This window comes from Periophthalmus magnuspinnatus, chromosome 5, assembly GCF_009829125.3.
Source record: "Periophthalmus magnuspinnatus isolate fPerMag1 chromosome 5, fPerMag1.2.pri, whole genome shotgun sequence".
In the NCBI taxonomy this organism is placed as follows: Eukaryota; Metazoa; Chordata; class Actinopteri; order Gobiiformes; family Gobiidae; genus Periophthalmus; species Periophthalmus magnuspinnatus.
Genome location: NC_047130.1, coordinates 22,003,044 through 22,075,132, shown reverse-complemented (window position 1 = coordinate 22,075,132; position 72,089 = coordinate 22,003,044). Strand labels below are relative to the sequence as shown.

At 38.1% G+C, this 72,089-nt stretch overlaps 3 protein-coding genes across 3 annotated transcripts in view; 1 reads left to right on the top strand and 2 right to left on the bottom strand.

The window, feature by feature from the left end:
* dusp7 (dual specificity phosphatase 7) overlaps window positions 1-1,075 on the bottom strand; it is a 14,072-nt gene extending 12,997 nt beyond the window's left edge. Inside the window, exon 1 of the mRNA XM_033966814.2 lies at window positions 232-1,075. Coding sequence (XP_033822705.1) covers window positions 232-628 — 397 coding nt within the window. The 5' untranslated portion in view covers window positions 629-1,075. The remainder of the gene's footprint in view (window positions 1-231) is intronic.
* Window positions 1,076-23,501: 22,426 nt separating this feature from the next.
* Window positions 23,502-63,376, bottom strand: poc1a (POC1 centriolar protein A). The gene is given in 12 exon segments (XM_055221702.1): window positions 23,502-23,618; window positions 37,585-37,743; window positions 37,745-37,813; window positions 52,147-52,281; window positions 52,367-52,435; window positions 57,837-57,970; window positions 59,008-59,123; window positions 59,209-59,316; window positions 59,570-59,749; window positions 60,162-60,333; window positions 60,458-60,542; window positions 63,196-63,376. Coding segments are annotated over 12 exon segments (1,353 nt in total). The 5' UTR covers window positions 63,211-63,376; the 3' UTR covers window positions 23,502-23,507.
* b9d2 (B9 domain containing 2) lies at window positions 61,153-61,949 on the top strand. Its single transcript, XM_033967135.2, has one exon. The coding sequence runs from the start codon at window positions 61,404-61,406 to the stop codon at window positions 61,929-61,931; it is 528 nt and encodes a 175-aa protein (XP_033823026.1). The 5' UTR covers window positions 61,153-61,403; the 3' UTR covers window positions 61,932-61,949.
* Window positions 63,377-72,089: the final 8,713 nt, after the last annotated feature.

Below are 72,089 nucleotides of genomic sequence, written 5' to 3'. Positions count from 1 at the left end.
TCTAAGGAAACATGTGTGTTATCCCTACTGTTTTGTGGATTATATTTTTTTGTGCGCAAATCTAGGTGCTGATTTGCTCAAGTTGTGTTTGCACCAAAGATTTTCCCAGAATGCCCCATTTTTCAGCCATAAAACACAGTAACACTTATAATTATTGTGTTAAAACTAACTGCCATGACCAGCCCACTATCCTAACAATGCCATCCAGGTTTGCACGGTTTGTGGACTTACCCTCCAGGTAAAAAGCTTTACATCCATCGTCCCGCAGTTTGTGCAGGAGCAGCCCCAGAACGGAGCTCCCCAACCCGGACTCCTGCCGCTCAGACGCAGCCTCATCGTACAGGACCACCACGTCTGTCTTGCACCGCTTGACAAATTTCTCCTTATCCTCGTTATTGGGGATGATGGATCGGATGGGTAGGTTGCCTTTCTTCAGCCGGCGAAGCATGAGGCCCGGGATCGCCAGGTTTATCGCTGATTCAATGTGGGAGGACTCGTAAAGCTCGTGCGCTCTGCAGTCCAAAAGGAGCAGCGATCCGGCTCCATTCTCCAACTCCTCCTGTAGCCACTCCGCACTCTTACTCGACATGATCCTCACACAACCGCCTCGCACATTTTCACATTTCATCGGGTCGATCAAGTCTGTCCCTTTACCGTGACATTTAAGAAAAATCAACACGGACAAAAAGACGCAAATAGCGGAACCAAAAAATCCCACACTACCACCACTACCGCCGCGTTAACTTCCCTTCTTCTGTTCCAGATTTACACTTCCATCAGCGCATTCAACATACTCAATCTAAAGCGAGTCTTGTTGGATAAAAAAATCTGAAAACTTGCACGGATCCCAGCTATTTCTCGCGTCTCCAGTCCAAAGCGCTTGTCATTCCAGTGCGTCGGAATCCATTTACGCACAGACAGACGCAGATATCGATGCTACCGATCTGAAACCTGGGTGTTAGCACATTACGGTAAAAATACACGTGGATTTGATGCTTCTAAAGTCCATGGTTATTGTTTATTATGAGTCCGTGGTCCGTGGTGCGCCCTGGGTTGTCATTACACCACTGGACTCGCTGGAGAGGAGGCAGTGCAGGAGACTTGTCATTGAGAAAGAGGCGGAGCGAGCGCGTTTAAAGGCGCAGAGACGCACGAATACACGGTCCATTCACTGATCTCACGCAAGTTTCACCTATGGCCGGACACCATTCAGTGAATAGGCTACATTTAAAGATGTACACCGACTTTTAAGAATGACATGATTATAATTGTTAAGAATGGAGCGTAATCCAACCGTGATACTTGGACTGTGCAGAGGCGCATAAATGCATCACAGGACTTTGGTATTGAAAACGTTGATAGAGAATAAAGACATAAATCAGGTATTGTCTATTTTGAGACCAGTTTAGCTTGAATCCTGCAAAGCTCCAATCAGTTTTGAGTATGCATTTCAAGCCCTACCTGCATCTCTTTTAGAATAAAAGCTTTTTTGTCATTTTGAATGTTTTGTGGCACTGAAAAACACACAAAAACATGTGTACTTACTGTGAATCAGCTTGCATCTCCACAAACCTGACTCTTATTTGAACAGGAGAGCTCCACCTGCTTGTCTCCATTGACATGTTGTTCCTGTCACTACAATATTCCACAGTGTGACATGGAAGGTATCTATTTCCATGGTTTTAACCTTTTTTCCCATGGAATCATGCAGGCGTCCTGTACCACCTACAGAAAATGTGAGCTGTTTCAGTGTTAAATACTGGAAGAAAGATTTCATAAATTTCAAGCACATTTGTTCCCTGGTTGTAGACTATTATAACTTTATGATAAATTATAGGCCTAAATAAATGCATAATAAATATAATATTTTTGGTTTATCACTGGTACATACCCTTATCTCTTTAGCTCAGCATTTTATTTTTGCTTAGACTAATAAAACACAGACTATATCTTACTCACTGTCTGTGTCATCTCTTTCTCCTATGTAAAACACCAGAGTTGTAAAACCAATGTGGTGTGAAAGGAGGCATAAAACCAGTGTTTTGGAAACACATGATGCAGATTGTGGTTAAATGACATTATGAGTGTGGTTAAAGCAGACTGAGGCCAGACCACACAGTAATAACACATTAGAGGAGTAGTCATACATTTGTAACATCACTCAGGTTTATTTTAAACTGCTCTGGAGTTAGCATTATTTCTCTGACCATTGTTGCCACGGCGCAGCAGTTCATAGGTCCATTTTATCGAGTGAAAGTTAGTTCTAATCTGTAACATCGAAAATCAATTTTATTTTGATTGCTATTATTACACAATCTACATATTAACCTCTATTGTTAAGCAAAGTTTTGTTTGTCTCTGGACTTTCACGCCTTCCTTGGTTTGATAGTACGGCCCATTCACTTTCTCAGAAGATTGGGTCTGGAACAATCCAACAAAGATCTACCAAAGACATAGTGGTACATGGCCATTAAATGCAAATATAATAATTTCTGTTTTATTTAAAGGTGACAGCAGCTCACTTGGTCGAGTGTTTGTCCTCCAATTTGAAGGTTGGTGGTTCAAATCCCACTGTTGACATGGTTTAGTGGTCAAATCCCATGACCCACAGGTTGGCAGTGCAATTCCAGCTCCCATAGATGAATGCTGTCGTGTCCTTGGGCAAGACACTTAATCCACCTCACCTGTATGAATGTGTGAGTGGTTCCTTGATGTAAAGTGCCTTGAATTGCCAAATCCCAAGTGTCTTGAAGAAGGAAAAGCACTGTATAAAAATGTGACTGTACTGTTTTTTAAAATGTTTTATTATTAGCAATTTTTATTTATCTTTTTGTCCTGCAACTATGACTGGTTCATATCTGTGTGACTGGGCACCTGACTGAGTGATACGGACGTTGGAGACGCGGTTGGCACAGATAAGCAGTCGCGGCCAGGGCAGCTGTGGCTCGAGGTAGTTTTGATGAGTCTGAAAAGGTTTGAACATGTACAGAGATGTGTGGAAAGATGCTGAGGTTAGGAGGAAGCCACAACAAAGACAAAAGATAAGATTTGTGGACACTGTGTAAGAGGACATGACGTAGTTGGTGTGTGGGAGTAGAGAACGGAGAAAATTGGGTCAGGTGATTTTTGCTGATTTTGATATTTTGTACAGCTGCAACCCAAACATCATCACCATTAAAGAAACACTGCCTAACTTCCTGGAGGTGGCACATCAACTGCGTGATTTCTTGGAAGTAGAAAGTTACGTCAGAACATTGTCTGTCATAGTGCCAGATGGAGGGCAAGAACTACTTTTCCCTATTGATTACATACAAAAGGTAAATTCACAAATGTTGAATCTGATAATTTTCAGTGAGTAGACCCAAAAACGCACTGTATTACAACAAAAAAACAACATTTTAACATTATTCATTTTGGCTGCTCCTCATCTGTATTAAATATTATTGGAAAGACGTTTGAAACCCGACAATAGCCAGAACATTTCCAAACAAGAGTCGCGTTTGTGGAGATGCAAGCCCGCTCATAGTATGAATGTTTTTCTGTTTTTTCAGTGCAAAAAAAAAATAAAAATTTGTGGCTAAAAAGTTGAATGGTGAGGGTTTAAAATATTCTGACTTGAGTTTAGTAAGTGGCCATTTTGGATGACCTAATGCGGCTCGGGCAAGTTGAGACAGTGGTGTGAGAGAGAGAGGAAGAGAGGAGCGTTTGATTTCCTCACAGCTGCACAGGGGACGAGTGGGGGATGCACCAGCTGCCGACAATGGCTCTTTATCAGAACGAGGACTTATGCATAAACACACAGTCACGCTAACGCACCATAATAAACGCACACATCAGCACCAAGACACACAGTAAACTACACAACAAACTACGCACACCATCTTTCCAATGTCTCGAATCGCCTCACGGACAACAACAGGGCTCTCAGTGTGGAAATACTACGGCTGCTGGAAGTAAACAAAAATATATGCGTTTGTTGTCATACGTACGAGTCCATATGACAGTTAGACAAATGATTTCACTAAACACACACACATTAACACCATTATATTTAAGATTTGACTAAAAATCGTGCCTTTTTTTAAAAATTTTTGTGAAGTTTATGATTTTACTTCCTGGCCTGGCTGGACATGGACAGCAGATGTGGTAAAAGTAGAGGTAATTCCATAACTGTTACCAAGCAACCGTGATAAACAAGGGCCAAAACTTGTTGTCTAAATTGCGCAATCGCTGGGGATTCAGATGACATCACAGCATTCCCTAGTCCAGTAGCGTTTAACACAGACGGGGGGCAGCTAAAATACAGACGTTTGTTGTAATACAGTGAGTTTGTGGGTCCAGTCACCGATAGAAATCATCAGATTCAACATTTGTGAATTTACCTTTTGGATATTTCATGGTAAAGCACAATGTTCTCAGAGAAAACTGGCTCTTGCCTCCGTCTGGGATCATCACATCATCATATTCTTGCATCTGAAAACCACCAATAGCTATGATTAGGCTTATAAAAATGAATAAAACACTTGTCCCTATATTTTGGATGACTTTTTTTTCTGTATTGATGACATAAGCAAAGGTATTCAGTTTTAAAACACACTACTTTTTGTATTTTGGCACTTTTCCTCTAAACTCTTTTCCAGAAACTGCCACTTGTCTGATGTAAAACTATGATCAACTTCTACCACAAGTACTATCCCACAAAGCCAAGTAATAAACTGAAAAACATGAAAACCAAATGCACTTGAAGTTTAAAATATAGCGCTAACAGCATTGGCTACTGACATTATGATTCCTGCAGTCTGCATCGAGGAAATGTTTCACAGTTCACACATTTAAATGCTTTTTAAAATGTGTGAACCAGGTGATCTGAGTTCCAGTGGTGGAATGTAAATAAAAGTAGCTAAGTACTGTACAAATTTGAGGTATTTGTACTTTACTGACATAGATTTTTACGTGGATGATTTTTACTTTTACTCTACTACATTTTTGAACAGGACTGAAAAGTAAATTTATTTTGTATTATTGTGAAAGGCTGAGGGGTTTGATTTGAACATGTTCACAAAAATATACAAATAAAAACAGCTGGAAGAAAGATCATTTTGTTTCTAAACAAAATTCAGCACAAAACTATCAAAATCACTACGTTTAAAGCCTCATAAGACCTCAAAATCTGCATGAAATACTTTTACTTTTTACTCTTTAAGTATAGTTTTAAACAGGTACTTTAATACTTTTACTTAAGCAGATTTTTAATGTGATACTTTTACTTGATTTTTTTTTTTTTTTTTGCTCCAGTATCTGTACTTTTATAACAAAATTAGTTGTTCTTCCACCACTGCTGACCTCTGACAGTTAATTTCCAACTTCAACATTTTAAAAATATCTCAAGTGAGCTAAATTACACATTTTATCAAAGCAGCTTCAGTTAATAATTGAAGAAAGATTTGTATTAGTCATGTAAGCGCAGTGGGGCACAGCATTTGAGGTCATTTATTGTTAGAAAAATGCTATCCTCCACACAGCACAGCCTTACAAAGAAATTCAATTTGAATTTAAAAAAAAGCTCCTTCTCTGATGGAAAAACCTCCTTGACTTGAGCGAAGAGTTCTCGTGTCCAGCTCCCATTCAAAAGTACTCATTTTCAAGATATGGTCACGTTTTTGTTTTTAGAGTTGACGCAATAATCCATCTGCCCATGTGTGAATGGTATTTTGTGATATTTTGAGTGTTTGGGTGAGTGAAGGGTGAAACGCCATATCACCTCAGCTGTTCACAACATTTTAATCTTAAACTCGGAATATGGTCTATTGTGGTTCACTTGTTGTCATGTCTATGTGCACTTTTGGTTTGTCTGTGTTTCTTTAAATTTCCTGTTCTTGACCTGCCTTAGGACAACGGGTGTAAAGTAGCTATTGTGCTAATTCCGGCATATTTACATTGATGCTGTTTGTTGACATGTTGATTAATATGCACTGTCCTAATTAAAATAAATAAATAAATAAATAAAATTTTGCACTCCCTAGTTTCACTGCTGTTGGGAGGCAGTTTATAATTCGATTGTGTTTAAAGGTCCTATATTACGCAAAACTGACCAATGTGAGCTTTAAGTCATGTTATAATGCTGTTACCTCCTCAAAAACAGACCTGGAGTTGTGTTTTGTTACATTCACACATGTTTGAGTAACACTTTATCATTAGTCTGTTACATCTCCAAAGCTCAAAATGCTCTGCTCCAACTTATGATGTCAGGGAGTGGTAGTTTTCAAATTAACAGCTCTTTTTACCTTTAGTTCAGTACAGAGGGGCAAGTCCAGGGCTGAAATCATCCAAATGATTATAGTGGAGGTGTATGGAGTTTAAAAACACAGTGGAGCACTTCCTGTATTACCACATGACGTCACAAGGTGGAACAGAGTATTTTCCGTTTGAGAGAAGAACTCAGTCAAAATATGCAGAGCTTATGTGACAGATATGCTTGTGACGAGGAAACAACATTATAACATAGATCAGAAAATAGTGTAATTTATGACCTTTAATTCCTGCCTTTATTGTGAAAAAAATGGCACCTGTATCAGGTTAGATTCATTCAGATTTATTTTCTCAAATGAAAGTGACCAGGGTCGCACTTGAAAAAGCAAATTCAGCCTGTTAAAAAAAAAAAAAAAAGGTAAATGGGTCACATTTTTATACAGTGCTTTTCCACCTTCAAATCATTCAAAGCTCTTTTCATAAAGGAACCACTGACCCATTCACACACACATTTACACACCAGTGCACACAGACACTGGGAGTGAGGTGGGTTAAGTGTTTTGCCCAAGGACACAACAACAGCATTCATCTGTGGGAGCTGGAATTGGTCTTGGTTAGGCTGGGCGATGAAACGATAAAGTGAAACTCTGCTGTTTTGGTGAGAATGTCTCTGTCATGCTCTGAGTGAGTGACAGTTGGGGTTAACCAATCACAGTGAAGAGTGAACTCTCAGAAGAACAAGAGGAGGCATGTCCCATCAGGAGGAGACCCCGAGGAAGACCCAGAACACGCTGCAGGGACTATGTCTCTCGGCTGGCCCTGGGAATGTCTTGGGGTCCCACCTGAGGAGCTGGAGGAAGTGTCTGGGATGCGGGAAGTGTGGGAGTCCCTGCATCAACTGCTGCCACCACAACCCAGCCCCAGATAAGCAGGAGAAAATGGATGGGTGAATGGAAATAGATTTTAACTGGATAAATCGTAAACTGAAATCATGATCTCAGCTCTTAACAGTTGTGATATGCTTTTTGGGGGGATGGGAACATCAGGTGCCACAGTGGGGCAGTAGTTTCTTTATTGCATACTGTTGTTGTGTCCTTAGGCAAGACACTTTACCCACCTTGTACCTTGGAATTGGATTGAGTCTACAAAGTTAGAAATTTAATGTGAAGGCTGCTTTTGCCAAATCATCTGCAGTATACATTATTATTATTATTATTATTATTATTATTATTATTATTATTCATTGTTTTACATTGTACCAAATCTGCAAAAGAAATTTCTAGTTTGTGAATTTTGTTTACTTACAAGGTCAACTTTTTTTTGCATTCCTGATTCATATATATCACGCAAAACTCTTGTGTTAGAAAAGCATCAAAAACATACCTGGAGTTGTGTTTTGTTTCATTCACACATGTTTGAGTAATTCTGCATTAATAGTCTGATTTCATCCTCCGTTCCACCTTGTGATGTCATGAATTGGTAGTTTTGAAGTTAACAGCTCCTTTTACCTTTAGTTCAGTAGAGATTGGCAATTCCTGGGTTGAAATCATCCCAATAACATGCAGGATTTCTGTGTTAAACATGTGAATGAAACAGGTATGTTTGTGATGAGGAAACATCACTACAACGTGAATAAAACGATGGGTTGGGTAAGTAAGTCCAGTTTTATTTTTAACAATTTGTTCCGATCATTTCTACCCTTTGGTGTGGAAAAGCACTCTGGGTTGTGTCCAGTTTTCAGAAACAGTCTCCATTCATTGTCTGTGGATGGACTCCAACACATTTTTCACACGTTTAGGTTTGATTCAGGCTTCTGTGTCCCAACTTTTACCAACAAACTGTTCTTTCGCACTTTCTAGCAATCTTAGCAAAAAAGTCTACATTGAGAAAGAGACACAATGATGTTCTGAGAGGATGGCTCTGGTGGAGGGGTTACCGCCGATGCAAGCAGGAAGTCAGGAAATCGTTGCTATAGAGATGAGCCGATGTTTGAGATTTGTCTCGCTGCTGCAGCAGATTTAAAAATCCATAATATGAGACTCACAATTTAAGTTTTGTAAAAGTTTATAAAAATAACTTCACTTTTGTAAAAGAAAATAACAACAAAGTGGATTTATTTGGGATATAGAACATTTGCTGCATGAGTTTATTTCTATTTTGACTCATTTCAAGAGCAAGACTGGGCAGACTGGGATGGACTAGGGCAGACTAGGGCAAAGTGGGACAGACTGGGACAGACTAGGGCAAACTGGGACAGACTGGGGCAGACTAGGGCAAACTATGGAAAGCTTATTATGGTGCCAAATATCTGCAGTAGTTTATATGTTTAAAAGAATCACATGTTTGCATTACTCGTACGGATTGTTGACCCTTTTTGATGCAGTTTGAGCTTTTCTTAATAAAAACATATTTAAAAAACTCTTTCAACTTAATCTCCTGAATTTTTAATCATTACCATTTATCACAAAAAAGCCAAATTTCTTCCTTCAAAGTCACAAATTAATTGGATTGGCTGTAGACCTGATTAAAAAGACCCACGCTGATCAATGATAATTAAAAATGACCCAATCTTGATTTTGATTAAACCAGACCTATTCTGCAAAATCAACTTTTCAGACCTTTTAACCACATCATAGTTGTGTCCCTTCTCATTCACCCTCTCGAAGTTGTTTTTGGAGTTATTCGTGCATGTTTGAGGAATCTTTAATCACTTATTTTCACCCGTTCACCCGGTTTTCTAACTCAGCGATATAACGTATTGATTCACAGGTGTCATAGATTATAACTATATAGCAAACATAAGCGCAATATGTGTTCTTTAAAACCTAATTAATGACCCTGCTTACTAAACATTCAAACAGTTCAACGCTCTTATTTCATATAGAGCATACACGTCCAGGAACCCATGTAGTATCTGATGGGTTTGGACAGATGGTTAAACCCACTCACCTCTGCTGTTCTGGGACTTATGGGGTAAAAATGGCCGCCCCCCGTCCCACACTCGCGCTGGCATTTCCTGAACTGTTTCCTCTGAGCCCAAACACACACATCGCCAACGCACAAAAAAAAAAAAACAGTCCTGGAAAAGGTATCAGACCCCGTGCGCACATCTGCTACTGTAGAGGGAGGAGGTTACATCCGATGCTATACTAGACCTACAACTACCACCAGTAGAACAAGTGTCGAAAAGGAATAAAAAGATGTATTCTGTTGTGTTGTAGCGATACAGAAACAAACGAATGAAGTTAGAAGTACAATAGAATACAATATAATTAATCTGTTCATTGAATACCACTATCGCTACTAATGTTTTTTGCATGGCTTGTCTCCGTGGAGCGGCTGGCCTCAGAGCAAAAAGGTTTCAGTTTTGACTCCCGTTCTGCTTGGACTTTTCTGTGTGTTTGCATGTTCCTCCCGTGTCTATTTGGGTTTCCTCCATGCACTCTGGTTTCCCCCATCAACCAAAATTCAACAGATAAAATCCTCCAGCTAAGATCTTGACCGTGGACCGTATCTATAAATGGACATACCGTAGCTAACCTGGTAGCCGCTGAGTTCCAAACAAGAAGTGAGCATCGGCGTGCATCCGGCTCCATCGACTCTGGCTCCACTTCGGTTTCTTTTGACAAACTGTCATCCATCTTTCTAACTGCCGCTGTCAGTCTTGTCATTTTGGGCTTAAAATATTCAGATTCACCCGTTCTATATGATCCTGGTATTTTTATTTTGCTATCGTGTCCATAAATCAGGATATGAGCATTAATAACAGACAAACCAGGTTGCTCTCGCTAGCGTTGGCAACAGGTTTGATTGACAGCGTTGCTAAGGACCTGCTCTTTGCTAAACGAGGTGTGTGGGCAGGAAGGGGCGCTACCTTCAACAGCCTCACTCTGGATTGACTCAAAATTTGCCCCTGACAGTTTCCCTGGCAACGTTGAAAGATGGGTCAAATGTAAAGGACAAATTTCCACACAGGTCAATGAAATGCTCTACCATAACAAGCAGAAGGGCTACATATATATTTTATCATGATTAAAATGCAAATGATAAAGTATCAGAGGTAGCCCACAGAAAACACACACCCTACATTATAAATCTACACCACTTTTGAATAAATACACCCACAAAACTTTAAAAATAGAGTTAATTCATAATATTTGAACTCCAGAAGAATCCATTTTCCTTTCAACAAAAGCAGAGTGAAAGTGTGCTCAGTGTGATATGAATTTTTCAGCAGAGTTGAGATGTTTGTGAGGACAGAGTAAAGCCCCATTGAGTGCTGCTGGGACACGTGATGGCACAGAACAACCCATTCATTTTTAAACAGTCAAGTGGGAGAATGAACAGGAAGAAGACCACACAAAGGAAACATGTTTGTAGAAATGATCAAGATATAAACAAACATAATTCACTGCAGTTTAAAGACTCTGTACCTGATTCTTACAAATATGAAAAACAGAACATTTTAAAGTGTCCATATTACACTATTTTCTGATCTATGTTATAATGTCGTTTCCTAATCAAGCAGACCTAGAGTCGTGTTTTGGTTCATTCACACGTTTCACACACAAAACCTCCATATTTAGGCTGAGTTCAGAAACAGGAAACACGCTGTTCCACCTTGTGATGTCATCATGTGGTAATACAGGAAGTGCTCCACAGTATTTCTAAACTCCACACACCTTCACTAGATTGGATAATTTCAGATTTAGAATTGTTAATCTCTACTGAACAAAAGGTAAAACGTAGCTGTTAATTTGAAAACTACCACTTCATGACATCACAAGGTGGAACAGAGCATTTTAACACCACTATAACACGACTTAATGCTTTAAATAGTTGCTCCAAGTTATTTCTCACTTATGTTATGCATTCCGAACAGCCTAATGATTCACCATGATGACTTTATAAGCACTTTTCACAACTCTCAGACCAAAGCGGAGTTTGGCCAGCGTGCTAATGCACCAACAACTAGCATGCTAACAGTGCTAAAACGCTTTATAATCAGATGCAGACTGTATCAGTAGACATATTTTGACCTCAAGAGCTGTTTATCAACTATATCTGCACTGGGGCAAGAGAAATTTTGCTCAAATACACGGGGAAACAATTGGGTACAGAAGAAGAAACTTGTAAAGACAAATCCAAGCCATTATTATTATTGTGTTAAATCAATTTATAATAATGTTTTTTTCCTTATTTTGCAATGGGAGATAATGAATAACCTTTTTTGCTTCCCATATATGAACAATCCATCGAGTAATCCACCTTAACTCCCAAAGACAATTGTACAATTCCACCTTAAATGTGACTCAGAGCTCTTAAACTCCTTCAGACTTCTGGATGGGCTCCACTGAACACATGGGTCTGGTTTTGTTCCTCTATTTACCGAGTCTCCCATAAATCACTCAGCTTAGTGCCATTATTTAACCACATTATTTGAACATTCAGGGCTTTTTTCCATATAATCTTTTTTCCCTTTCTACTGTATCTGTAAAGCAAACACGCAGGACGCACGTCAGCGGTGAGTCAGTCGTGGTCTCCACCTTAAGAGCGACCTGTTATATCACTGTGTGGCTAGTATTAATAATGAAGCACTGTGTGAGGAGACCTAGAACACAGATGATGGTTTAACATCATGGCAAGTACACATGTGTAAAATATATAAGTTATTAATAGATGCTAACAAACTGAATGGAACTTTAAAGGTCCCATATTACAGAAACCTGACTCTAGTGAGCTGGTGAGAGAAGAACTCAGCCTAAACATGCAGGATTTGTGTTAAATATGTGAATGAAACAAAACACAACTCCAGGTCTGTTTGTGATGAGGAAACAACACTATAACATAGATCAGAAAATAGTGTAATAGTGCCCTTTAATAATGATTTAATAATAGTACGTATACAACATGTAGGACTACTATTGGTTAAAAAGGGTTATGGTTGTAGATTTCAGAGGTAAATAGTCCTACAGTAATGAAAAGTAGACAGGAGTCAGTTCTTATCCAGGTCTAAAGCACTGCCACAAGATGCTACCTAGCAACCAGTTAGCTTAGGTGCTCTATGTAACTTTTCGGTGTGTCTCCATGGAGATTTTATTGCCTTGCCCTGATATAAGGTTCCACATTTTTAAACATATCTCGATAAAGACAAGCATGTGAGTCGCCCAGGCCAAGTTATATGTCAGATCTATGGAGAGGTGACCCCGCTCACTGTAAGAACACATGTTGTACAATTTATTTTTCAGCAACAAAAACACCTGTAATTGAGTACAAGTTTTAATGCTAAGCTGTGGAACAGTCCAGGCAAAGCAATAACATCTCCACGGACACAAGCAGGAGGAAAAGTTCCATAGTACATCTTTAATTTCAAAGTTTGTCTACTGTTTAATTTGATTTAAAGTTACTACAAGTGATGTCACCTTCTTATCAGTGGAAGGTTTAAAGCCGTTGAACACATGACACTTGGGTTCACGGGGTTGTTAAATCTGGGTGTGTGAGTTCGTTCGATCTTTGACCTGTGTAAAAAAATCAGGTGAGGTTCAGAACGGGTCATTCCTTCTAACTTCACATATAAGACTTTACGTAGGCCGATAAGGTTGACTTTACACACCCACATGTTGCAGATATGTTTTGTTTGCGTTAAATGCACAGTGAGAGAAATGACCTTGTGAATGTACAGAATGTGAAATGTAATGTATTAAAATAGAGTTTTTATAAAAGTATATGTTTGTCTATGGAAAAGCGAGTTAGTGCTGTGGTAAACTGAAGAACTCGGGGTAGAGACTGCATGTTCTACCTGTGTCTGTGTAGATCTGTGTAGGGTTCATGCAGTTTTTGTAAAGTATTTCAAATATTTTGCTTCCGTAATTGCGTTAAATCCAAAATACAAAAGAGTACGACAATTGTTAGTTGCAGAGCTTAGCAAACACACAAATGAACTTGAACTAACCCCAGTATTTTTTCAAACTATTTGGAGTTTCCACACGCTTTTGCTGTCGAGAAGTATACCATTCACTAAAATATTATCAAATAAAACCAATTAGAAAAAGGCGTGAATAATGTTTTGCTATTTTATCTGACTCGTTGGATTTTTACGATGAGCCAGACATTGTTTTTTTTTGGTTTTTGTTTTGTTTCTCAGAGCAAAAAGTTATTACATAGAATCGAAAGTGATTTTTTTAAGGCACAGCTGGGAATCTTTCAAGGCACATTAGTGTTTTCAGGCACAGTGTTTGAAAATTAAGAACTAAACTAAAAAAAAAACAAAATGAAAAGAGCACTATATACATGTCATTGCTTTGCATGGAATTTTCCATAGTATGGCATTAAAATTCATTGGTCACATTTTGATACAGCACTTTTCCACCTTCAAGTCACTCAAAGCACTTTACATCAAGGAACCACTCACACATTCACACACACATTTACACACCAGTGTACACACACACTGGGGGCGAGGTGGGTTAAGTGTCTTGCCCAAGGACACAATGACAATGTTCAACTGTGGGAGCCGGAATCACACCACTGTGACCAATGATGTTTATGCCGAGAGTGAGATTCAAACAGCCAACCTTTGGATCAGTGGACAAACACTCTACCTACTCTACTCTACCAACTGAGCTACTGTCACTTAAGCAACCTCCAGATTAGTAGTTAGTTAGCTGCAGTTGGTCAGGTCAAGGTGCAGCAACAGTCTGTGCTCAAAGAATGAGGTCAGCTGACACCTGAATATACTGAATGACCAGGTTATTCCATCAATGGATTTTTTCTTCCCTGATGGCACGGGCATATTCCAAGATGACAATGCCGGGATTCATCGGGCTCAAATTGTGAAAGAGTTGGTTCAGGAGTTTTTTTAGTGGCGACTTTTTTTTGGTACCCCATTGCTTTAAGACCCAGAGATGACCCGTGTAGTTCCTGTGTTCAGAGCACGAGCTGCAGAGTTGATAAGAGGGCAGCTGCGTTGGCTTCACTTCGTCTGTGGTTCCTGTCTGTAATTGCACTCAGCCTCTTGGTCAACTAGATTAAACCCTTTACTGCTGTATCGCCTTTCAAACAAAAAAAAAAAGAAAAAGAAAAATGGGGGGAAAACCAGGCGGACTTTGTGAGCCCACTCCTTACTCCCAGTGGAATCCAATGGAAAAGGCAGGTTTGGACCAGTAGCTGCGGCGTGGGCTGGAGGCACACCGAGAGAAAAAAAACAAAAAAACTCTAGAATTTTAGCAAAGTCCTGACAGGAACAGGGCCGCACAGGGACAGAAGTGTGGGAGGAAAGAGAGAATGGGAAAGGAGAGGGAGGAGAGAGAGAGAGACAGACAGGAGGAGGGGAAGGGGGAGAGGAAGAGGGAAAACGAGGGAAGGAGTAATGAAAGGGGAGAGGGAGGATGGGAGGAACATAGAAGGTGTGGGATGTTGAACGTGTATTTCACAAAACATCATATATTGTACAGCTGGATTATTCACACGTTCAGTTTTGAGAAATAGAAATACCAGTTTTTTTATTGAGAAAGAGGAAAGTGGGGAGAGAAAGAGGGAGGGAGGATGGGTGAAGAATGGAAGATGGAGGAGATGGAGGAGAGAGAGAATTTGTGAGGAAAGAAAGAGGACGGTGGAGGTATAGGGACAAATTTGTGGGATGTGCTTTAGGTGTGCGTGATACGTGGGCTCGAAATGAATGAATAAATGAAAATGAAATGAAATGAAAGAGAGGAAATGAGAGAATTGTGAGAGAGACAGATTTGGTTGACAATGGGAGAACAGATGTGTAGTAATGTGGTCAGAGACATGAAGGTGTGGGACGTTCTGATTTGATTTCCATAGAACAATTGTTGTAAAATGACCCATCTTTTTTTTTCTCTCTCTCTTTTTTACCAATCCAGTATTTTTATTTGTAGATTTAATTTATTTTATTTTATTTATTTGGTGTATTTATCTGTATACAACACAACAGAGTGAAAAGCGGTGTGAAGAGTGGAGAGAGACATTCATAAAAAAGAGACAAAGAGAGACGAGGAGAGAGGGGGAAACATAGAGAGAGAGAAAGGGAGGTAGAGAGCGACAGAGAGAGAGGGGGGAAAAGGGAGGGGGAGAGAGAGGGAGGGAGAGAGAAAGAGAGAGACAGAGAGAGAAACAAGGAGGGAGAGAGAGGGGGAGAGAGAGGGGGAGAGAGAGAGAGGGGGAGAGAGAAAAGGAGAGAGAGAGAGAAAAGGAGAGAGAGAGAGAGAGGGAGAGAGAGGGGAGAGAGAGACAGAGAGAGAGAAAAGGAGGGAGCGAGAGAGACAGAGAGAGTGTGAGAGAGGGAGAAAGAGAGAGAGAGACAGATAGAGAGAAAGGGAGGGAGCAAGAGAGAGAGAATGGAAGGAGGAGAGAGAGAAAGACAGAGCAGAGAGAGAAAGGAAGGGGGAGAGAGAGAGAGAAAGAGAGAGGGCGAGAGAGAGAAAGAAAGGGAGATCAAAAGACAGAGGAGCAATTAGGTGAGGAGAGAAAGAGGCTTTTAGCTGTTTTGCTTCACAAAAATGGAACACACTCCAATGAAAAGCAAAACTGGATACTTCAGTGACACAATCGCACTTTAATAATCTGAGAACAAACTTTTATACACACACCTGCTCCTGTTTTTAACGTTTTATATGGACTTGTATACTTGTTTGTTTTTCTTTTTGTGTTTTTATTGTATTTTAAATGGGACATCTATGAAAAAGAGAGCCCAAGTGCTCTCATTAGGTTCCCTTGTATAAATAAAGAGAAAGAAAGAAAGAAAGAAAGAAAGAGGAGAGAGGGAGGAAGGATGAAGAGAGACACAATAGGTGAAGAGTGGGAGTGGGAGAGAGAATGGGAAATAAGAGAGAAGAGAAAGATGGAGGAGAAAGAAAGAGAGAAAAGAGTGAGAGAAAGAAAGAGAGACAGAGGAGAGAATGGGTAAGGAGAGAGGGAGAGACAAAAAGAGAGGGGGAGGGAGGAGAAGGGGGAGGCTATAAGGCCCACAGGAGTAAAGACTAGCATATGGTTAGAGCGATGGAGGTGTACTTCTGATTAAACCCTTCAGTTAAACTCATCGGTGAGCTGCTATATCTGGATCAGAGGATTTCTAAAGTGCTTTGTTTCTTGACCCCTCCAGGCCTCTGTAGTCACTGTCGAGGTGTGAAACTACATTTGCTTTTATTGTGAGTCACTGTAAGCTCCCTCCTGTTTCTTTTCCTCAACTTCAGCTTAAAACACAGAGCCACAAAACAGTAATTACACAGAGCAGAGTAAAACATGCAGTTCTATATATACAGCACACATGTGGGAACAGATGTTCACTCACCAAATACCTCAGCCTCACTCATCACACGTTTACTCTCTGGGATGTTCAGAAAATCTACTTCCTGAATGTCATTTAAAAACAAGCACGTACATAAAGGTAATGGAAAAGAGGGTACAACTAGAGTATACTATGTTTAACAAGTATTTGTAGGTCTAAAGTGGTGCTAAAATATGTAGTGCTGGTTGTGGTACCAGTGGTTTTAGTAATAGCAGTAGTGGTGGTGGTGGTAGTAGTAGTAGTAGTGTAGCAGTGGTAGCAATTGTAGAAGTGGTTGTTGTAGTAGTTATAGTAGTGGTAGTAGTAGTGGTGATGGTGGTGGTAATAGTAGTAGTAGTGGTGGTGGTTGCAGTAGTAGTTGCAGTAGTGGTAGTAGTGATGGTGGTAGTAGTAGTAGTGGTGGTAGTAGTAGTGGTGGTAGTAGTAGTAGTGGTAGTGGTAGTAGTGATGGTTGTGATGGTGTTAGTAGTAGTAGTAGTGGTTGTAGTAGTAGTAGTAGTAGCAGTGGTAGTAGTAATAGTGGTTGTGGTGGTAATAGTAGTAGTAGTGGTTGTAGTAGTGGTTGCAGTAGTAGTAGTAGTAGTAGTGATGGTGGTTGTGGTGGTAATGGTGGTAATAGTAGTAATAGTAGTAGTAGTAGCTGTAGTAGTAGTGGCGGTTGCAGTAGTAGTAGTAATAGTAGTGGTGGTGGTAGTAGTAGCAGTAGAAGTAGCAGTAGTAGTAGTAATAGTTGTAGTGGTGGTGGTAGTAGTAGCAGTAGTAGTAGTAGTAATAGTAGTGGTGGTGGTGGTGGTGGTAGTAGTAGCAGTAGAAGTAGCAGTAGTAGTAGTGGCGGTTGCAGTAGTAGTAGTAATAGTAGTGGTGGTGGTAGTAGTAGCAGTAGTAGTAGTGGCGGTTGCAGTAGTAGTAGTAATAGTAGTGGTGGTGGTAGTAGTAGCAGTAGAAGTAGCAGTAGTAGTAGTGGTGGTTGCAGTAGTAGTAGTAATAGTAGTGGTGGTGGTAGTAGTAGCAGTAGAAGTAGCAGTAGTAGTAGTGGTGGTTGCAGTAGTAGTAGTAATAGTAGTGGTGGTGGTAGTAGTAGCAGTAGTAGTAGCAGTAGTAGTAGCTGGTTACTGCAGGACTAAAACAGAAGACATCTGTCTGACATCATTTGTTATGTTTTTGCAGCCTCCAATGCAAAGCTACAGAAGAAAACAGAGCGATGAAGATAAAGAGGGTTAAAGAGAGGTGGAGAGAGAGAGAAAAGAGCAGTAGAGACCAGAAAGAGGAAGAGAGATAGAGAGGGGGTGAGAGAGAAAGAGGGGTAGAAGTAGAGTTAGAAAGAGAACAGGGTAGAGAAAGATATAGATAGAGAGGGTTAAAGAGAGAGAAAAACAATGAGAGACTAGAGAGTTGTATTAGACATTTAGAGACAGAGAGAGGGGACAGAGGGACAGAGAGAGAAGGGAAGTAGAGAAAGGGAGTGATAGATAGAAGTAGAGAGAGGGATAGAAAGAAAAAGGGGTAGAAGTAGAGATAGAAAAAGAGAGAGTGGGAGATTTAGAGCACAGTAAAACAGTCCCAGATGTCTTTTGGCTCTCTCTCCTCCCACTCTCTCTCTCTCTCTCTCTATGTCCCAGTCTTTTCCCTCCCTCCCCCTCTTCTCTCTCTATCCCTCCCTCTCTCTCTCTCTCTCGCTCTGCTCTGGTGGGCCACACATGGTTCACACACACGCCAGATTCTGCTTTAACACAAACAGACTCCCTGAACAACTGCAAGAAATCTGCAACTCCAGGTCCAGTGTGTGAAGAACACTTGAGTTTGTTCAAAATCATTATCTTTGATGGACTTTATTGGATTATTGTTTTGTGAAATGTCTTTGAGAGTCTTGAAAACAGTTTAGGAATAAAATCTATCATTAATATTTGTAGCATAGTAGTGTATAATGTGAATATTTCTATATCTCTCACCTCAAAACACTTCCTCACCTCACCTGGCCTTCTCTCTTTCTTTACTATCTCTCCACTTTCTTTCTATCGCTTTCTCATCTCAAACCACTTCCTCGCCCCATTTTGGTAAATGTTCAAATAGTCACATTTTTATATAGCACTTTTCCACCTTCAAGGTACTCAAAGCACTTTACTTCAAGCAACCACTCACATTCACACACACACATTCATACACCAGTGTACACAGACACTGGGGGTGAGGGGGGTTAAGTGTCTTGCTCAAGGACACAACAGCAGCATTTATCTGTGGGGAATCAAACTGCCAACCTTCAGTGCAATGGACAAACACTCTACCAACTGAGCTACTGTCACCCCTCTCTGCCTCCTCACTCTACCTCAGATCGTTCTTCTCTTTCTCTGGTCATTCTCTCCTTTTTCCCCACTCTCTCTCTGTTCTTCTTTCCCCCTCTTCAGTCTCCCACCCCTCAATCTTTCTCTCAGTAATCCTCTCTTTCATTCCACTTCTCATTCCCTTTTTCTCACTTCTCGCTCCCTTTTCTTTCCCTCCCTCCCTCCTTCTCATGTCTCCCATCCCCCCTTTTCTTCCTTTTCCCCCTGATCAGCCTCCCACCCCTCTATCTCTCTCTCCCTCTCTCAATCCACCCCTTCCCTCCTCTTCTTCCGCCCTCTCTCCCGACCACCCCCTCATTCCACCACTCACTGTCTCTCTCCTCTCTTTCTCTCAATCTCTCCCCCCTCTCTCTCATCTCCCTTTCATTCTTCTCATTCCCACTCTGTCTCTCAATCTCTTTACCCCTCTCTCGTTCCACTCACTCACTCCCTCTCTCTCGTCTCCCTTTCACCCCTCTTTACTTTCATTCCCCTTCTTCTCTCAATCTCTTTACCCCTCTCTCGTTCCACTCACTCCCTCTCTCTCGTCTCCCTTTCACCCCTCTTTACTTTCATTCCCCTTCTTCTCTCTATCTCTTTACTCCTCTCTCCCTCTTATCCCCCCCTCTCTCATTCTACCACTTACTCCCTCTCTCATATCTCTCTTTCACCCCCTCTCTCTTTCTCTCTCCCTCTTTTCTTGGATGGTTTTCATTGGCTGCTCTGTGTGTGTTCCCAAAGCCCAGACAGGAAGGAAGAGAGTGGGCCGGCTGCTCTACTCCACAGTCCAGAAACACGCTTTTGTTTTGAGATTTTATTTTTTTTATTTTATTCTTTGTCCTTTAAAAAAAGCGTGATTAATGTTTCCTCCTCTCATGACGTTACAGTGACATCAAGACTCGCAAACAAACAAAAGATATTAATAGACGAGTGTTTTTACAGTATTCAGAGACGACTGGGGACATTTGAAACTGGCATTTCCAGGAAGAACCAGTGAGTTTTGGGAAAGTATTCAAATCTTAAAGGTCAAATTATTCACCAAGTAACTGATTTTAATTTTAATTTTTTTTTTTCCATGAAACGACTTGTCAACAGTGACTCAATGTGAAATATTTGGTACTTTACTTTTACGCAGTATTAATAGTCATAAGTGAAGTTTTGTTCTCTTTGGGATCTGTGGAATGAGCTGAGGATGAGTAAAATATATAGTTATTTTTAGCAAGAGCATTGAGGGAAAAAAAGCAATCACGTTAGCAGCAGTGGCTCAGTTGGTAGAGCGTTTGTAGAGCACTGTCATTGTGTCCTTGGGCAAGACACTTAACCCACCTCGCCCCCAGAGTCTGTGTACACTGTTCTATGAATGTGTGAGCGTTTCCTTGATGTAAAGTACTTTGAGTGCGTTGAATTTGGAAAAGCGCTATATATAAAAATGTGACCGTTTACCATTACGTTAAAGGCGCATTACGTAACATTTCTGATATAGGGTCCGCCGCCTGCTTGTTTCAGGGTTATGCCATTGCTTTGGGACATTTCAGGGAAAACAATAACATCTCCAAGGACACAAAAACGTTACATTTAACAAGTATTTAAGATTTAATAAATAAACAGTGTAGGTCTATGTATTTTTCATATTTCACAAGAAAGTAAATGTCTCAGGAAGTTGAGTACGAGCACAGTGTTGTCTTTTAAATCCTGTGGGCATGAATCAGGGCCTTTGTTTTGGTGATAAATCTATATCTAGAGTTGATGTCAAAGCGAGTGTCCTCCACCACTGAATTATGGATGAATGAACTCTATATGATCTGAATGTCTCCTCTGAGGGACGTAACGCCAGGACAAGTCCAGTGTCTCACCCTCTTTCTCTCCATCTTTCTCTTTCGTTTACCTCTGTCTCCCTTTCTTAATCCGCTCCTCATCTCTTTCTCTTGTTCTCTCTTATCCCCCTCTCTTCTCTTTCCCTTCTCTGTGTCTCGGTCAAACAAGAGTCAATGGCCCAAGAGAATGGAACTTTTTTTTTTTTATTAAGGAAAGAGTAAAAAAAACATGTAGAGAATCACTGTAGGCAAAAGATAAATATGACAAAAACAGGCACGGGAAATAGACTACTTCAGTTTTTGACTTTAGCAGTTCAAGTACATGTTTGGAAGATGTTTTCAAAGACGATTGCATAAGGCTGAAACATGTGTGTCTGAATGAAACTAATTGAGTTATAAAGGATTCTACTTTCTTAACAAAAACTTTTACAGTCCCAGTGTTATATAACTATAAAAACATGCGGTGTTGAAAGAAAACTCAGAATTTAGAACATGACTGTCAACTTTAAGATACATGTAAGACACAAAATGAATCACAAATGTTTATTTCTTGTAATAATCCACCACAATTTCCCCATTTTAATTTCATTTCAAATCTACCAACTTCCAAATAAATACATTTCCTGAGCAGAAACTATAGGGACTTTTTATAATTGTCATTTACCACAAAACATGGTGAGTATTCTTCCTTAGAAATGACTGAATCTCATTATAATTTTGATTAATTGCACAGACTTACATACGGTGATATAAATTAATTAAGCATGGGCCGAGATCTCGTAACACAAGATCTCGCGAGACAAAACTACCACAAGATGCCATGTTTTTACAATTACACACATACATAGCGAACGTGAGCTAGCTAGTTAAGTGATATTTCCAAAACGTAGTGCTATAGTGACAACAAAAATATCAATAATTAAATAAGAAATTCATTAATTCTAAGGCCAAAATAGTGAACTGGATCGCGCAATTTATGTATTACAAATCATGTCAACATCTCGTCTTTCGTTCTCAGGGACCAAATCTCATATCTCATCTTGTCTTGTGGGAATTGTGTCTCGTCCCAAGTCATAAATTTATGCAGGACTAGCATACAAAATCTGACCTGAGACAGTTTTCTTCTTAAAAAGGGGTTATTATACAGTACTTCTATGGGGTATTCATTGCTATCGCCATGTTACTTTTTATACTTTTATATATTTATGGAAAACTGCCCAGTGGGAGAATGGGTGTTGTAGGCTTGTGGGCTGAGCATCGGACAGAATTGCATAGCTAACCATAAGCAGAGTTTGAATAGGGCCCAAGACAGATCCCTAGATTACTCAAACACGCAAAACCTCTTCAGGCAAGTTTTTGACGAGGAACAAAATAATAACATGGTAGAACGCTCCAAAAAGTTGATCTTTAATGCGGTTCTCTCATACAAAAATACATATAAAAATTCAAATCCGTGTTTTATATTACTTCTGCGCTCACAGAAATGCAACGAGCCACACGGTGATAAACAGCAGCCGCTCCTTCGTCAGCACAAACCTGGGACTGCTCTCTCAGCACTGAGCCAAGAACAACTTCTACAGGTGTCTGCCTCCTCCTGGACTAAATAAGCAATAAAAACGTGCAGAATTATAAGGCATTTCAGGTGAGGCCACAGAGAGAACGAGCAAAGATCTATAAAGTTCAACCTATCAAGTCAATATCAGACTCTCTTTATCACATCTATCTGTTTGTGTGTTTGGGACGTATCAGACGGGATTTTCTTCTCAAAGTTGGTGTATTTCAAGACAGAACAACTGGTCAAAAAATATGTATTAGAAATTCTATCTATGGGATCAGAATGATGAAAAATTAGGACAGTTCCTATAGGAATTAACTATATTTTAGTGTAACAATCTGATATTTAGCTCAGAGTTGCCACATTTTGTTATCCTTGTAACTGTTTACATGTTGTTGTTAAAGTAACTCCTTGTGTATGTGACTTGGTTGCTATGCCAACAAGGTGATGTGAAGGTTTTATTGGTCAACAATATGCAAAAATGTACTATATAACAGGAAACTGAATCCCATTATTGTGATGGCTATTTACTGCTCCAAACCTGCAGCTCTAGTTTGTGTTAAAGGTGAACTATGTAACATTTCTGGTGGGGTGCGGGGTCTCTTATTGCTTTGCGTGGAATGTTCCAAACTAGTACAGCATTTTTAACCCATCTATTTAATCAATACAAATAGGATCACCTCTACAAACATCCGACTTGTGGCCTTGTGGTATCACCACAGCAATAACATCCCCAAGGCAACAAGCAGGTGGCAGACCCTTCATCCAAATAGTTACATAGTGCACTTTTAAAATCTGAGGGATATTTGCTTTGAATCAAATTGACAAACAATAAATCCTAAACCTATCCCTTTTTTATTCACTTAATTACATGTGAAACAATATTGAAACTGGCTCTTGTATTCACATTACATTGCCGTTTCCATCTGATCAAATCGTTATGCCAAACTAGTCTGTCCTCCTACATAGTTTCCATTTAATTAATTCACATGCAGCCCTGTATAGCCTTTGGGTCACATTACATCCATAAAACATCCTTATTGTTCAACCAAGAGAAAGAAAATAAGTTTGGGCGTCTAAAGTCTCAATAGTCTCTTTAATAAGAAACACTATATTTCCCATGTAGTCAGTTTGTTCTTTGTTGATTGGATTGGTGCATTTTAAGAGCAGGTACGACACTTACAGTACATAAAGGTAGATTTTGTGTGTTTTTTTGTTTGTTTTTTTATGGGGGGCACCTCTTCCTCTTTGTGAAGTGTAAAGTTTCAGTCCTGATGCCTCCTCTGCAGTAGTTCGCTCAGCTCCATCTGGTTTTCCAAACACTCCTTCAGTTTGTCCTCGGTCAGAGTGAGGCGCTCCTCCAGGATCGAAACTGTCTGCAAGGAAGCAAGGGCAAAAGAAACAAGAGATCAACACGGAGACATAACAGGGAAACAGAACACGATAGATTATCCAGAATGAGATGTCTCTTTTTATACAGAGGAATATCAGTCTGGCCCCCATGCCCTCAAACTTAATGAGCCAACTGGCCACTCGGGCGGTGCCAAAACTCAAAAGATCAATATGTATCGCAAGCTAAACTTTGGTCGATCTTGATGATAAGGCAAGGGCATTTAAATCGACAGGTTTACAGCCAATCCTGTGTCAGTAAGAGCGCGTGGTACTGAAGAGGAGTCACCGCTCTCTTGTTTAGGTGAAAGCTCTGAGTCACGACCGCAGTCTCTTTATGTCTCCTCACGTGTCCTCGCGTTTCCCAAATTTCACTAAAATCTGCACAATTTCTGTCTGTCTTTCCCTCTGCCTCTGTGTGTGTGCGGTGCCATCTGCCCCCGCTCTCCCTCCCTCTCTCTGATCCAGCTCCTCACCTTTTTCTGCTCTCCTTCTCTCCTCTGGTGTTTTTCATCATTATAATCCAAGTTACAGAAAGTATAATGACTATTTTCTCATTGTTTCGGAACTTAATCGAGTGAAACTTAAGACTTAATTTAGTGCATGGGCTTCACACGTTTCTGTCGATAGCGGTAACATGCGTGCAAAATTTAGATGTGGATTTCTCTGGAATTTTTGGTCCAATCAACACGAAAAAAAAACCTGTTGTGATCCTGACACCTGCTCTTTATACCTGAAGTCACCTGTCTATGTTTTCAATAAGATGGAAGACGACTGAATTGAAAATCAAGACTATATCTGTCTATATGGGGAAAAAAAAAAAGAAAAAAAGATTATTTTATTTCCAATATCACTCAGCCCTACAGGCCACCCATCGTTTTTACATTTCTCTCACCCCAGATTAACGGAGTTTAGTTCTTCACTCACTCATTCAGAAATGTTTTTCAGTCCCCTGTGATTATTTCCCATGTTAGCAGCCATATTTGTTTTGATACAAACTGACCAAACTGTGTGTCCCTGAATAGCTAATCAATCACCTGTCAATCACACCCATCTGAACTCGGAGACCAGATTCATATCTAGTACATCAAGTACTGAAGAAGTGTGTGTTTTGGATCCCAGGCAAACAGCAGGACAAACCCGGTCTATTACTAATTAAATCAGCTCTTTATTTGAACCATTATTTAGACAAGCAAAACGCCAGGATCCGTCTCATGTTAACCTCAAATACTATTTCCCCAGTGAAGTCCTCTTTTACTAGTGCAGATGTTGAGATAAATGTGAGTATATTGTGTAGTCTTTGTTCACGAGGGAGAGGACCAGGCCAGAGGAGCATGTGTGAGGAGTCTGTGTAACGTCAGACTGACAGTAATGACCAAAAGAGCTCTGTTAGACTGCTGTTATGGGTGCTCTGGGGTAAGGCTGTGCAATATGAGGGAAAAATGTGATATTTGAGAGCGATATTATTATGAGATTTGAAAACACTTTGACACAATAAGTGCAAAAATGTACATGCCTGAAATTACTGGACAAAGTTTCAATATAAAAACGACGATAGATTAAACTTAATAGAAACTAACTTAGACCAAAATAAGTTTAAATTAGCACTTGGTAATTATGATAATCTGTTGTTTTTACATTTTGAAGTAAAATCCATTGCACTTTGACCTGACACGTACTACCAGTGGATGATCAGATTTCTTTTGTGCGTTTAAATTATTGTTGACATGATACTAAAATTTCAAACCCTATTTCTATACTAAAGAATAGACTCGATACTCTAATTACCTTATTCCGCCCCCTACCATGTTTGCTTTGCAGTTTTAAATGTAGTTAGCCCCTGAGGTTGTAATTTTGAACAACATTTTTAGATTTTATGATTGAAGGTGCTATGAAAGTCTTTGGGAGAGCTATGGGGGAGCTTTGACCAGTCTAGTGGAGGCTAGTGCCCCTTCAAGCCCACCCTCTGGTGCCACCCCTGTGAGTATCTGATTTTTTATACTTTTGACCTAATCCTAATGCAAACACACACCAAAAATCTGATCTAATTATTGCGTTATTTGATTACACTCGTCTGCCAATGTGAATGTAAATGTACCCATTGTGTACCGTGTGGCTTATACTGAAATTGAAAATATACTATGAGATTGAAATCCATCCTATTGACAGTCTGGGTGATAATCTGATTGTAAGCTCCAGTGTTGTGTCTTGCTGTGTCGTGCGCAGTTGAATAAAACATTTTGAGTTGAATGCTGTGAATACAAAGAGCTGCTGGTGTGAGTGGGCAGCAGGCGAGATCACAACAGTTTTCTGCTCAGTGGCAGTTTTTTGGTGGTGTTTTTGTCATGTACAATTGAGGAGAAGTGTTCAATCTGCGCTCGGAGAGGAGGAGGAGGAGTTGAAGGAGGAGGGAGGAAGATCAAGTAGCAGCTCAGAGAATGGCTCTTGTAGTTTGATCTTTTGTTGGGTATTTGTAAAGCTGAAGGATTGCCGCCAGGCCGAGTACAGTTGAAAGTAGTGTTGCCGTGAAGTTGTCAGTAAAATTTCAAACTTGATTTTGATTAGTAAAAGGTTTGATACAATTTTGATATGACAATAATAAAAAATGCATTTTTTAAGGAATTAAATTTTACACACAAAAATAGTTTCTTTAAAGGTACTTGATTTTTACCCCCTTAAAAAGTGAAAAACCAAACTACATAATTTTAAACAGTTTGCAGTCGTCCAAAGGTATTCCTCACTTTCCTAGGGCATTCCAAGCATCCAAATTATTCACCAGGATGAGTTTATAAGAGCTTTTCACAGTTTCAGAGATCAGAGCGTAGTTTTGCCATCATGGAACTCCTAACAACTAGCATGCATACAAGGTTACTTCCTGGTTTGCTGTTGATAAAAACGCTTTATAATTATATTTAGACAGCACACTCACAGCAGGCTCTGTGACTCTGCCAATCTGGAGAGATGGTTATATCAGATGATTCAGTGGATTTCTGTTGCAGCTCGATGTTCAAAAACTGACACATTGGTCTGTCTCTAAGTCTGTTTCTGAGTGAGTGACAGGCAGAGTTAACCAATTACAATGAAGTGTGAACCCTCAGAAGAAGCAGAATGATTTACTTGTCTCTCAAAGCAAATAAAAAGCAAAGTGTGTAAACTGCGATAAAACACAGAGAAATTAGACAATTGTGATGCAGTTTTTCCTATAGATTTGGATAAGACTATGGCCACACATTTTTTTTTATTTGAAAAATTTAAACTCATTCAATTTGTGGAGTATAAATGTCACTGCCTATATTTAATCTTTAATCATTGTCTCTTTTATAAGTTCATGATAATACAATGAGCATGAGATTGTTATTAAACTATGGGGGGAGCATTTTAGACCATGGAGGGCCAACATAGTCTCTTATAGTAATGGGAAACACTGATGTATATTTCCAATATAAACCCTATGGTTCAACAAGGAAAAAAACAACACTGTGAAACTAGTGCTGTGCAATTAATCAAAGTTTAATCAAGTTGAGATTTAATCAATTTGTGTTGGCTGCTAAAAAATGTAATCATTAGGGATTAACTTGGGTCATTTTAATAAAGAGGTCCACGGCCAATCTTTTGTCAGATTTTGGGTGAATTTTACTTTCTTTTACGAAAGAACATAATCGTGTCCATGTTGACGTCAATCATTTTAAAATTATTTTTATTGAAAATTGTGATCAAATAATATAATAAATTTCTTCTTCTTCATATTGTCCAGCCTCAATAACACATTTTGAAGTATGATATATGGCTGAAGAAAATATAGACGATAAATGATATAATACTGAATGCCATTATGTCACTGATACAGTAACCCTAAAGCAGGATTTCCCCCAAAACCTATTCCTAAAACCTAAACCTAAAACCTATGTACAGTGTTATTAATGAACGTGAGCTGTTATAAATAAATGATATATTTAGCAAATGGTAAATGGTCACATATTTAAATAGCGAATTTCCACCTTCAATCCTTTACAGTTCAAATCTCATCATAGTACATCAATATAAGTAAAAGTTCCCCACTAGTGCAAAGAAAAAGTACCCAGAATACAGACCTTCAAAAATAATTGTTCCCTTTATCACGTATTGAACGATCGAAATAGTAATTACGGTGACAGGCCTGCTACATGTAACAGCTTTTCTGAATACTTCCCTGACTGAATGTTGCACGGTAACACATGACAGTGGGCACATCTCTGAGGCTGCGCTTGGCAACACAAAAGTGCTCCGTAGCCAAATAAAGCACGTGTGTTTGGGCCGGAGCAGAGGAGGTATGTCAACAGGACCATGACAACAACCACACGCCCTCCCGCAGATCCGACTGAGAAACCGAAGGGACTGAAGACTTCGGAGGAGAGAAATGTATCAAAACATGTCGAGACGATTGAGGTGTGAACGAGACAGCCAGATGGTAAAGAGACAAACAAACGCATTAAACATAGCCTGATCAAGATGCTCCTGAATACTGACTACCAATGAAAAGGTAGTATTTTTCAGATATTATAAGCTATATATCTTTATCAACTTTAGTATTATGATAACATGGATGGATGGGAAAAGCAAAAATCTTATTATAGACACACTTTCTTTACTAGTAGGACAAAAAAAATCCACAAAAACTATGGCCTAAACCAGTTATCACAAAATGTATTTCCAGAATTGATTATCCATGGGTTTTAAAGTGATGAAATACTAGCACGATTGTCATAGCTATTAATAATTCAACATAAAAAATAAACTCTTTTGAATGTTTACATGGCATTAAAATCCTCCAACTTCATAGGATCAAGCTTCCTTTTAACATTTTGAGCCATAGTAAAAGCTAAAAGTAAAACTACAGAGGAACTAATGATGTTTCGTTGCTCATCCAAGCCGCTTCTTCAGTTCTGGTCAGATTACTGGTGGTCACTGCCTTGTATCTATCTGAAGAGAGGAGCTAACTACACTGAAACTGACCAGAACTGAAGACGAGCAGCAAAACGTCTTCACTCCCACAACTTTTTGTCCAGTTGATTTTTCTTTTGGCTTTTATTATGTATCAGACCTGGACGACTGAGGGATTACACAGACATGTTCAGCCATTCTGAGGACTTTTCACTATTCATATCATATTTTGTTTTGAATTGTTAATTGCAACGCCAACTGTGCTAATTTTTAATCACTCTGAAACCCACGGATAAACAGGAAGCTGAGACAAATACGTTTGGCTCATTTGTTACAAGTTTCCCTGAAAGGTCACTGATGATCCTGTGCTGGAAACGATCACAAATATTGATTGTTTTTTCTCCTAAAAACAAATTATAACCTGAGCTTTTATGAGCCAGCAGTGAACTTGAACCCTCTGCTTTCCTGTCTGTAAATTGGTTAGTTACTCATCCCTCCACCCTCCTATATATATATTTTTTTTTTTTTTTTACTGCATGTATGTAGGCCTGTCATGATAATTACTATATCGACTTATCGCTCAAAGCATGAGATGGAACAATCATTTTTTCTGGGTTAATATTTATAGTGGGTAGTTTTTCTTTGTACCAGTAGGAAATATTAACCTTTTTTCTGTACTATGATGAGATTAGTGCTTTTGAGTTTTGAGAGTTGAATTATGAATTGAAGACTCATTATATACCCTATACAAAATGACTACTTAAGTGTTGCATTGCGTTTTTAATTATTGCAGCGAATATTTTTTAACAATATCATACATACGTTTGGAGGATATTTCTGGTTTATGGTTTGGGTTCAATATTCTTGTTTATCGACAATATTTACTTCAGCAATATATCACACTTAAAAAATGATCATGACAGGCAAGTATGTGATGTAAGTGTGTGTATTCTTGCAGAGTAGTCATATCTCTTATCTTATGTGTTATATGTTTTCTTTGACGCACTTGTCTGAGAACATCCCATATGTCAAAGTCCACAAACAACGAATTGTACATAGCCTGCGCTCTAACTGGTTTTAAAAAGGTACTACAATTAGATCTGAACCTGAGTTGCCAGTGGTTTATAGAAGACCTATCATGGTTGTGTCTGCTCGATAGTTATAATCTATGACACCCATGGATCATTCTGTTATAATTTGCACATTTTAAATTGTAATATTCATCTAAAACGACTTAATAAAAGAAACAAGTCTGCTGACATCCACGTTAGATACAGTGGTATGCAATAGAAGCTGACGTTACCTTAAATGTCGCCACAACAAAGCGCCGCATGTTGTCGGCCCCTCCTATGGATAGCTGCAGATCACATGAGCGAGTAGTGGAATTGACAACAAAATAATTACATAACGCTGAGAGAGTTTGAGAGACCAACTCAAACCAACTGAATCTGAGGACTCAAACTGGTAACCCTCTCGGCATTGCAGTTGTTATCAGTAAAAGCTAACTGATCTGAACATAGCATGACTTTATATGTGGGAGATCCAGGGTCATCTTAGAACATTTTCGCAATGTCCCTTTAAATGTCCCTTTTTTTTTGTACCAGACAAAAAGAACAGACCTTCAAAATTATACAGTTTGTTGCATAATTTTTAATCGCACAATTTAACCATGTTTTTGAGAAAAAAAGCAGCATGTACCACTGAGCTTACAATTGTACGGGAGTTTATTCTTGGTTCATCAAATTGAAAATCCTCGTCCTGCTGAACCATTCACAACATACAAAAAAATCCCACTTTAATTCCTCTGTCTCTCCTCTGTCTCCCGTCTTCAATTTCTAGATCAATATCTCCAAATTTGATACAGCTATAACGGGCGCAATACTATCCAGGCCTATACTTTTCATGAGGAGTAGAAACTAAATCTTTGTCTCCTAAAAATAGAGGTTTTCTTTGAAGACAATCCGCCCTCCGTGCCCCCGGGCAGCACTGGATGTTACTAGACGCTACATTACAAAGTGTCATAGCGCTGGTATGAGGCCCGGGCTGGCAGGCACACAAAGGACTTGTCAACGAGTGGAAAATGTCTTGAGGTGATTATCATGGTTCAGACAGGTATAAAGTATGAGATGATATGCTTTTTAATGCCATTTTAAAGGAGAAACATGTAAAGCTATTGTAAAGCGTCTTTGAGTTAATGTATTATTGTCATTATCATTATCATTGTCATTATTATTATTATTATTATTATTATTATTATTATTATTATTATTGTTGTTGTTGTTATTATTATCCATAGAGATATTATTGCTTTGGATGGAATGTTTTACAGTATTAAACTTGCATTTAACTTTCAATAAATCATGGAGACAGGCAGAATGGCATCAATAAGCCAAGTTATAGGTCGGGTCTGTGGAAAAGTGATCCTGCTCACCGTAAGAATCCATGTTTTTCAATGTATTTATGAGTAATAAAAATATGCACCTGTGATTGAATAAATGTAAACTAATGGGGAACATTCTTGGAAAAGCATGATGTTTCCATGTTGATGATTAAAAAGCCAACTCCCAACAGAAAAATGACATAGTCTTGACTGAACAGTTTGAATAAAGTTACAGAGTTAAAGTTAAAGAAGACCTGTTGTGCTTATATCTGCTAAATAGTTAGTCAATAGTTAGTTAAATAATCTACGACACCTGTGAATAATTATGTTACATTTTAAATCGCAATATTCATCTAAAATTACTTCTTCCCGCTGATTTCTACGTTAGAAAACTGTGATGAAAACGGGGATTGATTGGCAATATGGCATCTTGAAAATAATCGATTAAAGTTTGCTCAAACATCCACGAATCGCTTCAAAAACAACTTTAAGAGGCTAAATGAGAAGGGGAAACAGCTATAATACAGTAATAAAAGCTCTGAAAAGTCGATTTTGAATAATACGTCTGTCCTAAGAGAAGGATTTGGCATTATTCATTCACTCCTCAGACAAATAAGCTACAACTATGGCCACAGCTGTCCTGGGGCGGATGGATGAACTTTGACTGCCAATCTGCTCAAACAGCTTGGACTGAATCACAAGCTCTCGGGTTATACGTCAACCACTCTGCCACTGTCGCTCAAATATTAGATCTGTGATTAAACTTTGATATTTCAGATGCGACAATGATGAGACAAGCTGGTTATTACAGAGGAAATTTGACAAGTCATAATTCGTTTTTACATAAATTTGTAAGTAATTTCAGCTTGTGGTGGGAGTAAAAAACAACAACTCATTACTCCAATGTCAAAACTTGGTACACTGCAATTTCTTTACTTAGACAAACGATCTATTTACATCACGACTTCTTGATCTGAATAAGTTGCAATTTCTTTTTAAATGAGAAACTCAAATTGGTTTTGTGCTTAACAGATGTTGTGGAACAGATGGTCAGGTTGGATACAAAACCTGTTTTTCTTTGCAAGTCCAAAAAGATGTCCTGCGTTCCCCCCTCTAAAGTCTGCATCGATTCTGACCACAAACAACACGCATTTCTCACCATTGTACTACTAATGCAATTTCACAAAGTCAGTTATGATCAGTTTTCAAATCTAAGAGCCAAGTACTTTCACAAGATTTTAGGATAGATATATGTTTGCAGTGAAAACAGACACATGTTTGGTTTAATGTTATATTTAAAAGCCCTGTGCCCGATTTCCACTGTTTTAAAGGGCTCATCTTACGCTATTTTCTGATCCGTTATAATGTTTCCTTATCAAAAACATACTCAGAGTTGTGTTTTGTTTCATTCACACACGTTTAACACACAAATCCTTCATATTTAAGTTTTTATCTCAAATATAAAACACTCAGCTCCACCTGCTGATCTCATGTGGTACTACAGGAAGTGCTCCATTGTGTTTTTAAACTCCATTTATCTTCACTAGAATCATTTAGATAACGTCTACTGAACAAAAGGTAAGTGTTAACTTGAAAACTACCACTTCATGACATGCCAAGGTGGAACAGAGCATTTTAAGTTTTGGAGATGTAGACAGACTAATAATAAAGTGTTACTCAAACATGTGTGAATGAAACAAAACACAACTTCAGGTATGTTTTTGAGGAGGTAACAGCATTCTAACATGGCTTAAAGCTCACAAGAGTCAGTTTTGTGTAATATAGGACCTTTTAAAAATGTTAAAAACTGAACAATTGGTAGTTCATTGTAAATTATATCATTTATCTTATCCATTCCAAGCAACCGAATCACTCAATGAGTTTATAAGTGCTTTTCATAACTCTCAGAGACCAAACCAGAGTTTTGGTGTGACTGTAACGGTAACAACAACTAGCATGCTAACACACACTTCCTGGTTATCAGACAATAAAACACTTTATAATTGGATGCAGACAGCAGGCAGCAGACATATTTTGACCTCAAGTGCAGCTCACACATTATATCTGTACTTTGAAAAGACGCATTTTGCTCAGATATATGGGCCAAAATTAGATGGGTACAGGACATTTAACTTATTTTTTTCTTAACCATTTTCTACTGCTGTCTGCTGCCTACATCTAGATATGAAGCGCTTTATTGTCCGATAACCAGGAAGTGTGTGTTAGCATGTCAGTTGCCATTACCGTCACAGAGTCAGTGACTTATTTTTTGTGTCCTAACCTGAGAAGAAATCCCAAAAATGTACTTTATATTTTAAGAAGTGGTCTAGTCTTATCAGTCTAACATCTGTTCTGACCCTCACATAGCACATATTTGTAATACTGAAATAACAAGTGTTTTGTTGAAGTTGGCTGATAAAATGGTTGAGGAAAGCAGTTAGAAAGACCAGGCTAGACTCTTTTGTATAGGCGCTGCTGAGATTAGTAGCTTGCGTGTTTGGATATAAGGCCAATATAAAGTACATTCATACTAAGGCTTAGTACTTAGACTTTGTACAACTCCACAGGGTTAGGGTTCAGGGTTAAGGGTTCAGGGTTAAGGGTTCAGGGTTAAGGGTTAGGGCTAATGCGGTACGGTAAGTCTGTGTTGATTATTCATTGTAGTAATCAAGGAAGTTGCAAATAAAAAAGTTAAAAAGTAAAAAAAAACATGAATTACTAATAATTGGACAGTGGCGAGTAAAATGTAAAATGCTGTATTTTCCTAGACTATATCTAACACAAAATAATAGTAGTTTCCTTAATATCACAGTGTGTCTCGATTTTGTCCCATTTATGTGTGCTTTAAAGTATAAGTTTAAATGAACATCTAGCTTCAATACTAGTTTTGGTATCAGTCAAATAAAATTCACTTTATTCGAAGTTTAATTGCAGACAGTCCCCTACTTGAGACGCTTCTCTTCCTGTCACCATCACAGAGGCACAATAATATCGATTAGTATCTGGCTATTGATTGTTTGACAAGCTTAAAAGTTAAATGCTCTTTAAAAATGTAATGAGTCTGACAGGGTTGATTTTCATTTGCTGCTTCTAGGAAAATACAATTTCCTCAATTTGTTTCAATGTCTATGAAAACCACAGCCTGTATAAGCTAAATTACATTGCGTTCACACTGATTTGATCCTGGTTTGAGCCTAATTTAGTCTTGATGTAGTTTGGTTTAGTCCTGGTCTAGTCCAGATTTTCAGTCCAACTTTCGATGTGGTGCATGTGTCCATGTGTTCGGACACCCTTCGTGTAACATTTGTGAAGCAGCTTATTACAATCAAGTCTTCCAATTAATTGTAAAAGCCAAAAGTTAAATCTGTCAACTGGACAAAATGGACTTTTGGCTTTTACTATGGATCAAACCTGGACGACTGAGGGATTGCACAGACTTCTTCCAATAAATTGTATAAATTCAAAACACTTTTAGCTTTTTAAGGCCGGGGATCAAGGCATAGTAGCGTAGTGTTGTCACAGTAAGAAAACGTCAACTTAAAACAACAGAATGTGATTTTCAACATTAAATAAGACTTTCCCTGTATTCCACAGTGGTCCATGGGTGAATACTAGTCTATGTGTCTTATACTTGTTCTGATACTGTTCAAGATCGCTCTAAAGCTATTCAGGAAAAATGTATTTCTGTCCTGTGAATGTGACTTTTTTGTATTGATGCCTACTCAAATGGATATCTAGCTTCGATACTAGTTTTAGCATGAATGAGTATCTGATTTCCAATACTTTTGAACCCTATAGTACAGTATATTCTCATTTCATGAAAGATAGAAAGTCAAAGCAGTGAAATGTTGGGAGTGAAATCAGCCAACGCAGCAGAGTGAGAGAGCCAGCTCCAGTCCGTGCTGAATAATTCATCGGCTCTCCTCAGTCTCAAGGATTACAGTTACAAAGAGCTGTAATAGTGAAAAATAAAACCCAAAAAGACTTGTGAAATGGACAAGAAAAGAGGAGTACTGCAGCGCTAGCCAAAACTCAGGAGGACGGGGTAATCGGAGAGATACGGGTTTGCACAAAAAAGAAACGTAAAACTACTGATTTTCTGATGATAGATGAAACAAGAAACTGTTCTGATAGGAAATTGCGACAAAAGGACCTCACGCTGTAAGCTATAATTTAACAGAATCGCATGTATTGAATAAGGTGGCGGTCACTAACCGAACATTTGGACAATCGTTTTGGACATCAATAAAACTCATCTGAACGTACTGCATTGCTCTACAAAACCATACATAGACTTTTTTTGAGAATAGTGTAGTACAGAACTTAAAATGAATAAATATTTGTACTGTTTTGGCTATTCAGATTTGGCTGTACCAGATTTTTTTTTTTTTTAATCAAAATGAGTTTTTTATCAGTATAGATACATTGAGAAGCTTTTAAAACAGCAATGAGACTGAATCTGCATCTAATTAAGAAGCATTTTATACAATCAGGCAGTGCACTGTTATCATACTAGTTGTTTTTAGGATTACCAGGACAGCAAAACTCAGCTCTGGCCTCTGAAAGTTGTGAAAAGCCCTTATAAACTCATCATTGTGAATAATTAGGATGCAGCAGATAAGTGAGGAATAAACTAGATGTGTTTTTTCCACATTTGGAAGACAGTAAAAATCTGGTACAGCTCCTTTAAATTATAGCCACAAGTTGTGCTTCCACTTTTCATATTTTATCTCTTTCCTTATTAGAGGTTTAGTCTCTACAGAGCCTCCACAGCCAGTCAAATTAGCGATTAGCCATGATCTCTGTCTGCCTCCTCTCACAAATGGAGAGGAAATTCAGCTGCAGTGTAAGTGCAGTTATAATATAACAAATCTCATATCAACATCTCACAATACATCACCAGCGATATGATATGGCCCAGTCGAATTGAATATATAATAATTAGGGAAGGTCTGAAAGCAAAAGAAAAATGGACAGTGCTATGGATCATATATTGAGCTGATACCATTAACCGACAGTAGTTTAGCTTTTAAAATACAAATAGAGGCTTACTGAAGTTGAAATAAAGATGGCAATTTAAGTTTTCACTTTTGTAAAAATAATAAAATGTGTTTATCTAGGATCTGTCTGAAAGCTGATGCACTGATGACAATCTGGGAATCACACATGGGCACATAGCGACTGGGGCAGCGCCAGAAAAATATCAGTTCTAATATATCAGCCATTATTGAAAAAAGATGAAGCTATTTCTTCTTCACATCACTTTAGTTTGAGGGTGAACTTGAGGCCTCCCTGGAAACAGCTAACTCAGAACTTTTACTTTATACCATTAGTAATTGCTCTTACAAATGTCTGGCTTAAGAGGCAATCGCAACTTTGATTATCTGCTTCCTTCTCTACTTGCTTTTCCACATCGAAAGCACTAACAATCAAATGTATCAGCTCAAACCCTTAAGTGAAGTAAACTAAAATGGATTTGAAAGTGGTTTGGCTGGTTTGTGGTCCTCTGCTTTTTCTCTTGGATAATCTATTTTTAGTTGTGTCGGTTCTGGTTTGGTCTGGACTCCTGCAGTGCCTGGCCTTCATCGTTCACAGAGCACTCATGCTGAGAGGGGGGAGGCGCTGAGAGGTGGCAGTGGGGAGCATCTCTGCTTGACTCTGTCCTTACTCTGTGGACACGACAGCACCCCAACCCCATCCGGAGGAGGAATAACAATAATACAGACATGTATATTAGCAGGTGAGGTTTTTAGTTAGACTCTATACTGACTTTTAACACTAGAAATTAGAATTAGAAGTGGATTTAGAACTTTGACAACAATATCCATAAAATCGATAAGAAATAACACTTTGTTTGTTTGTTTTTTTCAGACTAGTCACAGAATAGAAATGGAAATCTATTGAACAGCATACATTACGTGTATTAAGGATTTTGCTGTTGTTTGATCATGATGTCAAACAATCATAACAGTGATTTTTCTTTTTACAGTAAATAACCAGTACTGGAGCCAGTTCTCTCCTGTAGATGAAATTCTGAATGAGGATAATAAAGAGACTTACCTGGTAAATTAAGGTTAAATAAAAGGCTTATTTTAATATATGTTATTGCACAGTAGCCAAATTACACAGTCTGAATATTAGGGTTGTAGTGGACTAAAGATATTCTTGCTCGACTAAAGACATGTCCTACTGATGGATTAGTCGATGAAGGGGCCGTATCAAAAGCTCTCAAAACTATTACGTATCTCTATGTATCTGCTTCAAACTGCACTCACAAGACTACAACTGCACGGGAGTTCATTCAAAAACATACAAAAATACTAGGAAATACTCACCTCTCCCTTCTTCTGTTGTCCCATATGAATCTTACTAATCGACTAATACAAAGACCAAGACATATTAATTGATTACTCAACTACAGACCTACCGTACTGTTATTTGTAAGTCCTTTCAATGTTTTAAGCTGTCAGTGAATTCAGAATTAAACAGCGGGCATATTATTTTATTTGAACTCAGATTTTCAGAGTGAATCGTACCTCTGGCCGTAGGCTGCAGTGGAAGGAAGCTTTTGTTGTGTTGTGTGACGTGGGTGCTCTGGCCCGGTACAGTACATGCAGTTTGTCATAAAGAAGAGTACATGCTGTGCTGCTTACCTGGGTGAGGATATCCAGCTGACCTATAATGTGCTCTAGGGTGGTGGTCAAGCCCCCCTCTGCGGCCGGCTCCTGTGGGTGTGAGGGAGGAGCGCTGGACTTGGAGGTGGGCCGGTGAGAGGTGGAGGAGGTCAGGCTGGGTTTTCTGTGGGTTTGGGGCGGTCTCGATCGGCCATTGTGATTGAAGGAATGGGAGTCTGCTACTGATCCCTGTTACTGCTTCTGAAGTCTGGAAACAAGAGAAGATGTAAGCATGTTGTGTGGGGAGATACTGTACTATGTGGATCTGGAGACAGGAGACATTTTATTATGGGCTCAGTTGGTAAAGTGCTCGTCCTCTGATCCAAAGGTTGACGTTGACGTAAACATCATTGGTAGAATGTGCGCGTGAATGGATGAGTGGTTCCTTGATGTAGTGCTTTGAGTGCATTGCATGTCATGTAAACATAAGGACATCTGTGTATGGCTCAGGGGACATAATGTGATAAGAGTATACGGTATATTCTAAACAAAACACAAAACGCGTGTTAATATTTTCTCATTGGAGCTATGAGGGATATTGAACAGGGGTGGCAGTATTTTGTAGCTCAGTGTTTTTTCTGTTTTTGTTTTTTTTTTTGTTTTTTTTTTTTCTATGATCAACACTGGTTGGAAACGCTGTTGCTGCAGCAGCCGTGTCACTACCAGAGTTTACTACCAGAGAATGAATGAGAAAGAAATGAGTAAAAGACTACTGTAAAATGCTCTGAGGAGCTTGTGAAGTTCTATATATAGCCTATCTGATATATTGCTATAGCTGTCTGTGTGTCAGCATTGAAACTAAATTGTGATTTCATTAAACCTGGACTAAACCAGGTCTAAACAAGACCAAACCACGTGTATGTAAAGGCTAAAGTGGGCTCAAACAGGACTAAAGAAGGACAAGAGTGAAGGTGAATATTTTTCTTTACTGATACACAAACACCTACGTATTGTCTGTCAGGCTTCATTTGATTTTACAAATAAATAAATCAAACTAGAAATGGGAAATACATCGAAAAAGGTATGATATCACTAATTTTGAATATTGAGGGTATTGCTTATAAAGAAAACTACTTTAAAAAGGCAGACACAATAAATATATAATAAATATACATATATAATATAAAATAAACAAATGTGATATAATATGATATTTCCACATGTTTTTGGTTAAATTTACAGTCTATTCATGTTTTATGTGATAGTTCAACCCTAACAAAGATATTTACAGACACATTTTAGCACATTTCTGATGGATAGTATCTTCGTAAAAAGATAAACCAAACAAAAAAATGACACCCCTAAATCAAACATTAAAATAAAACATCTTTGCCATGTAACTCTTCAGTCAGTCTGTGAATAATGTAGTGAGACATCTCCACATGAAGTGACCACGTCCCTCCATCGCTCCGTCTGCATGACTCAAATACACTTACTGTCAGGAACTGTATTTCCACGTGTTAAACCTGTCTGTATCAGGTCTGTGGAAACACAACAGCTCACAGAAGAATAATGCCAAAGTGTTCAGCTTCTAAATGAGGCCGATACATGAGCCATCGTCTGCTGTCTCGCCCAACACAGACACAAGGACAGAGAGAGAGAGGGAGCTGTGATTAAATTAGCAGGGATTCCTCACAGTCTGGGCCTAAGTGCTATAGAATGCTCCTTATTACCATTTTATGCAACACAGAAGCTGTCAACAGAGCAGCAAAAATAAACAAGAATGATCATCATTTATATTTGTATAGAGTAGTGTTCATTTTGATAAGAGATTTTAATTTAATTTTAGTCTTTTGAGCTCCATCTGTGTAATTCCTCAGTCGTTCAGGTATGATCCACAGCAAAATAAAAATTCAATTCTGTCAACTGGACAAAGTTGCAGAGTGAATACATTTGGCCGCTCATCCTCAGGCTCATTCACCTCTTTTGATTAAAATGATTATTAGTTCTAGTGGGTGTGACTGACCAGGTGGATTAACCGATCAGGGACACACACGATGCATTCAGAGCATCCTCACCCTGATGAATTTATAAGCACTTTTCACAGCTTAGAGAGACCAGAGCGGAGTTTTGCCATCACGGTAAAGCTAACGATAACTAGCTCGCTAGCCATGCACTTCCTGATTACGGGACAATAAAATGCTTTATAATTAGATGCAGACAGCACACAGCAAACCTCAAGACCTCAAGAGCTGCTTATACAATATATCTGTACTGGGGCCACACAAATTTTGCTCAAACGGGGAAAAAAATGAGGTACAGGACCTTTAATCGTGGCAGCCCTATTAAACATGATGACTTTGTCATCATGCGTTTTTATTCAGTAGACTTAATACACCTATTCTTCTCATCCATGTGTTGAAGGCGCCAACCCCTCGTAGCTGTCACTCTGCAGCCGCACACAGCTCTGATGTATCACCTGGAGCGGAAAAACCAACAGTGGAAACTCTCCTCAGGCTCAAATTAAACCTCTGTCCTGAGTCTGTGATCTGTCAATACTCGCTGCTGCAAGCTGCACACAGAGGCATTTATCAAGTCTACTACACAGAAACAGCTGGCCTCCGACGTACACTGTATCCTGCAGGCTCAAATACTACTACTACAGGTAACATCACTGGTTACCACCTGTACACAAACCGCATTAAAAATGAAACTAAACTGGAACTAAATACAAAACAAAACCTGGACTAAACACGACCAAACCAAGTGTACATAACGGCTAAACCATTAGCCAGCTGGCCACCGACATACAAATACTGCTGCTTCTTTACTTCTCTAAATGTAATACTACCAACTACTACCACTACTGCAACAACATAATCAAATATTATATTATAGGGCAGTGCTTCTCAGACTGAAGTACATGTACACGGGCTGCCTCTAGTGGTACTCAAGGTCCTCTGCACTTTGAGTATTTCTTAATTCTATAAAGAAATTGATTAATGTCACTATAACTATGTAGCACTACCCTATCCATGGTTTAATTTCATTTTAGATCTGTGTCAATTAGTTCTATTTTAGCCTTATTATAGCCCGGTTAGACCTGATGGTACTTGGTAAGTCAAATATCATCTTGCCATGAAAAGTTTAAGAACCACTGTTACAAGTTGAATATACAGACTTGGTTCTTGTTGTTTTAATGTTTTTAATGTTGTAAAAACGCCTCTTGACTACTACTTCTATGTCTGTTGTGGGTGCTTTTAGGCCTAGTACTACCACTAGCGCTACTACAACAACAACAGCATACTACAATAATAAAACTTACACGTTTCCACAATACTCAAATGGCTACTAATACTTACTACTAACACTGCACACATGTATAGCAGATTTAAATTGTAATACAAAGATAAATTACTAACAAGGCCAGTAACACACCTCAAATGATAAGACAAAAACTTTCATAAAATAGATTCTTATGAGCTTTTAGCCATGTTATAATGTTGTTACCTCATCAAAAACATACCTGGAGTTTTGTTTCATTCACACATTTATTAATCTCAAAATGCTCCGTTCCCCCTTGTGATGTCATGTAGTGGTAGTTTTCATGTTAACAGCTCCTTTTACCTTTAGTTCAGTAGAGATTGGCAGTTCCAGAGCTGAAATCATCCAAATGATTCTAGTGAAGGTGTATGGAGTTTTTGATGTGGAAACAACATTATAGCATAGATCAGAAAATAACATAATATGAGCCCTTTAAGAAACAGATCACAAGCCACTACAATATGTAATTTATATATTCATTTTGCATTTGTAATTAAATCAAACAGAAGCGTGCATGTCAGAATATAACAAAGGGGAGAATATACAGTGAGCTATTGGCGTCCATAGCCAAGACTTTAATTACAGCAAAGCATTTAATTAATTAAAAGTGCTTGTAATGCTCAGTGATGAATGAAGGCTGTGAAGTACACTGGTTCTGATTTACACTGCACAGGAGAAGTGGAGCGGATTCAACCATTCACTAATGCCACTTAAGTCTCTCCTTCCTCTCATTTCTAATCTGTATCTATTCAGGCTTACTGTATCCATTGAGCTGAACTTATATTATCTGTTTCGAGCAGTGATTTTCAAACTGTGTCACATGGGCCAGTAGTGATATGAAGAGGATAGTTTAGTTCAGTTTAAAGCGGATCTATTCTGTAAAATCTACTTTTCAGAGCTTTTAACCATGTTATGGTTGTTACATTTGCTCACGTGATGTTGTTTTTGAAGTGATTTGTGCATGTTTCAGCAATCTTTAATCACTTATTTTCAACATGCCATACCATACATGCCAATTCTATTTCCTTAATTGGTGATACACGTAGGATTCGGCAGTGCTGTGTAGTCATTTTAGTACAAATAGCTGCTTGCTATCATGATCTGCGACTATACATCGGAGGTGGACACAGCCATTTTCAAACGGAAAAGTAGCGGGCTTGTTTCGTTTATTAAGTTGTTTTAGATGAATATTGCGATTTAAAATGTGCAAATTATAACTTAAATAGCAGTCAAAAGCACAATAGGTCTTCTTTAAAGGAGAGTTTTGTTTGTGTTTCAGTCTTGTTCTGGTTTGAACCTGGCTTAGTCATGCTGATGTTTTGAATTAGTTCTGGTTGTATGAAGTCCACTTACAGTATTTGCTTCAGTCCAGGTCTTGGTCCATATTTAAACTGGGTTAATTTCTTTAGTTTTGGTTGAGACTGGGTGAGACATGGTTTGCTGTATGTTTGTCCGAGTTTAGTCCTTGTTATGTCCAGCTTTAGTTGTAATCTAGTTCATGTTTGGTTGTCTTATCTTGTTTTAGAAATTGAAAGAAATTGATTTGTTCTGGTGAGGTATTTGTTATTCCACATACAAGTTGTACATCCTGTTTGGGATCCAGGATCTTCTTGCTGTGAGTCAAGAGTCTAAACCACAGTTCAACATGTAGTAATATAGTGCCTTGAATTTCAAGTTTTACTCCTGGTAAAGGTGTAACTTTTCTGGTGGATGATCTGAGTGTTTCGATGAGATGTACATTCCTAGTGCTTCCACAGTATGGCATTAAACTTCCTTCTCCTTCACCATGGAGACAAGCAGGTGTTGCCACCAGGTCAAGTTATAGGTCAGATCTGTGGAGAGGTATACCCACTCATAGTAAGAATGCATTTTATCCAAGTATTTTTGAGGAATAAAAACACCTGTAATAGAATAAAGATGGATATGTTTAATGCTACACTGTGGAACATACCAGTTGAAACAATAACTTAACACTAACTCCATAGAGACAAGAACGTGATATACACTTCACCAGAAAATGATTTGGGATTAAAGGTGCACTACATAGCACCTTTTTTCCGTAATTGTAAAGCTCATTTAAAAATGTTACCTAGAACCTAGATATTTTCTACTGTGGTGAGTGCTAACATTGACAATCACAGCTCTATATAGTTTCCCTATCCTTATCTCTCTCCCTCTCCCTACCTTCCTCTCTCTCTCTCCCTTTCTTCTCTCTGTGTTTAACGATGCTCTCTCGCTCCACTAGACCATGAGGCGTCTTTGACTTCATTGGTATCTTCTCCTCCGTGCACTGTCACACCCCCTGCTCCCTTTGTCCCTGCTGTCAAACACTATCATCTGCAGCTACTGGCATAACAAAAACAATTGCACACTTGTCATATACACATATACATATGAGTTATACATAAGAAATCACTGTAAATGTGGGAATTACATGGGCCATAATGTAATCTTTTGTCATATTTGTGGACTGCGCCTCAATCATCAAATAGAAATTTAAAAAAGTATTAAGAGTATTGCACTGGGAAAGGCATTTGGTCTCCTATATATGCCTGAACAGTGTAGAAACTAAAAAGATAATACAAATTGACAATTCATTGGATTATTATTATAAGGAATTTAGCGTTGTGCTCTGTCTTCATATGCTCATATAGAATCTGCTGCAATAGTCACTCCCATTGGCTGGTGAGTAATGGAAAATAAGCATTCCTATCCATGTAAGAACTGAATGAATGAGAATCAAGAACTGTGCCATAACAATTAACAATAAAGTATGATATCTTTTGAATGGGGAAATGTTGTCAAATACATAACAGGGAGTAAAAACTCATAAATACATATAAAAATGTATAGTTTTGAATCCAGCTTCATTACAGCAAATCATCATGACTCAAAAGCAGCACCATTTCATAAGTCTCTCAGTAGTAATATTGCTTATAAGCGCATCAACATGGGTTTAATATATTAGAAAACATGTAATACTGTTTTAAATATAAGCAAGTGGTATGGATTAAAAGGTATTCAACAAACCAATTTAAATCTTGAGCATTTAAACGTTCAGGCAGATAGCTCTAATATAATCTTGTGCATAAATAAGACTAAAGGCAGAGAGAAGCGGCTGTGCAGTTGTGTCATGTGCAGAGTGTGCCGCTCGTCTGTCGGCACACGTGAGCACAGACCCAGATGTGAGGCTCCAGACGAGGGGAGGAGGGGCTGCAGAGAGGGGGGCTATGGATCTCAAGACCTGTTTAGTCCTGCTTAAAATGCGATTTAGACCTATTTTAAAACCTGTTTTAGTTGTACTCAAAACACGATTTAAGACCTGCTTTAAGATCTGGTTTAATCCTGGTCAAGATGCGATTTAGACCTGTTTTAAGACCTCCTTTAGTCCTGCTCAAGATGCGATTTAGACCTGTTCTAAGACCTGGTTTAGTTGTACTCAAAATGTGATTTAGACCTGCTTTAAGATCTGGTTTAATCCTGGTCAAGATGCGATTTAGACCTGTTTTAAGACCTCCTTTAGTCCTGCTCAAGATGCGATTTAGACCTGTTCTAAAACCTGGTTTAGTTGTACTCAAAATGTGATTTAGACCTGCTTTAAGATCTGGTTTAATCCTGCTCAAGATGTGATTTAGACCTGTTTTGAGACTTGATTAAGTCCTGCTTAAAACACAATTTAGAACTGATTTAAGATCTGGTTCAATCCTGGTCTAGATGTGATTTAAACCTGTTTTAAGACCTGGTTTAGTCCTGTTGATGACGTGATTTAGACCTGGTTTAGTCCTGCTCAAGATGTGCTTTAGACCTGTTTAAGACTTGGTTTAGTCCTGTTTTAGTCCAGCTCAAAGATGGGCTGGGATTTAGACCTGTTTTAGACCTACTTTTAGACATGTTTTGAACCTGGTTTTAGATCTGATTTGTTCCTGCTAACGATATACTTTAGACTGGTTTGAAACCTGGTTTAGTCCTGCTCAAGATGTGCTTTAGATCTGCTTTAGACCTGTTTCAGACCTGGTTTAGTCCTGGTTTAGTCCTGCTTCAGACAATGTTTAGTGCTGCTAAGGATGTACTTTAGAACGGTTTGAAACCTGGTTTAGTCCTGCTCAAGATGACCTGCTTCAGAGCTGGTTTAAACCTGGTTTATTCATGGCTTTCAGTTTCCTATTATATGCAACATTTTGTGGACTTTCATAATCAAAAGATAGTAGATTTTGTTTCACTTTGGGATAGGATAAGAAAGCCTTTATTTTGTCCCACAAAATATTGAATACACTGTATACATTGCATTTTTAATACAGTACAATGTAACAAAAACATAAAATCAACTTCAAAACTTCAAGAAAAAGTGCAAATTTGGGTTAGGCTTTTCTTTGTATTGATACCAGCTTAAATGAGCATCTATTCTTGATACCAGCTGAAGTTGTATTAAGTTGTTTGGAAAACCAATATGAGCAGCACAGTTTATCCAGCCTAATAGCACTGAATATTGTTGTATCCTCACAGTTCTCATTAAACTATAATAAAGTAAATATGATTTCTATGAGAACGCACATAGAGGAAATAGTGTCATTTTTTCTGCCTGCTTTCCATCGACACGTGTGCGAGGCTCGGCACACATTATGAGGGATGAAAGGGGCCGTATTAATAATAAATTATAAATGATTCAATTATACATGAAAGAGGAAATCTGGGAGCGGAGACTTCCAGGTGCGGAGTGTTCGTTTAAGTGACACATCTGACAAATGATTATTCAAACGTGACAAACAGCTGCGGAGTTAAAGCTTTCACTACTTTGTAATGTGAACATCAATATACGGTAGGTCCAAAAGATTAGCTCACAACTTCAACAGCATAAATATTTCAGTTTGAGGATTTTGGACTTAACTCTAACTCTTATTTTTACAGATTAAATTAAAAGTATACTATCTTTGACCTAAGTAATGATAAAGTTGAACAAAAACGAATGTATTTACATTTCTGGTTGAAGGCGCACAAGGTCCACCACGTCATGTTGCTATAGAGATGTTATCGCTTTACCAGAAATGTTTCAAAGTATTGAATTAAACACATCATCACTATATCTTGCATTAACTTAACTGCATTTTTACTTAAACGGGATTGCCTCTACACAGATCTGACTTTTAACTTGGCTGAGTTGCATCACCTGTTTGTCTCCATGGAGATAGATAATTCACTGGTATACTATGAAACATTCTAAGCAAAGCACTAACATCTCCATGGAGACAGGCAGGGGGGCAGACTTTCCGACAGAAAAGTGACATAGTGTATCTTTAACCAGAAGTTTAATTAATGATGTGTGTTTTGAATAAATGGATAAAAATATTTGGTAGTTGGAAAGAACATAGACCATTGAACACAGCCCAAAGACAGGAAATCAAAGACACTGCATGCACATTTGATTAGCTGTTCTTTTCAGTCATTTTGATGAGATACAAACTAAACTAAACTCTAAACTAAAAAAATATATATATATTGTGGAAATGGTTGTAGGCTGCAAACAAAACGGCCAAGGTTAAAAGATTAAACAACTACCGTACTTCCTATGTTTGATGGAAACACAAAATTACACTGTGATTGTGGGATTGTGGGAACATACAAGGTGATTTCTAGATTTTCAACATATTCACAGCTTATTCATGGGTTTCATCTTCCTGTTTATATGCATCCTTTTGAGGACTTCTCACCATTCAAAAGATATTATATTTTGTTTGAATTGTCAACTTCAATGGCAACGATCGTAATATTTCATCAGTTTGGACCCAGGGCTTGAATACAAAATCTGGGTCATTATGATATTTATTTTACATATTATTGTGCAGTAGTGGCACAGCATTATGGGAGTTGTGCTAATTCATGAAAAGCTTTTTATGTTATGTGTGAAAAGACACATTATGACCTACATAGTCCATAAATGCACCATTCACTGTACTAAAAGCATGTCCAGTGTCTCTATATGGTACAAAACAAGCACATTAGCATTACGTCACATTTTCATTCAATACACATGATTTTCCATTAGTACATAACCTTCAGAAAACTGTTTTGTACAAAGGTATCAATATCGGTGTTGATACTGGAAAGTTTTAAAGATCAGTTACTAATTCTCTGTCTTCCAGGGTCTCATTAATGGTGTGGTCTGATTCAAAAACTATAAACTTTGAGCGTCAGGACTTTCAAAGATGAGACAGAAGGGCTCAAAGAGAAGAGATCAAGTTTGAAATTTGTGTACACAAGTGAGAATTCTACATAAAGCCCCCCCCCCCCCCCCCCCCCCAGTACCTCAATTTACAGCTCAGAACCTACAGAATTCAGTCACTGGGTTTTGTCACAGTCTGCTCTGGTCCAGTCCTGCTTTTCTCCTCCTCATCCTCTGTCATCTGTCTCCTCCGGTCTGGGCATAGCTACTAACTGCACACCTGGCTTCAATCTAAACTCTACCTACAGTATAAGAAGAGCAGCTCCACAGCCATTTCTCGCTAGTTTGTTTGATCTACACTACTCGTTAGTAGTTCTTCACTTTTGGATTCTGGTTTGAACATTTTTTCTTGTGCTCAGATCCTTCCTGCTCCCCTGCCTGCCTTGCCAGCCCAACAGCTTAATTGTAAACTAAATAATTTGGACTGCGTTTCTGTGTTCTGCTTTTGGGTCCTATACCAAATCGTGACGTGTTTACTATTATACAGTGTTTTTTGGTGTAAAGTTGCTGCAACTTGTGGGTAATGGGTGTGTGAATAATAGTATTAGCATATTATTATGGTAATGTACTCTTAATATATTGAAGTAGTTTTACACTTCTTATTACATTTCTATCAGGTGTGAATTGCTAATACATAACATATATAGATCACTATATTACCGTTTATTGTTTTGAAAATGGTATACAACGTCTTAACATGTTTTATAAGTTTCACGTTTGTTTTTGATGCTTTGAGTGCTGTCACATTACAATCGGTGTGCATTTGCTAATGAACATACTGCACATCGCATTAGTTTTGTGAAGTTGTGTACTTTTACATCCTGTTTTTGTGCATTCATGGAAAATTGCTGTGTGGGAGCATGGATGAAGTAGGCTTTTGGGCTGAGAATCGGACAAAATCGTACTGCTAACCGTACAGAGCATTCAAATTGTGCCCGGGAGAGATCGCTAAATTACTCAAACATGCATGGATGACATCTAAAACCTCTTCAGGCATGTATTTGATGAGGGAACAATGTTATAACATGATAGAAATTTTGCATGATACCTCATTTTTAAGGAAACTATCCTGGTATCGGTTGATAGCAAGCAGCAGATTCCCAAAGCCCAAGTATCGATATTGATAATGGAACTGTAAAAGCAGGATCGGTGCATGTCTACTTTTTTACCAACGAGAGATTTTAGAAACAAATCATCTCTATGCATGGTTTGGCTGCCCATTTTCTAATTAGGCCTTTAAGCAGGTCTGGGATAGCGCCTGTTGAGTGGAGAGGCTATTAAAATCTATTTACAACAGCGTTTCAGGCCTGTGGGAGGGAATAATGGCGTCTTATCAGAGAATCAGAAAAACAGCTCTAAGTGTCCGTCTGAGGCATTAGCAGCTGTTTAAGGCAGCCCAAACGCTTTGTACTCCAGGCTAATAATAGTGGCACTTACCTTTCCAGAGTGGTACAAAATATATAATTTGGAGAATGAATTAACAGTTACTTATCTTGATATTTTAATTGGATCATTCATCAGAACTGGGCTAAATGTGAATAGAAAAATTAGCCAAAAGTGCAGTAATTTTACCTTGTACCTTTGTTTGGAAGATTGCGCTAGAAGGTTGTTTAATTTTGAATCAGCTGTTTTTCAAACCTATGTATGCAGTTTATTTAGGGATTATTCTTTATTAAAATGTGTGTGTGTGTTGTTTTTCCTTTTTATTGTTCTTGGCTGCTAATTTGTTTATCTGTGTGCATGTGTATTATTTTGCTTTCATAATAGTTGTAGCTTTGTTGCTTCAGATAGTTTGTAAGGTTGTAATTTTTAATAAATAGTTTGTACTTTTGAGGCCCGTTAATTGTATTGTTTTCTGCCATTGGCTCTTTGTTTTGACCTTACATTTCCCTATACACCAACATTTTACCATATTCAACACTCAAAATGAGCTGTGAGCACTCTCCTCTTTCCCCATAGTGATTGAGTTATCTAAAGTGGCCGTGGGTGGATCTTGAAACAGAAAAAAATCAATGGGTGAAAGCGGATCCTGGGAAGACCTTGGCTGTGCCCTTGTAAATGTAACTAACACTGGACAAGTCGCGGGTCTGAAATCTGACGCGCTGTTCCACTCCACTGCAGCCGACAACAGCCGTCAATTATTAAACATCTGTAATTGCAGCGCTATTGTACGCCTTTTAGGTTAGTCTCAGTTCATTCAAGTTGTTGAAAACATTCTCATTCCTATTATGTTTTCTTGGATAGTACTAGAGGTGCTATTTAGTAAGGCGATACAAACTATAATGGATACATTTAGGGCTGAAATAACATCATTGGTTAATTGTAACTAATTTCTGAGATAAATTAATTTAGTATTCGAATAATCGTTATTTTGACAATACACAGACTCCAAAATATGTGCTGAGAAGAGGTTTTATCTCTCAAATAAAGTAGGAATTACATTAAATTACATAGAATACATGTATATTTAGTGTACTTGGTAAAAAATATGGTATTTTGTCCATAGACTGTATATACCTACTACCCTACACGATCCAAATAAGAATTGCTCAGTCGATTCTGGTGCCCTCTCTCTGTAACTGCAGCTGTCAGGCATCATTTTGGTCTTTAAATATTCATATCAATCTGTGCTACATGATCCTGGTGTTTTTATTTAGCTATTTTGTCCATAAATCAAGATATTAATATTAATAACACACCATAAGTAATAACTTTCCCTGAGGTGGCACCGGCTAGCATTAGCAACAGGTTTGATTAACGGGAAGGGGCGTTACCTTCAACAGCCTCGCTCCGGACTTGCTCTTTGATTGCTATGTTACTCATGGTCGGAATTCCAAATATGGAACTTGAGGACCAATATAGATCTTTATAGGGGCGAATATGGACCCACTTCATTTGAGTGGAGCCGAACGCCGAATGTGTAACGTCACACTCTCTAAGTCCACTTCTTTATATAGTCTATGGTTTTGTCTGTAAATATACTCCATTAGGAAGGCTTCACATATCATCACTTCACATCGCTTCATCTGCATCAAATTTAGTAAAAAATTCATATCCACCTTTTAATCTAAACAATAAATCAGTTAATCAAAAGAATACATTATAAATTAATCCACTAACAAAATAAGCATTAGTTGCAGCACTAGATATAGTCCAAAAATAAAACAGTTTGTTGTACAATTCCACAGACCATACACGGTTAGTTTAGAATTTAAAGGTAATCTTGCAGCATATTGTAATAGCTATGGGATCAACATTGATTAGGGGAAAATGTATAGTGTGTCCATAGCAGACAGAAGAGGTATCAAAAGGGGAACTCCCGGTGGGCTCTAGATTCCAGTTTGTCGATACTGAATCGATAGCGGCTGAAAAAAATGCAACAGGGAAAGTGGCTACAACTGTGAAGACTAAAGCTGTTCACACATAATCCCTACATGCTGGAAAACAAAAAGAAAAAGCTGCATAAGTAAACAGCAAAACTTAAAAAAGATTTTTTTAAGAGCAAAGCATTGATCGATAGAAGAGGAGAGGAGGATTGGCTGTTCTTGGAGGATATAAAACTTGAAATTGCTGGGTGTCAGATGACACTGCAATATTTTATACTTCTGTACTCTTTCACTGAGGAAACTGGGTACAATTTTTGACATTTTAGCATTATCTGGTATGGTTTGATAAATAGTGGAATTATAAAATAGGTTAAACATTTAAAACATGTATGGATTATGGGTATTTTTACTGCTCCTGACAGGTTACTCCAGCCATACTGAAGGATTGGTCAAATGCAGTGAACAAATTTCCCTACGGGGACAATAAAATGTACCCTAACCTTAACATTACGTTAACCTTCAAAGGGGAAAAAATCGTATAATTGACTGAGGAATACTGACAGCATCCTATTCTTGGATCTTAAAGGACCTATATTACATAAAATGGATTCCTGTGAGCTTCAAGCCATGTTATAATGCTGTTACCTCCTCAAAACATACATGGAGTTGTGTTTTGTTTCATTCACACATGTTCGAGCAATCCATTATTATTAGTCTGTCTACATCTCCAAAGCTCAAAATGCTCTGTTCCACCTTGTAACGTCATGCAGCAGTATTTTTCAAATTAAGAGCTACTTTTTACCTTATCATTCCCTAGAGACGGGCAATTCCAGGGCTGAATTCTCCAGATGATTCTAGTGAAGGTGTGTGGAGTTTAAAAACACAGCAGAGCACTATCTGTCTTACCACATGACATCACAAGTGTTTTCCGTTTGAGAGAAGAACTGAAATGTGCAGGGTTTGTGTGTTGAACATAAGTGAATAAAAGAAAACACAAACCTGGGTATGTTTGTGATGAGGAAATGAAGTATTCGCATGCATGTTTTTTGGTCACTAGCACAGCTTTAGAATAGCTTTTTCAGATGGAAAACAAAGTGGACCACCCTTGCATAGCTCTAATCCCAAATCATCATAGAGTGACTCACATGGCTCTTTCTTATAAGTTTGATAAATGCGCTTTAGATGAAGACAACATGAAGTAGTCTGATTTTTGTCACAAGTTCTGCCCTTACAATACACTTTCTGGGGGAGAAACGGTTTAACTTTACTTACTTATGAGTAAAACTTCACTTTTAAAGCATCCTAGTCCACTCCCAGCTAGGGGTGGACAATATATCAAAAAATGCATAGTTTCCCAATTGTTGATCTGCAAAATTTGAATATTTAGTATAGTGTTTATAAATAAAACAACAAGAAAATTACAGCAAAAAGAGGTGAGTAAAAATATAATGAACAGAAACATCTCCAACTCTCCAAAACAAGGGTATATAGTGATATTCTTGCCTTTTTGGTTCATTTTATGGTACATTAATGTTTTGCGCAACACTTGAACATCAACCAACGCATTTAGAGGCACATTTTTGCACATTCATGAACGATTGTTAAAATATCATCTGAATATCATGATTGAGATAAGGACAGAAAATATCGAAATATTCATTTTTGTCATAGGCCACACGTCTCCCAGCCTGAAGAGTGCAGTATATCCGTGTGTTTGTGTTTCAGTGTGAATACCTGGTTCTGTGGTGCTGACTCTGTGCTAACTGTGATGTGAGAACATGGAGCTTCAGGTCCAGAGCTGCTCCCAACTTGCTGCCCCCTGCTGTCTACAAAGTCACACACGTCAAAGTTTGTCTTCCACACCAGCAGCTGAGGACATACACAGGGGTCAGTTTAAAAATTCAAATCCCTTGTCCATCTAAATGAAGAATAGAATACTGCCAGTTTTATTCACCTGTTCGTCATTGCCACCAGAAGCAAAGTACTCGCCATTTTTGGAAAACGCCACGCAGGTTGCAGGACCCTGAAGAAGAATGTAGAATGATCAGTTGAAATGTTACACAATTGTTATTATTACAGAAAAACGTCAGCCACATTTGATCTTGGATTATAGCACGGATCAAGCTATTTTGTTTAGGTTTATAAGACAAGGTGGTTTTAAAATGGCAAACTGCAAATATCTATAAAAAATAGTTAGCTAAAAAAGATAAATAATAACAAATGATACAACTAATTGTTTTAGGGGTTTTTTTCACAAGCAACTGGCCGGGCTACTCATTTGTCAAATGGTCAGCAGCACATATGCCAGGCTCATGTGCCAGCCTAAACATTGTGTGTTCGCCTGCTCCGACAGTTTGTTGAATGTCCTAACTGCTCTTTCCCCCAATTTCATCAAATAAAGACTATGGACCAAATCATTCTTAAAAAGTCACAAAAACAAAAACAAATGGCTGCTATAGTGCACGTTAAAACTGGCATGTTGTGTATTGCTGTGCTTTTTCCGTTTGCTTTCAGCCAATGGCATTTCTCATTCTTTAACTATAATGTCTAAAAGATTCTCAGTTTAAATCAAGATTAACGGTAACAACTACATCTTTAATAGCATTAATTAAGCATGAACATCAAAAACAAACAGCGAGTTGTGTTTTGTTTCATTCACACATAAGTGGAAGGGTTTGTGTGTTAAACATGTGTGAATGAAACAAAACACAACTCCCGGTATGTTTGAGATAAGGAAACATTACAACATAGATCAGAAAATAGTGTAATATGGGCTTTTCAGAATGATTCAGGGTTAGTACTGACTTAAGCAATACTCTAAGTCCTAACCCCTTAGTTAAGTAGTTACTAAGCCTGAATCATTCTTAATAAACTAGATGTTCATTGTGAGTCTTTCTTCATGTTTTATTAAGGCTAAATAAGGTGTGGTTATGAAAAAGTGGTACCAGATTAACAAATCCAAACTTCAGCCCTAGAGATCAACTGAGTCCACACGTAGCTAAAACATGGTAAATAAAAGCGGTTGGCAGGTCAGTGTAGACGGTCTGGGTTTGGTGCCGAGCGGTTTCCCAGAAGCACCTGAGAGTAGCAGACAGCGTCACCATGGCAACGCGCGGCTGGCCTGACAGACAGAGTGTTCTGCTCTGACTAAAGCCTGCTGCTGCTGCCACTGTACCGCTGCAAATGTGAGTGAGCGAGAGAGAGAGGGAAGAAGGAGAGGAGGACAGAGAGAGGGAGGGGGGGAGAAGGAGGCGGAGAGAAAGAGAAAAAGGGAGGGGGGAGTGAGAGAAGGAAAAGACGGGGAAAGAGGAGAGGGAAAAGGAAGAGAGGAAGGGAGAGGGTAAGAGGGAGAGAGAATGAAAGGAAAGAGAGGAGGGAAACGGGAAAAAGAGGGAGATGTCTGAGAAGGAGAGGGTAAGAGAGAGAAAGAGAACGGAGGAGAGAAGAGGGGAGAAAAGGAGGAGAAAAATTGAGAGGTATAGAAAGAGAGTGGGGTAGAGAAGAGAGGAAGAGAGAGGAGGGAGAAGGAAGAGGAAGAGAGAAGGGGGGTAGAGAGGAAGAGAGAAGGGGGGAAGAGAGAAACAGAAGACAATAGAAGAGAGGGTGAGAGGAGGGGGGAGAAGTGACAGAGAGAGGGATGAAGAGAAGAGATGAGGAGAGGGCAGAAGCAGGAGACAGTGAAAGAGAGAGAGGGTGAGAAAAGAGTGGGAGAGAAAAGGAGGAAGGAAGATGTGAGAGGAGGGAGAAGAAAGGACAAGGGGGCACAGAGAGGGGGGAAAGAAGAGGACAGAAGAGTAAGAGAGAGGGGGGCATACAGAGAGAGGGAGTAGAAGGAGGACAGAATGAGAGGGAGGGAGGTGGGGAGGCGAGAGAGAGTGAGCCAAATCGACTAAAAACAGGGAGGGCCACTTTACTTCTCCACATGAAGCCATAAAAGACAACTAAAGTGTTATGCAAGTGTCTGGAGGTGATCGTGATTACAAATTTCAAAACTAATATGAGGAGTAAGGAGGGATTTCAGAGCAGGGCCATTTGTTTCCATTGGTATTGCACAGGTTTATTAGATATTGGAATATTCAGCAATTTGTAAACCACAAACTCGTAATCAAATGCTACAAGATAACCCATAGATTGGAAAGTACACAGACTAAATTAAAGCAGGGTGCAGAATACGGCTACAAAATATATCACAATCAAAACTAAATTGTAATTAGCACAGAAAGACTGCAGGTATTTGAGTAACATAATTTCCTCTGCAACAAAATGTTTCTTATAATGCTTAAAACCTGCTAACGTTGTAATTAGATCTCAAGAACGATGTTATGAAATACATGGGATTAATTCATGTATTAGTTTAGTTAAAGGGCCCATGTCACGCTTAAATCATCTTTCATCCAAACTCCAAAGTTCCCACAAATTACTGGTGTATTACGTGTTGCTGAGGAAATCTGTGTAATACCTCAGTCGTCCAGGTAGGTTCCATCACAAAAGAAAATTGAATTCTGCCAACTGGACAAAAGTTGTGAATATGTTTTACCACTCATCCAAGGAGCTTCTTCAGATCTGACGAGGTTCTGTAAGTCACTCCCTTGTATCTGTCTGAATGGAGGAGCTAACTAGACTGAAATTAACACACCCTAGTTGTTTACAGTAAGTGAGTATCTGTTATCAGTAAATGCCTTGTATTTTGACAGTCCAAAAGTCCCACATGAAACAGCAGAAGACATGTGCTCTTTCATGGGAGTCAGGAGACCAATTAAACTAGACGAGCAGCCCTCCACACAGCACGTACAAGTGTCTACAGGAGAGCTGAACCTGGAGCCCACGCACAGCAGATGGGGGTCTCTCATCTCCACATATGTTTCCACCGAGACAATTAACACTATACGAGCCTGACAGCAGATTGGCACAGTCACAGTGAGAACAATACAAAGGGAGAAACAATGGAGGAGGTGGGAACAAGTGCGTATTTTAAAATGAAGGGGGTCTTTTATGTTGTAGAAGGCTGCCATGAAACAGACATGCCTTTAGAGTAGGGCTGGTCGATGTGACAAAACAACTGATCACGATTTTTGAATCAGTATTTTGCCTAATACTAAAGACGTAAAAACAGCTTTCAACATAGATTTCCTGAATATAAACATTGCTTGCGTTAAATGATTGTCATATAATAAAAAAAATAGTTACATTTCTTCTTCCAAAGTCTGAACTTGAGTAAACATGAGTAGATGCATGTGGTTGGGAGCAGAAGACTGGCATTGACAAAAACAGTAAAAAATGACAAGGGTAAAATTTGCGTTTGGGGGATTTTTTGACCACTAGAGTGTAGCATGAAACCCTGACTCTAAATTAAAGAAAGATTTAGCAAATTGATGAGTCCCTGAAACAAATAAGATCTATATAGCTCGTGCTCACTCTAGTGTTGCTTTAAATTATAACCTTAGGAAAGACTGGGCGGATTGTAATGGACAGTTCAATGTCTTGTATTGTTCTTAAATACACTTAAAGATGCACTATGTAATTTTTGCGTGTACTAAGCTATCACCATGGAGATAAGCACGTGATGACATAATTTCAGGGTCAGATCTTTGGAGAGGCAATCCCATTCACATTAAGATTGCTATGGATTCTTGAGCGATAAAACACCTATAACTGAATAAATGCAAGTTTAATGGCGTACTGAGATATAGGAAGAAGCAAGTAGTGGACCCCCTTCAAAAAAGTTATGCAGTGTACCTTTAAAAACCTGGTTACTTAACTTTTAGCCCAATGTGATAGAATAAAACTGTTCTAACTCCAAGTTGCATAAGGTTATATTCAGGTTATATTGCGACAGCTGCTTAATGAAAAAAGGTATAAATACAAGCCGCTTTCTAACAGACCAAGGACACATGTGGACAGAGCGAACTAAACCTGAACACAGACAGAACAAAAAGAAGATCCAGGGAAAAAAAAACGGAGGCAGAGTTTCCTTCCAACAACCCCAAGATGAGTCATCGTGAGTGGGCCGCCCGCTCTCCTGCAAGTCCTAAAATACACCACATCACGGAGAGGTGTCTATGCTCACTTTACACACACTTTACACACACACATGCACACACACTTCTCAAACAATGAAAGAAGATGTCAAACATGCTCCCACATTCAGTTCACCGCTCTGAAATACCGGAGGAGGAGGTCAGGACTGGATATTCAAAGTTTTCAGAAACTATTGACTGGAGCAGTATCATTGGATCACCACTGTATCACAATAGTGCACATGTTTGAATGAGGGCGTGCTCATGGTAATGTGCTAATGCAAACTTCATAGAACAATTAACAGTTTATATGCATTAAAATAAAACCAACAAAATCAACAACATTTGCAGTTTTTTATCATCTAAAAACATTGCAAAAATCAAAAGTATACTGTCTAAACCTGACCTGGAGAGACTTATCTATACATTTGTCTCCAGTAGGTTAGACTACTTTAACAGCCTGTTCACGGGCCTCTCCAAATCAGCGTTAAGACAGCTGCAGTACATCCAGAACACTGCTGCTCGGGTGAGAACCAGGAAGTACGAGCACATAAGTCCTGTGCTCAGGTCTCTGCACTGGCTCCTGTGGCTCAGAGAATAGACTTTAAAGCTGCTCTGCTTCTGAACAAGTCTCTCCATGGCGTAGCACCAAAGAACATCTCCCACATTTTAGAGCCACATGAACCATCTCACAATCTGAGGACTTCAGGGACCAGCCTCCTGCTGGTACCCAGCCCAGAGTCAGGACTAAATATGGAGAATCAGTGTTTCAGTTTTATGCAGCTAAAACCTGGAACAGTCTTCCTGAAGATGTGAGACAGGCCTTTATGTTGACAATGTTTAAATCCAGGCTCAAAACAGTTCTTTTTAGCTGTGCATATGACTGAAAGAGTTTTATTCTGCACTCTTATTTTTTTATGCCAGTTTTAAGATAATAATTATTTATGCTTTGATTTGTTTGTATTGTGATTTTAATGTCTTTCTCATTCTGTAAAGCACTTTGAATGTCTTTGTACGAATTGTGCTATACAAACAAACTTGCCTTGCCTTGCCCATGTACTTATTGGACTTAATATAAGTATTGTCATTTTTAATTCACATAAATTATTGAATAAAATACATATGGAACAGAGTAAATGTATATTCAGAATCAAATAAAAATAGATAAAAAGCCATAAAGCATGAAAATGCTTGGCTTTGAAATAATATACCAACCTACTTTTGGCACTGGCAATTTTGTCTACATTGTCAATATTGAGCTTGCATAAGCACACATATTTCTGCATTTTAAAAATGAATGATTGTTCTTTCCTAAATTCCTAAAATAACTCTCACCCCGCTGTAATTCTGATTAGAAAACAGCTGTATATTGAAATTGTATTGACTTATGGTGTTTTTTTGTTTTACCTGATGTCCATGAAGCGTGTACAGAAGTTTTCCCTCCAGCAGGTCCAGAATCTTCAGTGTGGAGTCACTAGACGCAGTTATAAGGAAATTACCATTTGGATGGAACGACAAACTGTTCACTACACCGCTGTGCACTGGAAAAGACAAAAGATGAATATTTAACAAGACCGATATAATAACAAGAAATATTCACACTGTTTTGATAAATAAAATGAGTGATGGCAATAGTATTTCTCATTAATAGAAGATACTATGGAGATAACTCATAGTCTAATTTTGCCCATTCAGTGTAAAGCTAAGCAGTAGGTTGATTTTTTTTAAATGTGTATTGTATTATAAATATATAGAAGTAACTTTATTTAATCTTTAATCAGTCCTTTTTTTATTTATAGAGGAAAAAGAGACGTATTACGCCCAAATTACTCAAATAAGGATTGCCTTTCACACCATAGGCTCATGTAAACCTGTGGGAAAAATGCCTTGAATCTATTCATTTTTGTTCAGCCATCAAGCTAAATCAATGGAGCATGTTTGGTTACAGTACAGCAGACAAATCATTTTAAATACTGTGGTTCCCTCTGGTGGCAGGACCATGCCACTGTAAAGTTAACAGCGGTGCTCAGATGTGTAAGTTTACCTATTTGCTTTCATAGAATTCAGTAAATGATGCTCATTTTAATATTTAATTAAATACAGTGTACATGTGTTTGTGTACATTTTTTAAATCACAAACACTTGTCCTTTATAAGATAAACATTAAAAGGAATAAGAAGGAATTTAAATCTATCTACTTACTTCTTAGCTCTCACAAACCCTTTGACACATCACTAGTATTCATATGCATACATATTTGGGCGTCTCTCATCCAAAAATGTATTTTAACAACATACCACGCTCTTTTTTCCAGGTTTGCAATCAAAATATTTTACAATGAAGATTAGGCAAACCACAGTGGTCTGACAAAGTAAGAGACTTTGATAATATAATTACTAAATTCAATATTTTGCGAGAATAGAGTCGGACATCTCTATCTAAGTTTAAGTGTACGTTAAAGCAAACTATACTGATCCATAAGGGAAATTACTTTGACACAATAGCTCACATATTAACACGTTACACAACGCAATGCCACATTTATTAATGTTTACACTGTATTCAAACAGAGCCGTACCTTGATAATGTTGTAGCATCTTATGAGACCTGATGTCCCAGACTTTCACAGAGTTGTCAGTACTAGCTGCAGCGATACAGGTGCCACTCGGATGAAAGTCTACATGGTTTGAATATCTTTAAGACAAAAATTACACAACTATCAAATCAATCATTTCTATAAAAAAGTAAATACCTTTAAACTGGTAAACTGTTAACTTACCCAGCATATTCATAAAAGGAGTGAATGCATTCTCTGCTGTTTTTGTCCCATAATTTTATTGTTTTATCATCACTGGTTGAAACAATCAAGCGGTCATCTGGAGAAAACCTACAAAATATTTAATTGCTTTATACACTGATGAGTGAACTTACTAAATTCAAAAGCAAAATTGAATTATTTTGGTATTAAATGTACAGTAGGTTTTGGTATGAAAAGTGATGTGGTTTTGTGGTATATGAAGGCAAAGACATAGCAGATATAAATGCTTTATGCTCATAAGTTAATTTAATTTTACTGTGGTGAGTACTCAGATGAGAAAAAAAAAAAAAATAAACTGATAAATTAAACATAAAATCAATACCTGGCACAGCGGACCCAGTTAATGTGTTGATTTAGAGAGAAAAGAAACTTTTGTCGGTGAACTGTCCAAACTTTGACTGTTTTGTCGTCTGAGGCTGTGACCAGATTCTGTCCATCTCCAGAAAAACTCACACTTCGGACTGTGGCCGTGTGAGCTTTGAACACTGTGGATTCGGCTTTCCTAATAACACAAAAATAAACTTTTTTATTTCTTTCTGTGATTACTTTGTCAAATGTAAATGTGTAGGATTTTGTTTCTATCTATCACACAAAGGTCTTGTTTTATGAGGATTACAATGCAGAGTGTATATCACTAAATTATAATATTGCAACGTCTGGATCAAGCTACCTTTATCAAAAGGAAATAAATAAATTACAAGGTTTTTCCATTTTGAACATAATGATTATCTGAAAAAAGTGTTTAAAAAAGTCAAACATTTTGGGAATTTTTTCCTTTTACTATAGAATAAGCGAGTTATTTAGGCACAGTGAACAATTGCGAATCAAATAACTGAATAAAATTGCTTGCTTTTCTCATATTTAGCAGCAATGGTTTAAGGTACAATTTAGTTCAAAATTTAGTCAACACCTACAGGCTGGGCACCCATAGTCGTACACTCTTGTCTCGAGACGCAGAAGCTACCAGATGTCCTGATGGAGAAAACTGTACTGATGTCACAGCCTCTTTGTGCCCATCAAAACGATAGGCTCGACTCTGAGGCTTCATGTTCCATATCATCACACAGGAGTCAGCGGAGCCTGTGGCTGGAAGAATAAAGGCAAACATTTATAAACTGTGGATAACAATAATAATATTAGTAATAATAATAATAAAAGGGGGATACGTTACATCTATCATGAGGGGGGAAAAAAACATTTGAAAGTTTACCAATTTGTTTCATAGTGGCGCTGAAGTCTACACTTGTCACTGTGTCCCTGTGGCCCCTAAAATGCCTCTCCAGGGTGGGATCAGACTGTGCAAAACAAAATGAACACAAAATTATGAACATTTTATGAAGATTGCTGTTATTTAGTGTATGTTGAGTTAAGTTAGAAAATAGTTAAATTGATTCTTGTTATCATACAGTTATATACAGCTATCATGAGTTATGAAATAAATAATTTATGCATGCAGCAAGCTGAGGTCACCTTGAACAACTTGTCAGTAGTCTAATATTTTTTCACTTAAACAAATACCAAATATTTAATCTATAAACTCTCTTCAATACCACAAGTTATTATTATTATTTTTATGTATTTCTCCAATATCGAGGTAATTGTTATTTCCAAGTTGTTGTTTTTTTCAGGTCAGCAATGCCGTAAAGGAAGTACGTCACGCGCAGCTGTTAACCGGGAATCCCTGCATCCTTTCATCCTGCTGAACCAACTAACAACCAACTGGGGAGAAAAAAAACATTATAGCTAACTTAGTAAAACAAAAATAGCCTTTATCATCTTTTTTTTACATAACGACAACCTTGATTTTGTAACGGAGCGTGAAAAGCGTGGAGAACGTAAGCTGCGTTACCTAGGAAACCTGAAGTAGAACTGCAAGGCTAACAGCTAATGCTAAACAAATCGACAAACATATCTCTGACACATTTGGGTGCATTTCAGTATCCAGCTAGACTGACGCCTGTTTGCCCGTTTCCTAATGACATTTTAACAGCAAAAGGGGAAAAGTCGGCTTGTATGGACAACCACGAGGGCGTAATGTGAAGAACGCGAACTCCCGTTGCCAAGGAGACGCGAAGAAGCTAACGGCTAATGCTAATCCACCTGTGATTAGATTTGAATGAAGATCTTGGTGCGCGTTTGTTTGGGTGTGTTTTAACATGGCAGAACTCCACGTTATCGGCCAAATAGTGGGCGCTAGTGGTTTCCCGCAGAACAGCCTGTTTTGTAAATGGGGCGTTCATACAGGCGGTGCGTGGAGACTTTTATCCGGTCTAAAGGAGGGACAGACCCAAGTGGACAACCCTCACATCGGTGAAATGGCGTACTGGAGCCATCCCATTGATTTACACTTCGCGACCAAGGGACTGCAGGGCTGGCCGAAGATCCACCTCCAAGTGTGGCACCAGGACTCGTTTGGGCGCTGCCAGTTGTTTGGATACGGTTATTGCCACGTCCCCTCCAGCCCGGGACATCACCGGGTTAAATGCGTGACCTGGAAGCCGCTCGGGACTTGGCAGGAGCAGCTGGCCCACACGTTTGTCGGCGGAGGTCCTCAGCTCCGCAGTCCGGACACGATCTACAGCGGGGCGGACAGATACAGGCTCCACACCGAGGCCATGGGGACTGTGGAGCTAGAGCTAGGCATCATCTTGAACAGATTTGATAAATTTGGTGTGGAAAGCTAAGGATTTCTTCACAGATATTGTAAATACAAAATAGAGCATTGTTGTATATTTTGCACATGTTCAAAGTGTTTTAATATACTTTAATACGAAAATAAATATTTTCATAGTGTCAGCTTGTTGAGTGGCACAATCAAAATAAAAGCAGCATTGTTGTATATTTCGCACAGGTTGAAAAGTGTTTTTGTTTTTTTTTAAATACATGTATATCTACTTTTATATCAATAAAATAAATATATTCATTGTGTCATCCTGTTAATTAGTTGTACATTAGACACAAGTCATATTAGGAAGAGTCAAATGCCTCCCTAAAAGGTACACCAGAGGGGCCATTTAAAAAAAACAAAAAACCTTAAACATTCTATGATGTCTTGATGTCAGCCTAAGTTATCACAAAACTAAATAAAAGTAGACACATGGAGATGAGAATAGATGGTTGAGAAATGGTAATGAGATGACAATCTAAAGTTGATCTAAAATTGTACACAACAAATTGTAAAAAGAAAAACTGCAATGGCCAGCACAATCCTTAGATATAAGAAGATAGATGAACAACAGAAAAGTGAAGACAAGTAAACCTATCTATGACTTGCAATTATAGAAAAAAATATGAAACCTATAAATGTAAGTTTCTATGTAGCGGATCTTTAAGGTTACTACAGGTGTATCAAAGGTTTATTATGTGCAGACCTCAAGTATTCTGTTCATAGGTAGTATTATCTTACATCAGACTACAATGACACATTTCATACAATATAAAACACTGAAACAAGACTCAAAAATCTTCGCCAGTAGTGCACTGCATTTACAACTAACTGGGTATCACCATCACCTCAACAGAGCACATTTCATAGTCGATGAGTTAAAGTGGCACCACTTACTTGTCTCCATAGAGATACTATTGCTTTGCCTTTTGTGTTCCATAGAATGGCATTATATGTATCTTGCATTTATTCAGTTACAGCCTAGGGATTTTTGTTTTTCTGGCCTGGGTGTCTCACCACAGATCTGACCTGTAACTTGGCCTGGTGGCGCATACTGCTTGTCACCATGGAAATAGCTAAGTTTAATGCTATACTGTGAAACATTATAGGCAAAGCAAGACATTATGATAAACTAGCTATAGCTATATGAAATCCACCTTGTCGCAGTAGTTTTGTTTCAATGCTACTAAAACGCAAACACTTCTGATTATTCACTTTAAGTTTGTTTTATCTGTAACAACGGTGTAAAAACGTTTAGTTGAACGTTTGCTTACTGTACTCACCAGAGCAGAGGTCATCTTTACAGTAATCACAGTCCAAACCCAGCGACACAAAAGTCCGTACTAAAGCGGAGCCAAGCTGTATATTCATATAAACAATTAAATAAAATGTAAAGTGTAAAAGTTTGAAGTTCGTTGTTGTTAGCTGTAGCGGCTAACAACAACAGAGTTCGGTTTACGCGCCGTGGTTGGGCGGCGAGAGGTGACGTCAGCTCTTAAAGAGACAGTACCAAGACAGTTTTTAAATTTTAAATATGTAATTATTTTATTGAATGTATGTTTCTTCAGATGTAGTCGATTATATTTCATTGTATACTTATATTTACATTATTATCTATATTTAGGTGAGCGGTTCAATGCTATACAGTAAAATAACTATTATTGTAACAGCTACTTATGGGACTCTAACACCAGGTGGCAGCAGTGCACAAGTTACTGATATTTTAAAGGTAAATAGGTAATACAGTAATTCGAAGTTAGAACAACAGAGAGGTTTTTCATTTATTTCACTTGTTTTACAGACATATGATCCTTATTACAAATCTAGGTATAATTTCATGCAGAGAGCTGATTTCTTTGGAAAAACAATCCCAAAATCCACCAGACAAAAACAGAACAGAATAACACAGGGATAGACTATAGATTGTATTGGGCACGGATTTTACTAAATATTTTCATATATGTACAGACTACAGAGAATGTGAATATGATGTCTAATAACAACTGGGCATTTTGTTTCTTTTCTATATTTTCAATACCTCTAAAAATACACCTAATACATTTGAGAAAGAAACATACTTGCACATAATTTTCAAATAAAGCCATTTCATTGTTTTATTATTTTTATTGTAAATGCAACTTTCCAGAGATTTTCTCCAGTTAAAGTTTTATATGTCCTCGCCTGGCTTTAATTGTGGTGTGCTGAAAGAGGTGTGTCAAAAATTCCCCAATTCAGCTTCTGAAGTTGCCAGTGGTTTCGATAATGGTGAAATATTTCTTGGAAGGATGATAGAGCCAGAGTTCCCCTTTTGCAAGGCAGGACTCTTTAATTACTTTTATTATTCCAAAGTTTAAAAGAAGGAAGAAGGAAGAGATGAGTGTCTGGATTCAGTTCTTCAATGGCATTTCTGTATAATTGTATTAACTCTATTACTGTTTTCCAAATGATCACTGGGGTATAGTTAACAAAGGGCCTGAGTGTTTAAAATGCTATAGCCATACCATTGATATTTTCTAGAAAGAACCATCAAGAGTGTAGTCTTGTGTCCCCAGAGTACCTTTGCAGTCATTAATACCACACTGTTATTGCAAAACTGAGTTGTAGCAATATTGTGTAAAATGTTAGACCTTTTAGACTTCCTTTTCAGTCAGTCATTTCCAAAGCATTTTTAAAGATCTGTATGCATCACTGATTTTATTATTATTATTTTTTTGCAATGACCTTTAAAAGAAGTGGGCAAGGAGTAAATTTACCGGACTCATATGACTTCCTTGACTTACATTGTTCTTCCTTGTGTTTAAGCCGCGCCTTCTGGTTTTCAAAGGATGACATTGTTGATCTATGTAGCCACGTTATGTTTGACAAAGTAATTGTTTGAAGTACATAACAATCAGAGAGGACATGCAAAAAAGACTGGTGCTCTCTATTGATAATAAAATATAGGATCAAAAACGGCTTTAGCCTTCGGTTCAGAGACATTCAGGAGGAAGTGTCTGGGGAGTGGGAGGTCTGCATTGGGACTCTCATAAAAAAATAAATTAAAAAAACATTAAACAGAAGCAAAATTAAAACAAATATGTACGACCCTGCTCTATGGTATCAGTTCAATTTCAGACTCTGGCAATTAATTAAAAATGTCCCTCCCCGCTCTTTATCCCCCGTTCTGTGAATCAAAACCTAAATTAGCCAAGCAGTTTGTTTGTTTGTTTGTTTGTTTGTTTATTTGTTTGTTTTTTATATAAAGAAAGAACAAATAAAAATGATACGGTATTTGACCTCATCACTAACCCTTGACAACTGATTCAAGATGGCCGCCTGTTGTGTTTGGCCCAATAAAAGTCTTTTTATAAAAACAGAAAAGAAAAAAATGAAATAATCTTGAATTGTAAAACTCAATTACAAGTTTTCAGACTATACCACTGTGGACATTTGTTTCTTCACACATGCACCAATAGATAGATAACTAATTATCAAAGTTTCACCAGATTCAGTAGAGGATAAAATGCATGTTTTAGACGTGTTCACTCAAGGTGCAAAATGTTACATGTTTTCTCCATATTTTAATTCTACTACTATTTAACGCACATTGGGGCAAAGTCGAAAACACTAGAACATTCCAGAGCGTTGCATAACACTTTTTAAAGTTCATTAAATATTTACTGATATAATTGATCAGGTTATCACTGTTTCCAAAAAGAGGAGCTGTCCAAATGTGTGTAGGGTTGAAGAAGGATTCAGGGAAGAGATCACACGTTTTTTTTTAACTGACCTCTGATTCATGATTAACAAATGGGAACGCATAACCTTATCTGAGATTGTGGCTCCCATCAAGCCAGTTGCCATTTCCAAAGTGTAAAATGGTTGGCTGCAGTTGCTGTAGCTTCAAGAAGCCACAGTTTTACAGCTTCAAATTGTGAACATGTTGCCTGCCTCTTGGTCACTTTCAAGGCTGATATGCAAACACTTGTCTATCCTTGCCAATTTTGTATAGCCCTCAACTTAACAAGCTTCAACATATTTACAACTGTATATGATTACAATTTTCCAGAGTAACAATTTAAAAGATTTTTTGATTCCTTTTATTTGGCCGCACCTGTATCCCTCCTCATAGCGGTGCAGTACTCGATAAAAAAAAGTCATATTATGCAAGTACAGATCGTGTTTCCCTTTGACACAGAGCCCTATCAATAACCCTGGGCTGTACGGACCCATTTGAACTCTCACCACAAAAAAGCCCTGATTGTGCTGACCTAGATTGAAGATGGCCGCCTGTTGTGTTTGGCCCAATAAAAGAAAGAAGACCCAGATTTGAGCGATTACAGACTTTTTATACGAGTCACGTACGCTTTACAAAGAGAAATGTCAAGGTTGTGTCTGTTCCTACACAGAGTGATCACAACAGTATGAGCGGGATGAGGGGTTGTTAGACACTTATTAAAATGTAAATCTTTAAAAGTGTCTTCTAAGTGTCTCCCGGCTCCAATTCACTTTCCATTGAAAAACTGTCGCTCCTCTTTCTGTCCCTGCTGCTGTCAGACTCATCAATTTGGTCTTATAATGTTAATATTAACCCACTCTGCATGATCCGGATATTTTTAGTCTGCTATTTTGTCCGTAACTCAAGATATGAACATTAATAACAGACAAATCAGACACCTCCGGGCACTGTAGTTTCCACCATCAACCAAAAACATGTACAATAGATGAAATCCTCCAGCTAAAGTAGCCCTGACCAAGCCTAACTATTGATCTGGAGATGGGTCCCTGGGCACTCCTGACAGGTTTCCTCAGGAGCATTGAAGATGGGCCAAACGCAGAGGACAAAATTTCCCTATTACGTCTTAACCCTGCAACATTCAGTTTAAATGGCTGACAATGTGAACTAACTCATGCCAAATTATTACAACAATTTTAATTATATAACACATCAGAAGTGAGTCGATGAGAAGCTGTAAAAAATCTCTTCGTATTTATGAGTTTATTTATACACAAGACCTAAGGTTAAAGATGATCATAGTCTCAAGTAATTTGATCCGATCATTTATGTGCACTCTCACCCATTTGCGTTGCCGGAAAAAGTTAGGAAGAACATTTTGTTTTGTACATAACATGGCTTCTCGTGAGCTTCAAGCCAATGTGGTTAACCCCTCAAAAACATACCCAGAGTTGTGTTTCGTTTCGTTCGCACATGTTTGAGTAAACCTGGTTATTAGTCTGTCCATCTCCAAAGCTCAAAATGCTCTTTTCCACCTTGTGATGTCATGTAGTGGTAGTTTTCAAGTTACTTTTTACCTTTAGTTCAGTAGAGATGGGCAATACCAGGGCGGAAATGATCCAAATGATTCTAGTGAAGGTGTATGGGAAAGAAGTCAGCTGATTGGTCTCTTATTAATGTTCGTATCTTGAGTTACAGACACATTAGGTCAATACGAACATTTAAAGACCAAAACGACGAACTTGACAGCAGCATTTACAGACAGAGGGGTGACAGTTTTCTGATGTAAAGTGAATTGGAGCCAGGGTCAATTCCTATTTGGAACGCAGTCTATGGTATTAACATGTGACATCACAGGGCAGAACAGGGTATTTTCTGATTACAATAGTTTCTCGTTCCAATGCAATGAACTAATGTTTGCTTGAATACACCCCAGCTCTAATTTACAATAAGTGTTACTGAGAAAAACCTAATCCGGCAAGGAAATGTCCAGTGGTTCAACCGGTCTGAAGGGTTTTTACTGTCAAGACTTCACCTTTACACATCCTATTTCCTGTTGGTACTGACAACAAGGACAAAGTCTGGCTCAATCATAGACGGTATGTACAGTAATAGATGTCTTTATACAGTCTACGGGTTTAACATTAGCCAAGTAACTCGTCAAGTTAAACACATAATTGATAGTTGTACTGTACAGCTATTTAATGACTAATACTTTACAGGTTATAAAGGAAGAGGAATTGGAGGAATGTATTTGTTGGGTATAATTTCAGATACAGGTTTTAATTTATCACACTGCATACGTAAAACATTTTAATCTGAATAGGCTACAATTATATAAATCACTTTGTTGTCGTTGTGTCAAACTTTCAGATGAGCGTAGGAGGATATTTTCAAAATGTAAATCCACAAATTGTAGCCTACAATTCATAATTTGAGTTAGTTTACGAAATCTGAGCACAGTAGCATGCTAGCTAGCTCACTGTGTCTCAACGCTAACAAAAAACTCAAAATAAAACATAAAATAAACAACCAATTAAATTCAAATTCATTAAAATAAACACTGCCCAATTATTTTTATAGGTAGAATACTTCAGTTTGTGTTTTTTATATTTATTATGCCTCAATTAGCATTAGCATTAGCACTGAGACACAAACGTCTCTCTTTCTAAACATAGAAGTGTCCTCTACTGAAGTATTCATTTTATTTGAGTTCTTTAAATATTTATTGATTTTAGTGTGAATCATAGAGATAAATTGGACAGGAAGTAGTGACGCTAACACTGAGGTTGTATTTATCAGTATAAGTTTACTGAATGCCGTGACCCATGCATTATATCCTAAAAACAAAGTAGGTTGTAGATTAAAATTGTAGTAATAAACTCAGTTGTGACTATTAAAGGAAACCTTCACACATCAAAATTAAAATTGAAACTAAACCTGGACTAGACCTGAACTAAACCAGAACTAGACTAAACCAAGTCTACACCAGGCTAAACTCCGCCCAAACCAGGACTAAACCAGGTCAAGAGTAGTCAGAAAAATGTCCATAATTGTCCATAATTGGCATTCATTTATATGGTCTAATATGGAAATATATCTTAAAGTAAAGCACAGTAAAGGAAAGGAAAAAAATCTCTTTCTCTCTCTTTCTCTCTCGCTCTCTCTCCTTCTCTCTTTCTTTTTCTCTCTCTCTCCTCTCTTTCTCTCTGTCTTCTTCCCATTTCTTTCTCTCTCTCTCTCCTTCTCTCTCTCTCTTCTTCCCTGTTTCTTTCTCTCTCTCTCCTTCTCTGCTTCTCTCTTTCTCTCTCCTCTCTCCCCTTCTCTCTTTCTTTGTATCTCTCTCCTTCTCTCTTTCTTTTTATCTCTCTCCTTCTCTCTCTCCTTCTCTGTCATTCTCTTCTTCTCTCTTTCTTTTTATCTCTCCCCTCTTTCTCTCTCTCCTTCTCTCTCTCTCCTTCTCTCTTTCTTTTTATCTCTCCCTCTCTCTCTCTCTCTCCCTCTCTCCCTCTCCCTCTCTCTCTCTCTCTCTCTCTCCCTCTTTCTCTCTTTCTTTCACCCAAATGACTGACTGTTTTTGTCTCTTCACCCTGAACTTATCCAAGGCCGTTTTGCTCCACAACCTTCAGCTGGACAAGTCTCTGATAAATGAGAATTGTAAACATTTATCATGATCCTTTTGTGGCCTTGAAACACTTAAACTTGAACTAAAACTCACAATCCATATCCAAAGACTGTACAGCTGCATTTATCAGTGTAAATAAATACAGTGCAGTAGCAGTAGTAGTTTTGCAGTGAGAGTGTTTGTAATAGTTGGGTTGTGTGGTTGCAGCAGTAGTAGTAGTAACACTGGAAAACTTGTTTATTCACGTATTTGCTAAAATCAATACATTTTTATCCCATACACTTGTGATTACTTGTTGACATATTTGTTTAGGTCTGCACCAGTAGAATACCAGTAAACAGTAGAAAAAGTAGGCCAAAAAGGAAGTGTTTATAGTATAAATATAACATATAAGACAAATACATTTGCAGTTACTCTACTGTTCTATTGTGGTGTAGTAGAAGTAGTAGTAGTAACAGTAGTAGTAGGATAGTAGTAGCAGCACAAAGCCCTAATGTTCTTTTGAGTTTTTCATTATGATAATCCTTGGCTGCATTCGGCTGAGTTTGCTGCCGAGTGTGAAGCAGCTGGGGTGAGAATCAGCTCCTCCAAATGTGATTATTATGATATTATATATGATTATTATTATGCTTATGATAAAACTTAATTTTTATCTCTTTTGTGTTGGATTTCTAAAGTGTGTGTCTCAGTTTGAACAATATCCATGTTTCATTCAAAAAAGCCACTTCAAAATGTTTGTATTTGTTTCATACCATTAAAACGATACCTACCCTTCAAATAAGCAGGTCAGTTTTGTTCCTGCCATGTATTTATCATCGCTGTTATCATATTATATTTAACTTAATCAATATTTTTATCTTCAATTCAATGTGTTTTTGTAAAGCCTAAACTCACAACAGCAGTCGCCTCTTTGGGCTTAACAGGATCACTGATTTACCCAACAGAAAGTTAGAAAATCCAACAGTGAAACAGACATTGGTCAATAACAGACAGATTAACCAACATTCACAGAAAACAAGCAAGCACTGTTCCTCTAAGCCTCTTCTTCAGTTCTGGTCAGATTACTGCTGGACACTGCCTTATGTCTGTCTGAAGAGAGGAGCTAACTACGCTGACACACCTATTTGTTTGTGCCTGAGTCATACTTAGCATAATCATTCAGGCCCTTAATGTCTGCTCTCACACCTATAGCACACTGGCGAGCACTATTGTTTTCTTAGTTTTGATTTGGGTCTGAGGATGGACTTATAAATAGGAGATAGATAATGTCTAAGGCCCCCATTCCTGACAAAAAATTGGTTCTTTAATTCCCGTCTCAAACTGTTTTTTTTAACAGTCTTCAAAGGAGTGGTTAGTATGTTGAACCTGTTGATTTCTGTTAATGACTAGACTTGTAACTAGCTCTATTACAACTAAAAGAAGCAGCTTGAGAATGTTCATTTTTATCTGCCTTCCATCTCTATGAAATACCGTGTGTAATATTGTGAGTAACACTGTGGCACCACCCAGTAACTCTATAGGTTTTTTCCATATACCTCTGTCTCTTTCTCTTCCTCTCTTTAATTTTGCAATAAAATGTCAAGTCTGAGCTTGCACAAAACTAAAGAAGAAAATTCCATTCACTCGGAGTTCAAGTTACTGACGGAGGATTATCCTGGTTTACTGTACTACAAAGATCACAATGAAGACTAAATATATGTAAGCTAAAGGTGGAAGAAGCAAAATGGACTGTTTGGTCGGTTTATTCCTTGAAACGCGATAAACTTATGCAAACATTTTACTTATGTTTTATTTTCTGTTTCATTTTTCTCTTATATTTAATACAGAAAATGTTGTGTGCAAGGTATAAATTACATAAATGTTTATTGGCAAGAAGTATCTTTGTGTGCCAAGGAGGAGTTATGTTGTACAAACTAATTGAGATTGATGTGATATGTTAATTACTGGTCATGAAAAAACAGGTGGGGCACAGCTTGTCTGGAGAATCACTTTGTTTACATGAACAACAAAATCGGATTATTATTATTATTATTATTATTATTATTATTATTATTATTATTATTATTATTATTATTATTATTATTATTATTATTATTATTATTATTATTATTATTATTATTGTTATTGTTAGGACTATCTGATTTCTGCAGTGGCGGAAGAAACACTCAATTTTGTTACTTAAGCAAATACAGATGCCAAAGCAGAGAAATACTCAAGTAAAATGTATAGCATGAAAATATCTATTCAAGGTACCCGTTAAAAATGTACTTAAAGAGTAAAAACTAAGAGTATTTCTAGCAGATTTTGAGATCTAATGAAGCTTCAAATGTAGTGATTTTGATAAAGATTTGTGCTAAATTTTATTCAACAGAAACAAATGAGTAGAGTTTTTTTTTTTATGTATTTCTGCATACACAAACTACAAATATGTTAAAAAAAAAATAAAGCCTTTTCAGCAAGTCTCAGACAATAATAAAAAATATTTTAACTTTTCAGCCCTGTTCAAAAACGTAGTGGGGCAGAAAGTACAGATACCTGCTCTCAAATGTAGTAAAAGTAAACAGCATCCACTTTAAAATGTATGCTTAAGTACAGTACTGTACTACTTTTACTTTGGTACATTCCACCACTGGATTTCTAGATCTTTAAGATGTTTTAAAGTACATACAAACTCCAAAGTGAGTGATCAGAGGCCCATGATCAGAAAGAAACCAGACGATGTTGCTATCGTTTGAATGATCTTATAACTTGAGAACAATCTGATCAGATTTGGAGTTTGCATGTAGCTGCGGCCGTGACACATTTCAGATTCAGGTTTTGAAGGAAGTGAGCGGCTT

Excerpts from the sequence above, each read along its gene's own strand:
- b9d2 (XM_033967135.2), top strand. The coding sequence starts at position 61,404 with ATGGCAGAACTCCACGTTATCGGCCAAATAGTGGGCGCTAGTGGTTTC.